The sequence below is a fragment of the Euleptes europaea genome, chromosome 11, assembly GCF_029931775.1.
Source record: "Euleptes europaea isolate rEulEur1 chromosome 11, rEulEur1.hap1, whole genome shotgun sequence".
In the NCBI taxonomy this organism is placed as follows: domain Eukaryota; kingdom Metazoa; phylum Chordata; class Lepidosauria; order Squamata; family Sphaerodactylidae; genus Euleptes; species Euleptes europaea.
The window spans coordinates 76021319-76093105 of NC_079322.1; the positions used below are offsets into that span (position 1 = coordinate 76021319).

General features: G+C 48.4%; 1 protein-coding gene across 2 annotated transcripts; it reads right to left on the minus strand.

The window, feature by feature from the left end:
- Nucleotides 1-4405: 4405 nt before the first annotated feature.
- Nucleotides 4406-51888, minus strand: GJC2 (gap junction protein gamma 2). Of its 2 annotated transcripts, none has more exons than XM_056857514.1 (2): nt 51801-51888; nt 4406-5729 (listed from the first exon to the last, which is right to left on the minus strand). In XM_056857514.1, exon 2 carries the CDS (start codon nt 5707-5709, stop codon nt 4453-4455), a length of 1257 nt encoding a protein of 418 aa, XP_056713492.1. In that variant the 5' UTR covers nt 5710-5729; nt 51801-51888; the 3' UTR covers nt 4406-4452. The 2 variants fall into 2 exon arrangements, with proteins under 2 accessions (XP_056713492.1, XP_056713491.1); XM_056857513.1 differs by lacking the exon at nt 51801-51888 and adding an exon at nt 11897-12003.
- Nucleotides 51889-71787: the final 19899 nt, after the last annotated feature.

The following is a 71787-nucleotide window of genomic DNA, read 5'->3' on the forward strand; positions in this document are numbered from 1 at the left end:
TGCCCAATTCCCCTTCCCACGGCAGCCCCATCCCGCATGGCTTTTGTCTGTGTGGGTCCCACACGGGCATAGATATTGCTGGTAACTGCGTAAGAAAAGATATTTAAAAGGACAATAAAACCTTTTGTCCATTTAATCATAAACAAGTACAAAGGATTGGGGGAGAGGAGGAACACATGAAGCTGCCTTACACTGAATCAGACCCTCGGTCCATCAGTCAGTATTGTCTACTCAGACCGGCAGCGGCTCTCCAGGGTCTCAGGCAGGGGTCCTTCACATCACCTACTTGCCTGGTCCCTTTAACTGGAGATGCCAGGGATTGAACCTGGGACCTTCTGCATGCCAAGCAGAGGCTCTACCACTGAGCCACAGCCCCTCTCCCCAATCCCACCAGTATTACAACTTCCGTATTTATTACTTCCAGAAATAAATAAATCCCCATTTGAAGTTGGCTTAAGCGCCTAGCTCTTAGCTACAATTTTGGTGAACACCCCCCCCCCCCCCATGTTCACACGGACTTCATTTTCAACCCCAATTCCTGATTGTTGTCAGGGGCATCTCGGATATTTTCAACACACAACAAAAAGCTCAGGGGCTCCTTAAAGACTAACAACATTTATTTCAATAGGAGCTTTTGTGAGTCACAGCTGAGTTGTGAGCTGTGACTCATGAAAGCTCCTGTTGAAATAAATGTCAGAGTTTAAGACACCACTGGACTTCTGTTTTATTTTGCTACAGGGGAGGCATGGTGGCTCAGTGGTAGAGCATCTGCTTGGCATGCAGAAGGTCCCAGGTTCAATCCCCAGCATTTCCCATTAATGGGACTAAGCAAGTAGGTGATGGGAAAGACCTCTGCCTGAGACCCTGGAGAGCCACTGCCAGTCCGAGTAGTCAATGCTGGCTTTGATGGACCAAGAGTCTGATTCAGTAGAAGGCAGCTTCATGTGTTCATGTGAACATGACTGCCCCTTTGCATTCAATACAATCACCCTCCAAACAGCACCCAGGGGCTTGGTTTTAACTTCTCTGGGGTACAAACCACCTAAAGCATGACATTTCATTACACATAGAGATAATAAGTGCCTTTACACTAACTTACACACATGTGTAACATACATTATGGTCTAGTTTTTGGCAAAACTACAGGCACTTCCTGTAGTAGCCAACCAGTTCCTCTGGAGGTCCAACAACAGAGCACAGAGGTGAGGCTTTCCTCTGATAAGAACATCAGAAGAGCCCTGTTGGATCCGACCAGTGAGGGTCCATCTAGTCCAGCATCCCATCTTACATAGTGGCCAACCAGCTCCTCTGGAGGTCCAACGACAGGGCACAGAGGCCAAAGCCTTCCCCTGATGCTGCCTTCTGGCACCGGGATTCAGAGGTTTACTACCTATGGAGGTTCCCTTTAGTCACCATGGCTAGTTGCCACTGATAGATCCATCCTCAATGAATCAGTCTAATCTTTATGTCTGTGACCATCACTACATACTCTGGCAGCAAATTCCACATTTTAATAACTCACTGTGTAAAGAAGTATTTCTTTGTCTGCTCGGAATCTACTGCCCATCAGCTTCATTGGATGCCCTCAAGTTCTATTTGTTTGGGAGAGGGAGAAAAAGTTCTTTGTCAACTCTTTCCACCCTGTGCATCACCTTACACTTATCAACAATGAACATCATTTGCCACATTGCTGCCCGCTCACCCAATTTGTGGAGATCCTCCTGGAGCTCTTTATAACAATGAACCACAACTTTGTTATAACGATCTCCACAAATCTGTGTGTAAAAAATTCTTGGCATATAATGCCATAAGTTGTGGACATAGCAGTCACCTTAGACGGCCTTTAGAAAAGGTTGGACAAATTCACGGAGGAGAGGTCCATTGGCCATAACGCCTAAATGGAACTTCCATGTTCAGAGACAATGGACCTGTGAATACCAGATGCTGAAGAGTGCCAAAAAATATTTGGCTCTCTGCTGTTGGAAAGAAAATGCTGGACTAGGCGGACTGTGGACTGAAATGGCTAAAAACCTCTTAAACTTTTGTGATTCCTGTTCTGATCACTGCGAGTCCAGTGGGATTAAACAAGGTCAGTTTAGGGGGAGGATGGTACCGTGCCTTAAACAGGAACACGAGTTCTCCTGTAGGAAGTATCTTGTTACAGGCTGTCTTCCCCGAACTGCAACTCCTAATTGTGATTCCAAGAAGCGCCCTAGAATGCCTATCTGTTTTTACAAAAGCAAACGAGAACAATCTCGTCAGCATTCATCTCTGGCTGCTCTCTATCGAGATACAACAAAAGATGCGAGATGTTTTTCCATTCTCCTGGTATCGCCGAAGGCACTTTTCCTTAGAATGGACTGTAGCAGAGAGGTACAACCTTTGTCACCTCCCACCAAAACAGATGCTGAAGGAAAGCATCCTTAGGATACAAGGAGTACTCTTAAGATATCCAAGGTTCTTTGATCCTGCCAATTTCTTGGTTTCATGCCAATCAAGGAAAGAGTAAACACTAGACACCTTTGAAGCAGCGACTCTGCTGAAGTCAGTGGTAGGAATCCCAGAGACATCAATAGATCAGGAAGTCCTTGGTTGGGGGTTTCATTCTTGCTTTTGAAAGCTAACTCCTGCCTTATGGAAGCCATTAAACCAGGGGTGTCAAACATAAGGCCCGCGGGCCGAATCTGTCTCCATGAGAGCTGTTATCTGGCCTGCGAGCCAACCACCCTCTCCACTCCAGATCTGGGCTGGCCAGACCACTATCAGCTTGCCATTCCCCCCCCCCCCATTCACTCATGCACTCTCGTTCTGGGCTGGTGAGGCATGGCTCAGCCCCCGCTAAGTGACATTTACGTCATATCCTGCCCCCATAACAAATGAGTTTGACACCCCTGCATTAGACAGTTAGTTGTGCATACATGTTAGTATACCTTTTGTGTTTGAAGAACTAAATGTAAGAGTGGTCCTTTTCTGAGCAAGTTCAGCATTAGGGTAAGATGCAGAGGCAATTTCCTACAGGTGCCTCATCTTCCAACGAGTTAAAAATTCATTCAATTAAGGGTAACTTTAGTCCTCAAAACAAGCTTTGAAACACAAGCCCAGCTCAAGAGGATGTACGGAACAGACAGTTGCTCAGGAGAGTCATGATTTTCCCAGGGAATGGCCGACAGGCACCTCTTCTTACGCACCTCAATATCCGTTGCCTCTGATGCAGAATCTACATGGCGCTCCTCCTGGATGATATATGCATAAAACTGCACCATTCTCTTTCACCCACATGATTTTACACAAAGGAAAGGGAGCTGCCACTACTAACAAGACTCAACCAGATGGGATGCATCTTCTCATATAGGCATGACCAGGAGGGAGGCAATTATTATTATGAATCTAAGACAGGAGGGGAGGAAAGGTGGCATGGTATAGCCTGATTTTGTCAGATCTCGTCGACTAAGTAGGGTTGATACTTGGATGGGGGACCACTAAGGAAGGCTCTGCAGAGGAAGGCAATGGCAGACCACCTCTGCTTCTCACTTGCCTTGAAAGCCCCTTGCTAAGGTCACCATAAGTCTAGGAGACCACCAAGGAAGACTCTGCAGAAGAAGGCAATGGCCAACCACCTCTGCTTCTCACTTGTCTTGAAAGCCCCTTGCTGGGGTCACCATAAGTCTAGGATGGGAGACCACCAAGGATGGCTCTGCAAAGGAAGGCAATGGCGAACCAGCTCTGCTTCTCACTTGCCTTGAAAGCCCCTTGCTGGGGTCTCTGTAAGTCAGTTGCAACTTGATGGCATTTACATACGTATGACAAGAGGAGAATGGGACCACTGAGGAAGCAGCAAAGATGAAAGGCACGGTGGGAGAGGCAGCATTAAAAAGTTGGACAGGCAAGGGGAACAGTCAGGCAGAGAAAAGCTGGACACCGTGTGGGACTGACAGAGCAATTCTGAATGCAGACTATTCCTGAGAGCCGAACTGAGCAGAACAGGGACTGGAGGGTCCCAGATCTCCTGAGAAGTAATGCTTTCTCCCACAACCTTGAGTTTGAGGACAAAACATGGCCATCGAAATCCCTTCCCCTCACTTGGTAGGGGATAAATCCCAAACATCTGCCTGAAAAAATGATGATGTACATTATGGACAAACCCCCACTGTGGAGTAAGGACAAATGTGCAAAAGTTCCACTGTTTCCAGATACTGAGATATTTGCACGTCAGGAATAAGAGTGGGCAAGGGGTGGTAAGGTGGGGAGAAGCCCCTTGGTAACTTACTGGAAACCATTCCTGAAACACACTGCTTGAAACCGCTTGGCAGAAACACCGGGCCTTTATCTAACAAAACAACATGCTTTGCTAGGGTGCTCTTGTGAACACGTCCCATCTTGATGAAGGGAAGCCCCCTTCCCCCGCTTCCTGATGCCCCAACTTGGCTCGAAAGACCCTTATCCGCCCCTTTGCTATATCCATACAGAATTCTTCCCATCCTTGCTGTTAGAACTGCCTCGCTCCGAGCTGGCTTTGGGCTTCGCTCCTTGTTTCTCCTGGGCAGTGTTGGCGCGATTCTGCTCGGCCACGGTCCCACCCGACTCCGGGCTGCTGGTTCGTGATGGCTGGGTGTTTGGCTGGGTGTTGTTGTAGCTCTGGAAGGCAATGTCCAGTTGCTCCTGAGCCACCCTCAAGTGTTTATGGAGTGTGGACAAGTCTGGTGGGATGTTCTCGTCGGGGCTGGTACAATGCTGTTCTTGAGCCACGTTGGCCAGGTTCTGCTCATGAGCCATCAAGCTGTTGGGGACCTTTGCCTGCTTGTCCGATTTCACCACCAGGTTGTATTCTGGAGGGCAGGAGATGTTCTTTGGGTAGGCAGCATAATTGTAAGGGGGCTGCCGAAAGCTGTGTATTTTTCGCTCCCGAATGGCGTCTCGGATGGTCCCGACGCCCAGGTGGCACATCTCGGCCACGTTGAGCAACAGGCAAAGGCAGCTGACCACGTACATCACCAAGAGAAAAATGGTCTTCTCTGTCGGTCTCGACACAAAGCAGTCGACGTCATGAGGGCAAGGCTCTCGGGTGCAAAGATAATACGGGGCGACTTCAAAGCCATAGAGCAAGTACTGGCCTATCAAGAAACAAACTTCAAAAGTGGCTCTGGTGAGAAGTTGGAAGACGTAAATTTTCATCAAGCCCTCCTCTTGGATATGTCTCCTCCCGTCGTGTTTCGGCTGCTCCTTCTTTTTCTCCTTGGCTTTGGCCTTCTCTTCGCTCTCAACGACGTCGTCACCTATCATGGGTTCCTCCTCCTCCGCCCCCAAGGGGTCTTCCAAGTTCCGGACCGCTTGCCAGTTCAGCGCAAACTGCTTTTTCTTCTTGAAGCTCCTGAACCTCTTTTGCTCGTCCTCAGTGGACCGCGCGATCCTGTGGATGGCGTAGCCCAAGTAGATGACGGAAGGCGTGGAGATCATGATGATCTGGAAGACCCAGAACCGGACGTGGGACAGCGGCGCAAAGGCATCATAGCAGACGTTGTCGCAGCCAGGCTGCTTGGTGTTGCACGTGAACTTGCTCTGCTCGTCGGAGTAGATGGACTCGCCTCCGACGGCCGTGAGGACAATCCGGAAGACGATCAGGACGGTGAGCCAGACCTTCCCCACGAAGGTGGAGTGATTGTGAATTTCTTCTAGCAGGCGGGTTAGGAAACTCCAGCTCATGTTGGTCATAGGGGCTATTCATTTATAACCTGGGAAAACAAAACAAAATGCAAAGATGGGTTGAAAACACAGCCAAGGCAGATCTGTCCCCCGGGAGCATCTTCTATTCCATGCCTTGGTCTGGGAGTTGCAATATCCACAAGACCGCAGATAACTCTTCACTACCGTCATCAAACATCTGTGCCAATCATGCATCGTCAAAAAGCCTAAGATTAGTAGGACCAGAGAGAAATATAATGTTCTGATATGAAAGTTATGAACAACCGATAACTTTTTTAGTGTTTATTGTTTGGTTATCTCAAAAATGATGTAGTCAATTCCATCTGAATTACTGCAAAGTAATAATAGATTTTCATAGTAGAAATATAATTTATTATTAGATCATAACTATTTACACAACCCCCCTGAGGCCATTTACATAAAGGAATGAATAGAAACATCATGGTGTTTGGTGTAATATGATTCCTTATCTTATCACATAATGTTTATTCTTGTATTTACTACTGCATTTTTTAAAATGCTATTCAAGTAATGATATGTTTCCTATTATATGCTTACTATGTCATCTCTAAAGGAGTCCTTGGCATGAGTCCTTCTATTTCATTTGTAGAAATCTCAGTTCTATTTGTCTTTTATTTTTTGTTTCAATTAATATTATACAATAAAATATAATTTAAAAGCCTAAATTGGGGGTCTATTTCTGCTGCTTCTCCAGAGGTGCCTCACAAAAACAAATAAAACAACAAAATTAAAATGTTTCAACAACAAAGCACTCAATAAAACTCACCAAACAAGCAATAAAAATATTCCCGTCATGCATAACAATAATTTAAAAATCCAAGTCACGCAGCCAATTAACCCCAATAGCATACCCATAACAGCCAGCATAACCACACACCAGACCAATATAAATCAAGTCAACGCAAGTTATGAAAGCCATACACAGGGTATAAAAACAGCTGAAAGGTGATATAACATTGCATTGGAACGGGACTGGGGAGAGAGCTCAGTGGAAGAAGAAGAGTTGGCTTTTATGTGCTCACTTTCTTTACCTTTTAAGGAGAATCAAACCAGCTTACAATCTCCTTCTCTTCCTCTCCCCACTACAGACACCCTGTGAGGTAGGTGGGGCTGAGAGAGCTGTGACTAGCCCAAGGTCACCCAGCTGGCTTCATGTATGGGAGTAGGGAATCAATCCTGGTTCTCTCTATAGAATCTTGACCTTGGGTTTGCAAGACCTTCTGCTCAGTTGATAAACTAAGAACTCTGCCTAGTCAGGATGCCTACGCAGTCACCGGGAGAGGAGAAAGCTCTTCTCCGTCTCCTTCGGCTCGCGTCTTCTAGATTCGGCTTGGACGCGGAACGGCACGCAACTTGACCCCCACAGCCAAGTCATCAGATCTGGCCGTGTCCACCCATCTTTTGCCGTAGGGTGATAACCAATTAAGCTCAGCTGGAAGGAGGGGGACGCAGAACGGAGGGCTCGAGCCAAATCCCCAGCATGTGACATGGCAGTAGGCCTGATCTAACTCACAGAGGGGTTCCAAGTATCATTAAAGAGCTCCTTGTGCAATGAAAAAGATAAAGATGGCATTGTCTGGATGATAAATGAGGAGCACTGGATGGCTCCCTCATCGCAAACATTTATTATAACTCCTCTTATTTGGCTCAACTGGACTAAAACAATGTTGTCTTTTCAGGATCAAGTGACACATGATGGAGGGAAGTCCATGATCGAATTCCCCACGTTTGTTTTTCAAGTGAAATGCTGTTCCCGAATTTTCTCTTCTGTGGGGGAAGAGCGGCTTGGAGTGAAGTGTAAGTTTTGCTTACAAAGCTAGCTCAGGTAAAAAGGACTGGTTTTATACCCCACTTTACCTTTAAGGAGTCTCAAAGTGGCTTACAATCGCCTTCCCTTCCCCTCCACACAAGACACCATGTGAGGTAGGTGGGGCTGAGAGAGTTCTGAGAGAGCTGTGACTAGCCCCAGGTCACCCAGCCGGCTTCATAAGGAGAGGGGAATCGAACCCGGTTCACCAGATCAGAGTCCGCCACTCTTAACCACTACAACCACACTGGGCTCGCCTTCGTGTCCCATTCCTAGGGCTGCCAACCTCCAGCTGGGGCCTTCAGATCTCCCAGACTTACAACTGATCTCCAGGTGGCATAGATCCGTTTGACTAGAGAATGTTGCTGTTTTGGAGGGTGGGCTCTATGGCCTTATACCTCACTGAGGTCCCTCCCCTCCTCAAATCCTGCCCTCTCCAGGTTCTGCTCCCAAAATCTCCAGAAATTTTCCAACCTGGAGCTGGCAATCCTATGTTCCTTAGCAACATAATAAAAAAGGATATTACAGAGCTTGAGAAGGTGCAGAAAAGAGCAACCAAAATGATTAGGGGACTAGAGCAACTGTCCTATGGGGAGCGGTTAAGACGCTTAGGGCGGTTTAGCTTGGAAAGAAGGCGGCTAAAGGGAGACATGATAGAGGTCTATAAAACTATGCATGGTTTGGAGAGAGTGGACAGGGAGAAGTTTTTCTCCCTCTCCCATAATACTAGAACACGGGGTCATCTGCTAAAGCTGGAGGATGACAGATTCAAAACAGATAAAAGGAAGTATTTTTTCACACAACGCATAGTTAAATTGTGGAACTCCCTGCCCCAGGATGTGGTGATGGCTGCCAGCTTGGAGGGCTTTAAGAGAGGAGTGGACACATTCATGGAGGAGAGGGGTATTCATGGCTATTAGTTAGAATGGATACTAGTCATGCTGCATACCTATTCTCTCTAGTATCAGAGGAGCATGCCTATTATTTTGGGTGCGGTGGAGCACAGGCAGGATGGTGCTGCTGCAGTCGTCTTGTTTGGGGGCTTCCTGGAGGCACCTGGTTGGCCACTGTGTGAACAGACTGCTGGACTTGATGGGACTTGGTCTGATCCAGCAGGGCCTTTCTTATGTTCTTAACAGAACTGCAGCCAAACTGTATCCCACTTTTCTAAAAAGTCAGGAGACCAATCCATATGTTCCAGGGACACGTGTAACTGAAGCAAACCTCCTGCTTTCAGGGACTTCTTTTCATATGCTGGGCATGGGGCCAGGGTACCTGAAGGACTGCCTCCTCCCTTATTGTCCAGCCCACCAGGTAAGATCTGCCTCTCAAGCCCTGGTCTCTATGCCCTCGCCTTCAGAGGTGAGGCAGGTGGCAACCGGAGACAGGGCTTTTTCTTGATAGTGGCCCCTCACTTATGGAATGCCCTTCCCCTTTTAAGGAAGAAGAAGAAGAAGAGTTGGTTTTTATACTCCTCTTTTCTCTACCTTTAAGGAGTCTCAAAGCAGCTTACAATCTCCTTCCCTTCCCCACAACAGACACCTTGTGAGGTAGGTGGGGCTGAGAGAGTTCGGAGAGAACTGTGACTAGCCCAAGGTCTCCCAGCAGACTCCATGCGGAAGAGTGGGGAATCAAACCTGGTTCTCCAGATTAGAGTTCACCGCTCTTAATCCCTACATCTACAGCAATTAAAACATTTTGTGAGAGGGAGGGCGGAAAGGGCTGGGTCAGTGCTTGGCTCTTAAGCCCCTTTTTTACATGCCCAGGGTAATGCTGATCGCCACTTTGGGGTCAGGAAGCAATTTTCCTCCAGGCCAGATTGGCCAGGGATCCTGGAGGAGTGGGGAGGTAGTTGTGAATTTCCTGCATTTTGCAGGGGGTTGAACTAGATGACCCTGGTGGTTCCTTTCAACTCTATGATTCTGTGATTCTATGAAAACATTGCTATCCTAGCCAGCATGGTGTAGTGGTTAAGAGCGGTGGTTTGGAGCGGTGGACTCTGATCTGGAGAACCGGGTTTGATTCCCCACTCCTCCACATGAGCGGCAGATGCTAATCTGGTGAACTGGATTTGTTTCCCCACTCCTACACACGAAGCCAGCTGGGTGACCTTGAGTTAGTCACAGCTCTCTTAGAGCTCTCTCAGCCCCACCTACCTCACAGGGTGTCTGTTGTGGGGAGGGGAAGGGAAGGTGAATGTAACCCGGTTTGATTCTTCCTTAAGTGGTAGAGAAAGTCGGCATATAAAAACCAACTCCTCTTCAACTAAAACACTACTATCCTAATATTTTGTGGTATAATTCTGTTTTTCTTTACCCAAAAGGACAAATGCTGTTCTGGCTTTTGGAGACCAAATCACTACAACATCCAGAAGAGGGGACAGGGTGAAGAGCTCTAGTAACTTTCCTTACCACTGGGTTGTTGTTACAAGAATGCCACAATTTGGAGGAGGGTAATGCCATCCCCTGGCATCAGTGCCAGCTCCAACCAGCCACTGTGGAGTCGTGCTTAAAAGTGCCAGGCTGGGATCCGGGAGACTCAGGTTCAAATCTTCATCTGGACACGAAGCCCACTGAATGGCCTTGGGCCAGTCACCCTCCCCGAGCCTAACCTACCTCACAGGGTTGCTGGGGGAAAGGGGGGAGCCATGTACGCTGCCCTCAGCTCCCCTTGAAGGAATGGTGGGGTGATGCTATGCTGGATCATTTTCTTACTCCCTTCCAAGAAGGTTAGGATACGACTTGGACCAGAGCTGGCCAAGAAGGCAGGGTAATGGGGAGGGGGGGAAACCGCTCTTGCTAAGAACAAAGATCTTTATTGTGCCTGGAGGCCGAGCCCTACGAGGAAAGGCTGCGGGAGTTGGGAATTTTTACTTTGGAGAAGAGGAGGTTGAGGGGCGCCATGATTGCTCTAAGTATTTGAAGGGCTGTCACTTAGAGGAGGGCAGGGGGCTGTTCCTGTTGGCAGCAGAGGACAGGACTCGCAATAATGGGTTTAAATTGCAGGAGGAAAGGTACCGGCTGGATATTAGAAACATTTTTTTTACAGTAAGGGTTGTTCAACAATGGGATCAGCTACCTAGGGAGGTGGTGAGCTCCCCCTCACTGGCAGTCTTTAAGCAGAGGCTGGACAAGCATTTGTCAGGGATGCTCCAGGCTGATCCTAGAGCCAGCATGGTGTAGTGGTTAAGAGCAGAGGTTTGAAGGGGTGGACTCCGATCTGGAGAACCGGGTTTGATTCCCCGCTCCTCCACATGAGCGGCGGACGCTAATCTGGTGAACTGGATTTGTTTCCCCACTCCTCCACGTGAAGCCAGCTGGGTGACCTTGAGCTAGTCACAGCTCTCTTAGAGCTCTCTCAGCCCCACCTACCACACAGTGTTTCTGTTGTGGGGAGGGAAAAGGAAGGTGATTGTAAGCTGGTTTGAGTCTTCCTTAAGTGGTAGAGAAAGTCGGCATATAAAAACCAACTCTTCTTCATCATCATCCACCATCATCCTGCATTAAGCAGGGAGTTGGACCATATGGCCTGTATGGCCCCTTCCAGCTCTGTGATTCTATGATTCCTTTCTCCCTCCTGAAATTATTTTTAGGTAGATTCACTTGAACGGCACACTTGCCGATCCACGAGCCCCCCTCTTGGAAAAGATGGCGGGCCTTTGATGTGGTGGGCCTCTGGAGAGTAAGTTACCCAGGGGTGCACGTGAGCGAAGGCAGAGCGTTTGAGGAAGGCTCCCTTCCGAGACTTGCCGCAGAGCTCGAAGACTGCAGCCTGCACTTTCCGTCTGTGTGAACACCACAGTTCCAGTCCCGCCCGCCACATGTAATTTCAGAGCCGGGGCATAATGGGCTATAATGTGCTCCCCCCCAACCCCAAGACTCCTGGGCCCGATGCTCAAATATCTAGGGGGCTGCAGCCCACGAAAGCTAAGGGCGGAACCCAATCTTCTCAGTCTTTGCCCCAAGATTCCTGCTTGATTTTTACTGCAAAATGTTATTTATCAGCACAGGGCCATCCCCACGCATGGCCTTCGAGAGGGGAGTGAGGAACATGCAGTCTAGAAAGAGAGATGGAGGGGAAGGGGTGGAGGTTAGATGAGCCAATGGACACCGGTCGACTGGATTAGGGCTACCCTCCCCCCAAAAAGGTGATAAACCAGAGTGTCCCCATAGAAGAGGAGTTTCCCATACAAGAGAGATCAGAAATATATCCTGGCTTGAATGACTGTTTTTAAAAGCAGCCCCCCCCCAAAAAAGAAAAACTTAGGCAGATCTCCCTCCCCCAAATCTCTCCGCTTCTCTTCCAAATCACAACGTGCCCTACAAGCGAGGAAAAGTCAAGAGAGCTGGATAGGAAAACGCTACTCACAGAGACATGATGTTCCTGCCGTAGGTCTCCCTCGCCCGCCACGCATTCCCGAGAAAGTTTTTCCACAAGCGGCGCCGTTTTAGGAAGGGGGGGGTGAGATATATAGCCCCAACAAAAGTGACGTCTCGCAAAAAAAAAGAGCTGAGGACGGAGCCGTTTTAGCAAACTTCTTAACACTTCCTGCGGGACTCCGCCTTTCTGACTATGAAGCACCCCCCCCCCCAAAAATACCCTCCTAGAGGCGTCCAGGCATCCGCTAAGAGCAAAAAGCCAGATTTGCCCTACAAGAGAAAAGCATTGAGTTTTCCTAAAAACACATTAAAGAATCTCAGCATTAAAGAATCTCAGCTTTGAACGTGTCCTCAGTGGAAAAAGCTGAATAAGCAGGGATATCTTTTTTTAAAGCAAGCAAAAGACACCGCCTCAGCCTTTCCTTAAAATCCTCCTGCTCAATGTTGGAAGGAAGTTAAGAGCGCCAGTTCGGGGCATCAGTAACAGTTTCGGAAGACCAAAAGCATGACTAATGAGAAACATCTGGGACACGCAGGGCCAGAGCTCCGGCTGAGAGGCTCTGAGAGGAAAGCGAGGAGAGACCCCCACCCGACCCGGAGCACAGGAAGCTTTATTCATTCAGAAAGCCCTCGCGAGGCATTTATGGCCGGCATGCCTGGCATTGTAGGTATTGCGGTCCCCACGTCAAAGGAATCATTTAGACCAGTGATTCCCAACCTGGGGTACGTGTACCCCCAAGGGTACGAACCAGGACATTTAGGGGTACGTGAAAAAAATTGAGTAACGTAAGGAAGAGGCACATGCATCAACAGGGTAAGACATGATACAAGTCAAAAGTTGCAAAATTAATTGAACGTAATCGGTGATGTGTTTACATGAATTCATTGCATCTTCTGAGCTTTGAATGTAAATATACTTTCACTGTCGGTTCGCCTTAATATTCCACTGCTTTTTAATCCCCACTGATGCTCCCAGATTGGTCTCACTTCTTTCTGGAGTGATAAAATACCTTTTGTCAGCCCTCTCTGAACCAGCAACCATAGAGTTCTATCCAATGATGGAGAACCCAGAGGGAGCCTTTGAACATTGAAAACAATTAATAATAACAATGAAGTGCCATCAAAAAATACAAGAACATAAGAAAGGCCATGCTGGGTCAGACCCAGGCCCATCAAATCCAGCAATCTGTTCACACAGTGGCCAACCAGGTGCCTCTAGGAAGCCCACAAACAAGACGGCTGCAGCAGCACCGTCCTGCCTGTGTCCCAATGCACTTAATAGAATAGGCATGCTCCTCTGATACACAACTAACTTCTGGCAACCCCATGAAGTTCCACCTCACAGGGTTTTCAAGGCAAGAGATGAGCAGAAGCAGTGTGCCGTTGCCGTCTTAACAGACCAAACGTGAAGTCCACTGGGATTTTCAGGACGTGTTTGCAATTATATATTTATATCCCACTTTTCTGCCCAGCTGGGGCTCAAAGCAGCTTAGAACATCGCTCTCCACTTCTCCATTTTCTCACAACCCTGTGAGGTAGGCCAGACCAAGAGTTTGTGGTGGGCCCAAGGTCACCCAGGTCTTTTGCACTAATGTGTTTCCGTCTAGACCAGGGGTCGGCAAACTCATTAGTCAAAAGAGCCAAATATCAACAGTACAACGATTGAGATTTCTTTTGAGAGCCAAATTTCTTAAACTTAAACTATATAGGTAGGTACACTGTTTATTAACTTAATAAACTTTAATTACAGTTTTAAGTCTTAATTAAACTATAGGTACACTGAATAAAACTTGATATCATACTTAATAGTGATCTTATTTATTGATAAAAATTAAATTGTAAGTCCCTGCCATTTCCCCCTCCCCGTCCGGAGTCCTCGTCTGGAGGCCTGGTCTATCGCCATAAAAGCCTATTGGTAGACCTGGCCTCCAGCTGAGTCCCATTGGGAGGCCAGGTCTACCCATTGGCTTTCTTGGCAGTAGACCTGGCCTCCGGAGGCCCATAGAAGCCAATTGGTAGACCTGGCCTCTGAAGGGGGACTTTTTCCCCTCCTCGGAGTCCAGGTCTACTGCCAAGAAAGCCAGTGGGTAGACACGGCCTCCCAATGGGACTCAGCCAGAGGCCAGGTCTACCAAAGGAAGCCGCCCCGCCCAACAGCTGATAGGCGGGGGGGGGGCAGGAACCGCCGAGCCGCCCTGCAATCGCGTGGCTAGAGGGGAGGGGAGGCTTTAGCCTCCCAACCATTGAGGGCAAGGGAAAGGGGGACCTGGCCATTCTCCACGGCGGGGGGGGAGAGAGAGAGAGACAGCGCGCCCGCTCGCCTGCTCTCTCTCTCTCTCTCTCAGGCGCGCCGGCTCCACAGCCTGGCTGCCAGCATGAGCGGGCGAGAGCAGGGGCTCCGAACCAAGTTTGGAGAGCCGCACTCAACGGGCCAAAGAGCCACAGTTTGAAGACCCCCGGTCTAGACCTTAGGAAAAAATTTCTAACACTTAGAGTGGTTCTTCAGTGGAACAGTCTTCCTCAGGAGGTGGTAAGCGCTCCTTCCCTGGAGGTTTTTAAGAAGAGGTTAGATGGCCATCTGTCAGCAATGCTGATTCTATGACCTTAGGCAGATCATGAGAGGGAGGGCATCTTGGCCATCTTCTGGGCATGGAGCAGGTGTCACTGGGTGTGTGTGTGTGTGTGTGTGGGAGGTAGTTGTGAATTTCCTGCATTGTGCAGGGGGTTGGACTAGGTGACCCTGGTGGTCCCTTCCAACTCTATGATTCTAATGGGATTTCAGGAGAAGAGTTCAGCTGCAGCTTGGGAGACAGCACCGACAGATAGGGCACTAGGGCAAATACACAAAGAAGAGAATGAATGTGCGGAAGGGAGGAAGCCACGACCCATAGGGGACCATTTCAAAAGAATAAAGACAAAAGGTTTCAGTGGGGGGTGGGGGAAGAGATGGCAGGATGTCCCGGTAGGCAGATAAGAAGGCGGTGAATAGGCATCCATTGTTCCAACTGATGGTTGGGGCCATTTTAGAAAGGAAGAGAAGAAGTCCCAAGGGCCCCGGGGGAGATTCTCCACCCTGCCGCGCTGACAGATAGGGGCACGGTAAAATGTGCAATCCCAATGGGGCTGCAGCAAAAACAAGCAATACGTTTCACCGCACTTTAACGCTTCGACACACTTTGATTTCAGCAGCCGCTTTTGTGGAGCGAAGACCAAGAAACACGTTTGCTGGAATTAATAACGTTGTTAAGGCTTTATGATGCCACTGGACTCCAGGGGCACGAAACACCAATTTGTGCAATCCGAACGTCCACCAAAAATATGTTAAAAACAGCAGCTGGCTGGATCAAGTTGGATCAAGGGATGAAAGTTGCCAACTCTGGATCGGGCAATTCCTGGAGATTTGGGGGGTGGAGCCTGGGGAGGGTGGGCTTTGGGGAGGGACCTCAGAAGGGTAGAACGCCATAGAGTCCACCCTCCAAAGCAGCCATTTTCTCCAAGGAAACTGATTTCTGTGCCAGAATTACAACGGTGCCCGCAGGCTGAAAAAGGTCAGGGACCCCTGCGCTGCAGAATCTGGTAGTCTTCCTTTCCTTTCCCTAGATTTAACAGCCACTGGCTATACAACAACCGCTTCACACTTTAAAAAGGGGAAATGAAGTTTAATTTTTCCTTGACACTATAAAGAGAAAAGTCGTCACATCTCTCATGCAATTGACCAATCTATTAGACAGCAGATAACGCAGTAGCCGCTTCTCAGAAAGCGTCTTTAGCTGTTTTTTCCAGAGAGTGATATATTTATTTCATGCAATATTATTTTGTGGACATGCTAAAACAATGTGGGCTAGGGTTTTGCACAGATTGATAGGAAACCAGGTAAACCCATATAAGCAGAAGCAGCATCACTTCTCATACCCACCTGCTTTGATTAACATGGCAAGGGACACGTTGAACCAGTTCTCTTTTAGAGAGATGAGGCGCTCTTGCCGAGGAGAGCAGCAACCTGTGCTTGGAAAACAGCTGGATTTTTGGCAACTGGAGTTTCACCCACCCAGCAACGGGACTGTGATTGGCAGCTACACGGAATTGCAACGGGGTAGTAGCTGTGTCAGCCTGTTATAGCAAAATAGAACCAAAGTCCAGTGGTGCCTTAAAGACTAACGATTCATACTGTACCGAAATAAATATTATTAGTCTTTACGGCACCGCCAGTCTCTCGCTTTATTAGACAGCTGCCTCCGGGTCATCCTCCTTGTTGCAGGGTTCTAAAAATGGCTTTTAAGCAGCTTTCCGGACACAAAACACGGTGCTTGAAGACATCTCTGTGTCTGCCTCGAATGACTTCCTGAACTCGGCTCTTCCTGGAGGAGCAGCCATTGTCGGGTGGGGGGGTTTGCTTTCTTTTCAAACACAAAAGTGACTCTGCCAGACAAAGGAGCCCGCAGATGAAAATGAAAACACCCTTGACGGGCATGTTTACATGCGCAAAATTACTTGGATACAGTCCAACCGAAGCCGGCCATGTGCAGGAGCTCCTGAAAGGAAAAGGAGCTGCGTAAAAACAGCTGGGCCCCTCCGGAGCTCCTGTTCGTTTCTCTGGAGGTGGTTCAGTGTTCTCAAAGCCAGGTATTATCGTCATTCGGCTGTACATATTACAAGTAAGGAGTTATTTAATAGACTCCAAGCCTGTAGGCAACATCAACTTCATTTTAAAGTTTTGTACCGCTTCCAGTGATTTTAGGTGCTTATTTTTATTAGTCTTTTTGTAATATTGTAAAACAACTTGTGCATCTAGTCCAGAAATTGTCAACTGGTGACAATCCAGACCCATCATTCACTTAGGGGAGGGGCCGTGGCTCAATGGTAGAGCATCTGCTTGGCATGCAGAAAGTCCCAAGTTTAATTCCAGGCATCTCCAATTAAAGGGACTAGGCAAGTAGGTGAAGGGAAAGACCTCAGCCTGAGACCCTGGAGAGATGCTGCCGGTCTGAGTAGACAATAGAAGAAGAGATGGTTTTTATATGCCGACTTTCTCTACCACTTAAGGGAGACTCAAACCAGCTTACAATCACCTTCCCCTCCCCAGACACTCTGTGAGGGGCTGAGACTTTGACTTGCCCAAGGTCACCCAGCTGGCTTCATGTGGAGGAGTGGGGTAAACCAACCTGGTTCACCAGATTAGCCTCCGTCACTAATCTGGACAAGTGGGGAATCAAACCCGGTTTTCCAGATCAGAGTCCACCGCTCCAAACCATTGCTGTTAACCGCTACGTCAAGCTGGCTCTCCTTTGATGACTTTGATGGACCGAGGGTCAGATTCAGGCAGCTTCATGTGTTTATGTGTTCATAACATGACAGTAAATGGGTATAAGACTGGTGCATATTTGTGGTAGATATTATTCTACAGCATCCATCCATCCATCCATCCATCCACCACTGTTTCTTTTTTGCTCTGGGGAGCCAGGTAATACTTAATCTACAGCATTTGTGGTACAGGGACATGGTTGCATATGACATTTCATGCTCATCCCACAATTCTCACCACTAAGCAGGCTTCTGTTGCACTTCTAAAACCAGCAAAACCTGTTTAGGCTGAGAGGGCAGTGGAAGAATATGCCTCCCTTCAGGGCCCCCGGCTCTTCTATGTAACTTCCAGATCTTCTAGAACAACTGCTGTCTGCAATCTCCCTTCATCTTTCTCACAATCGATTTTATTTCAAGAAGAGAAAATGGGTCATGGTCCAAATGGAGATCACAGCGGGCCAGGGGGAGACCAATGATTTAGCACAGTACTTTTCATTGGGACTGACGTCAGATTTCCAAAGCGCCAGTACAGAACCTTTCTTGCAGGTACTATTATTCCTCGCCCGCCCTCCTTAACCACACCCCACCCATCCACATCCTTAAAACAAAACAGCTAGTTTAATAAATGACAGCATCCCCGAGCATTACAGAGTACCTTTTCCTCAGCATCGTGCAAAGGTCCTCCGCCACCACACACTGAGGATGGCTTCCTCAGGGAAACCCCAGACGTTCCAGGGAAAACCTGGAAGTGATGTCAGGAATCACCATAGTGATGTCATTGGGGGGCATGGAAAGCAAGCACTAACAAGTGAAAGCAAAACCTTAACCCCTTCCTCCTCTGCTGTCTCCTCCCTGGAAAAAGCCCCCTCCCCCAGTGGATTTCTTCAAATTGCTCCCCGCATTTCATACAGGTAACAAAAACCATTGGGATATCTGTCATCAGCCCGTCTGGTTTGACCCTGAGCCATCCAAAGTTTGGGAAGCGTTTGTCAAAAACCCAGGTACTTCTGCAAACCTCTGCCAACACATAAAAATGCACACAGATGTTTTGTTTAAACCACCCACTCCCGAGGAAGTTTACCACGGTAACCGGATGAAGGACCACAAAAAATGTAACATTTTCAGGTATTTGTATACAGAGCCGTGCAAAATGTCAGGGAAGCCATAAAGGACGTCGCAAATATTTGGTCTCGAGGGCAGCTAACCACACACTGCAGGGAGAAACTCAGAAGTCGCACCAGATAAACACTAATTAGGTATGGAAAGTCAGGCTGCCGGCGAGAGTTTAGACAGGGCAGCCGTCCGCAGGAGGGAGGATGCTTTGAGATTCGGGAAGCCGGTCAGACGCTACCTCTGCTCGATAAGTGTCAGCATAGGGTTGCCAACTTCAGGTTGGGAAATTCCTGGAGATCTTGGGCGGGGGGGAGGATGAGGAGGGACCTAATTGGCATATAATGGGGAGGGCTGTGGCTCAGTGCTTGGCATGCAGAAGGTCCCAGATTCAATCCCTGGCATCTCCAGTTAAAGGGACTAGGCAAGTAGGTGATGTGAAAGACCTCTGCCTGAGACCCTGGAGAGCCATGGAGAGGGGCCGTGGCTCAGTGGTAGAGCATCTGCTTGGCATGCAGAAGGTCCCAGGTTCAATCCCCAGCATCTCCAGTTAAAGGGACTAGGCAAGTAGGTGATGTGAAAGACCTCTGCCTGAGACCCTGGAGAGCCAATGCCAGTCTGAGCAGACAATACTGACTTTGATGGACTGAGGGTCTGGTTCAGTGTGGCAGCTTCATGTGCTCACGTGAAGCTTAAAAAAAAACTGGCATCAAGTCCACCCTCTGAAGCTGCCATTTTCTCCATGGGAACTGTTCTCTTATCATCTGGAGATCAGTTGTCATTCTGGGAGATCTCCAGGCTCCATGTGGAGGCTGGCAATTCTACTCCCTTGAGATTTTGGGTTTTGTGCCACCCGATACTGTAGCTAAGTACAAAATAATATTTTAAAAAGCAGCCCTGGTAGGATTGCCAGGTCCCTCTTCACCACCGTTGGGAGATTTTTGGGGCGGAGCCTGATGAGGGCAGGGTTTGGGGAGGGGCTTCAATACCATAGGGTCCAATTGCCAAAGTGGCCATTTTCTCCAGGGAAACTGATCTCTGTTGGCTGGAGATCAGCTGTACTAGCAGATCTCCAGCTAGCACCTGGAGGATATACTATCAAAAATATGTTAGCACGTAGGCTCATTCAATAACATCAACCACTTAACTGTGTATTCAATTTTATATTTTTCTTAAACAGAATCAATCACAACAAATATTCTATTTCCTGGCTAGCTGACTAAACCTGAATGTATTGTGACATCAAAATTGATACAGCTCAAGATTGAGACAAACGTCCTAAAGGATTGAGACAAACGTCCTAAAGGATTGATACTAACAAAATAGTAGAAACGAGTTCTGCGTGCAAATGCAGTAAAAATAAAAGTCCATTAAGAAATGAAACCAAGGACATTGTCCTATAAAGTAAACATCTCCCAAGCTGGAGAAAATTACTCAGTGCGAATCAGCAGTTGCCCATATGGTCCAAGATTTGGGAACCTCCTGGGCCATCTCCAGCCCAGGAGGTTCCCTTCCCATATCTTGGACCATATGGGCAACTGCTGATTCGCACTGAGTAGTTTTCTCCAGCTTGGGAGATGTTTACTTTATAGGACGATGTCCTTGGTTTCATTTCTTAATGGACTTTTATTTTTACTGCATTTGCACGCAGGACTCGTTTCTACTATTTTGTAACCTTTGTATCAATCATTTAGAACTTTTGTCTCAATCTTGAGCTGTATCAATTTTGATGTCACAATACATTCAGGTTTAGTCAGATAGCCAGGCAATAGAATATTTGTTGGGATTGATTCTGTTTAAGAAAAATATAAAACTGAATACACAGTAATGGTTGATGTTATTGAATGAGCCTACGTGCTAGCATATTTTTGATAGTCTATACTGTTAGAGCACAGATTTATTGTTAATTGTAGTACCTGGAGGATGACAACCCTAAGCCCTGGCCTCTCCCAGTCTTTACGCCCCCCCCCCCCAATAATCAATCTCAAGAGAGGAACGAAGAGGAGGACCAGTTTGTTCTCCAAAGAAATCTGCAAGCCCCGGGTCCTTTGGCATGGTGACAATGCATTTAAAAAAAAAAAACCCTGGCAAAAGAGAATGAGTAGTAGGAAAGACTGAGCCGGCCTTGCATGATAAGTCCCGACTCTTCTGAACTCGTTGGCGGCTGTTTGGGTGGGGAACGGCAGGCTGCATCTTTGGGAAGAGGGGGAGCTTTGAGTTCTCCAGCATGGATCTCCAGGCGACAGAGATCAGTTCCCCTGGAGAAAATGGCTGCTTTGGGGGGTGGACTCTATGGCATTCTACCCCACTGAAGTCCCTCCCTCCCCAAACCCTGCCCTTCTCAGGCCCCAAATCTCCAGTAATTCCCCAAGGGAATCTGAAGCTGGCAACCCCAGATGAATACATGAAGCTGCCTTACACTGAATCAGACCCTTGGTCCATCAAAGTCGATATTGTCTACTCAGACCGGCAGCGGACCTCTCCAAGTTCTCAGGCAGAGGTCTTTCACATCACCTACCTGCCTAGACCCTTTAACTGGAGATGCCAGGGATTGAACCTGGGACCTTCTGCATGCCAAGCAGAGGCTCTAGCACTAAGCCACAGCATCTGTGGCTGGAGAAGCTCTTTGCATGCGCCGGCGCATCTGTGTTCACAGAAGATTGCTTTATCCTCGGAACCTGTCCCATCTCTTGTTCTCTTCTAGCAGTTTAACAATTCAAATCTAATTTTTTTCCGCTGGGAACAAGAGAACAGTTTTCCAGGACACAGCTGCCTCCCGAAGCACATTAGCAGTGAGAAAGTGACATGCTGAAGTGCACCATTACATTGATAGAGGTTATGTTGGCACACTCTTTAATCCCCCCGTTTTTGTCTGTTCCCTTTCCAAAAACAGCACACTTAGAATCCAAATGTCAGAAGGACACATTAAATAATTAGCTCCTTTGCAAAACTGGCTTCCCTTTCCTGAGGTGGCTGCAGAAAAACAGAGAAATAAAATATGCATCGTTGAGAACACATTTCGTCACTGATTGTTTCTAGATGTATGCTCGATTCTCCCTCCCTCCCTGAAAAACCCACCATGGTTCCAGAAACCTGCATAACAGGATGTGATAAAGTTTCTATTTTTTTCCCCTCTACATTTTCTCATCTTCCCCCAGTGTGAATGAAGGCCAGAATCGATATTATCAGAGGTGCTTCTGAATGGAAGAGGATCCTGCTTAACATCTACCTTGCATCTGACACCTGTTCCCAGGGTGGATTTGATTTAAATCAAATCGATTTACATCACAATTTAAATCACTAGTCAGCAAGACTAGATTTAAACCATGGTTTTCTCCCTCCTTACACTTAGCTCCTTGTGCAGATCCATTCCACTCCAAACAATCTTCTATTCATTGAACTTCTTGAAACTTAGCACTTAAAGGGTAAGGGGTTGATCCTGTGTACGTAATTTGCAAAGGAACAATGGGATTAAGGTCTTTTTCTCAACTCTATTTTATAACATTTTTGCTGTGAAGAAGAGGCATGTTATCTCTGCAGACTCAAAGTCACAGTTTTGAGAACTGCAAAACCAAGCATATGTGATAATATCTTCTAGATAGAAAAAGTGCCTAAAATAATCTTACAGAAACCCCGGGAAGAGCAATGGCATTGTGAATGGATTAATGGAATTCATTTACTAAAAAATTTAAACATTGCATGGATATACAGCCTCATGCTACATAATTAAAAACTAATCCTTATTTCACGATGAATAACTTTTGGACTGTAATGTATCTTAAACAGAAAACTATCTTTAGATCGATTTTTTTCCCAAAAAGCATTTTAGGTTTTTTTGTTTTTTTTAATTAAATTAAAAAAAACATTGGCCATTAATGCAGGGCTGTTTCTCCGCGGTCACTCCTGCTGAATGCTCCGGTACTTCATTTTGATTATGAATGCATTTCCCGACGTGTCAGAGGTTGCCTCACTCTCCCCGCGTGTTTCACCCGCATTTTCCGGATCCTTGCTAAAACAGCATCTGGAAAACATGGGCAAAATGCGCGGAAACACAGGGGGAGAGCGAGGCAACCTCTGACCGTCGGGAAATGCATGCATAATAAAAACGAAGTGCCAGAGCAGTTGGCGGGGTGACCGCGAGGGAACAGCCCTGCATAAATGGCCAGATTTGTATCCACATGAAGCTGCCTTATTCTGAATCAGACCCTTGGTCCAGTAAGGTCAGTATTGTCTACTCAGACCGGCAGCAGCTCTCCAGGGTCTCAGGCAGGGGTCTTTCCCATCACCTGCTTGCCTAGCCCCTTTAACTCAGGGGTGGGGAACGTCAGGCCCGGGGGCCGTTTAAGGCCCACGAAATCATTTGGTCTGGCCCTTTGTGGGTCCAGGCAGATCTCTAGCTCAGAAGGATCTAAGACGAGTGATCTTCCACCTCCCGCGGACAGGAATAGCCGCTATTCAAGGCGGATGGGAGTTTGTTTTGCCTAGAAAAGGAACCTTTCCCCCCTGCCCTTGCAAAAAGAGTCATAAATATCCCAATGGCTCTTGGCAGAAAAATGGTTCCCCACCCTTGCTTTAACTGGAGATGCCGGGGATTGAACCTGGGACCTTCTGCATGCTAAGCAGATGCTCTACTGCTGAGCCACAGCCCCTTCCCTGAGGAGGAGAGGGGGAAGGAACACAAAAAGGTGCACAGGAAAGGGAGGACACATCTGGCATCGTGAAAGGCTACCCCCCCAATGTAAGGGGGGGACAGCACCTGTGCAAGGTGCGGGCAGTGGAGGGGGTTCACCTCAGTTGGAGCAGGACGTTGGACAATCACAAAGAAAAGGAAGCAGAAAAGCAAAGGGAACAAAGCAATGGAAAGATTTTTTTGCGGTGCACCAGTAGGGAAGGGAAGCCGACCCTTTGGGAAGGTGGGAGTTCAGAGAGGAAGGAGGCCTTGCTGATCTCTGGCCTTGGCGCGCCGCACACGGTGCGCAGGCCATTCAGCCAGGTGCTCCAGCCTATTCCTAAGCATGCAGTCCCCCAAATTCTCAACTAAGGGGACCCGCCAGCAGAATCTGGCTCTTTGCTGAGGAACCACCTGTCTGTTGAGTCACCAGTCCAGATATCATCTTCCCACGCCACAGTGGGCGAACGCGGACAAGCCGGAAGCACACGGCCAGCTTTTCTGCAAGCGGAAGAGAGGCCGAAAGCAGCCATTTTCTCCAGGGGGACCGATCTCTGTCGTCTGGAGATCAGTTGTAATTTTGGGACATCTCCAGGCCCCACCAGGAGGTTGGCAACCCTAATTATTTATCAGCCCATTTTCTCTCTTGGGGAACTCAAGGCAGCTTACACCACGAACAAAGCATTATTAAAAAGACACTATAAACCACAATTGTGTGTGTGTGTTAAGTGCCGTCAAGTCGCTTCCGACTCATGGCAACCCTATGAATGAACGTCCTCCAAAATGTCCTATCTTTGACAGCCTTGTTCAGATCTTGCAAATTGAAGGCTGTGGCTTCCTTTATTGAGTCCATCCATCTCTTGTTGGGTCTTCCTCTTTTCTTCCTGCCCTCCACTTTTCCTAGCATGACTGTCTTTTCCAGTTGTCGTCTCATGACGGGACCAAAATACAACAGCCACAATTACACAACCCATAAAACGCCCCAATTTAAAAACTCCTATTAGGACTGCCAGTAATAAAAACTAAACCCATCAAATGCAGTCCTAAATAAAAACCGCCATCAGCTGCCTCCTGAATAGCAACAATGAGAGGTCCAGAAGCCCCTCCCTGGAGTGGTTCTTTCATAATTGTGGGGCTGCCACCGAAAAGGCCCTCTCTCGTGTACCCACGATTGATTGATGGGACAGTCTTTGATTGATGGGACAGTCAGGAGAGCCTATCCCTGTGATCTTAATTCCTTGGCGGTTTCCCTCGCTGTTACCCCTCTAATGACTTCGAGTCTTTGTGCACGCCGTTTCCGACCGTCAGAGGTCGCCTTGCTCTCCCCCTGCATTTTGCCCGCGTTTCCAAATCCAAGATAAAACAGGTCCCTGAAAACATGGGCAAAATACGGGGAAATGCAGGGGGAGAGCGAGGCGACCTCTGACGGTCAGAAACGGCGTGACGGTCGGAAACGGCGTGCATAATCAAAGCAAAGACCCAAAGTCGTTGGAGGGGTGACAGCCAAGAATAAAAGGCCAAACGGTCATCCCTTTGCATATTTTATTTATTTCTGTGATAGGGTCTAACAAGAGAGGGAGATTTCTACAAGGGAAATTCTCTAGCAGTAGATACCCGGCAAGTAGCTCCTTTGGGGGAAATCACAACTGTTCAAGTGGTATAACAAACAACATACGTCTGTAGCAGAGATTCGCCCTTGGGAATAGTTTTGGAAGGCAGCCGTTCCTATCTGCAGTACAAGAGCTAGATTCGAATCCAGGAGCACCTTAGAGACCACAAGCAGAAGCTTTCTAGATTCAAAGCTATCTGATGAAGGGAGTTTTGATTCTCGAAAGCTTATACACACCCATGTACCTCTGTGTACCTGTGATCCGTTAAACAACTATTTCTCTTTAAAATTGCAAGCTTGGGATGTTACTGGGTCAAGAAAACATTTTGATTTCTAAAAAAACATTATTTTAAAAAAGCACTGAGAACTCATGTTTTGTGCCAAAGATTTGAAATAATTATTATTCTCCCTGCCCTGACTTGGATGGCCCAGGCTAGCTTGAACTCATCAGATCTCGGAAGCGAAGCAGGGTCAGCCCTGGTTAGTACTTAGATGGGAGACCACCAAGGAAGTCCAGGGTCACTATACAGAGGCAGGCAATGGCAAGCCATCTTTGTTCATCTCTTGCCTTGAAAACCCCATGGGTCACCATAAGAGCTGTGACTTGATGGCAAAATAAAATAAAATAAATAGTAGTAGTAGTAATACTAATACAGTGTGTTTCCATGGATCCAGCTAGGACATTACTAGTAGTATCTGGATAGCCCAGACTAGCCTGATCTCATCACATCTGGCAAGCTAAGCAGGGTCAGCTCTGGTGAGTGCTTGGATGGGAGACCACCAAAGAAGACCAGGGTTGCTATGCAGAGGCAGGCAATGGCAGACCACCTGTTTGTCTCTTGTTTTAAAGTCCCTACAGATAGCCACAAGTTGGTTCCAACCTGACAGCACTTTACACACACATTATTCTCCCTAGCAGCTTGAGTTTTCAAAAATTAGTCAACATTTCTACCCCGCTGTCAAGATGCTTCCTTCTCTAGCACTGATTTGTGTCTTTCGGTACAGTACCTTCTCCTGCAAACGGCTGGCCCAGGTGGCTCTGGGTTGAGAGAGGGAAAATTCTTCCAACGCTCAGATCATTTGCCGAACAGCCGGCTGGCACGGCTGAGGATGTACAGGAAAGCGGGATGCCGAAGAACTGCGGCAGGGGCTTCCTGGAGGTGTTTCAATAAATGTCTCCGAGCAGCCCCACGGCAGGAAACGTTGGCTGCACGTGTGGAAAGGGGTGGGGGTTACTGATCCCCTTGAGCATGGAAGGAGGCAGGTTTCCAAGGACGCGTGCCAGACAGTGTAAGCATTTACTAGGGTTGCTAACCTCCAGGTACAGTCTGGAGATCTCCTGGAATTACAGCTCATCTCCAGACTATCGGTTCCCCTGGAAAAAAATGGGATGCTTTGGAGGGTGGACTCTATCAGGGCATTATACCACACTAAGGTCCCTTCTCTTCCTAAACCCCACCCTACCCGGGCTCTACTCCCAAATCAACAGGAATTTCCCATCCCAAAGTTGGCAACTATAGCCTTTCATCCTGGAGAGAATAGGTATGCATCATGACTAGTATCCATTTTGACTAGTAGCCATGGATAGCCCTCTCCTCCATGAACATGTTCCCTCCTCTCTTAAAGCCTTCCAGGTTGGCAGCCATCACCACATCCTGGGGCAGGGAGTTCCACAATTTAACTATGCATTGTGTGAAGAAATAGCAAGCAATAGTTGCTATATCACTATAGCATTACTATAGTTTCTATTTCACTACAGCATTATAAAGCTATGTGTGTGTGAAGTGCCGTCAAGTTGCAGCCGACTTATGGCGATTCCTTTTTTTGGGGGGGGGGGGTTTCATGGCAAGAGGCTAACAGAGGTGGTTTGCCAGTGCCTTCCTCTGCACAGCAAACCTGGTATTCCTTGGTGGTCTCCCATCCAAATACTAACCAGGGCCGACCCTGCTTAGCTTCTGAGATCTGACGAGATCAGGCTAGCCTGGGCCATCCAGGTCAGGGCATCATAAAGCTATAGCAACTATTGCCCTCCGGTGGCACAGGATGTTGGGGGGGGTTGGTGGGATGACACCTATTGAGGCACGCTGCTGTGGGCAGGAGGAATTAGGGTTGCCAACTCCAGGTCGGGAAATTCCTGGAGATTGGGGGGGGGGGGCGCTGTGGAGGCAGAGTCTGGGAGATCTCTGTAGTCTGATGACTGGTTGCCATACCGGGAGAATTCTAGGCTCCACCTAGGAGGTTCGGAAATGCCCGCCTCCCCAACCACATGGCGCAAAAGCCCAATTTAATTAAATCTTTTTGGAACGACTAGAACAAAAATGGTTTGGGGGAAATTGCAGCAAGGCTGAGGAAAAGCCAGACAGCGTACAAATCAGTGATGACACTGTGCAAATTCTCCAAAAAAGACCATCACCACCCTGGTCTGGGAACCGAGGCAAAGCAAAACAGCTGAGGACGCAGCCCCAGAGTAGAGAATGAGAGGTCTAAAAAGCCACCTAATTAAAAAAAAAAAAATCAGAAAAGAATAAAAGGAACAGCTGTAAAAACAAAGATTTAAACCCAAAAACCCTACCTCAGCGGCCCGGCGGCCTTTGCATGGAAACAAAATCTGCCCCCAATTCATGGCTGGCTTTTCCTTCCTTAATGATGAGGGCATATTTTTCATGAATGAGCATCTATGAATGGAGGATGGAAGGGATCATCGGGTCAGCCCCCCAACCCTGCCGCGCTCAGTGACATTCCTGTAGTTCTCACACCATCTTCATCAAAATCCTTCTTCTCGCTTTCTCTGGGGCTGGCTGCCCCTTGCCAACAACCCCCAGGCACAGTTCCGGTTGGGGGAGAAAACACCTACAGATGTGTCTTCACTACTGGTGCCAGTCTGGACAGCTCCCCATATGATGAGCTACCTGTTTGGTGTGCAGAAGGTCCCAGGGTCGGTTCCTGGCATCTCCAGTTGAAAGGACCAGGTTGCAGGCAATGTGATAAAGAGATAGAATCAGAGTTGGAAGGAACCACCAGGGTCATCTAGTCCAACCCCCTGAGCAATGCAGGAAATTCACAACTACCTCCCCGCACACCCTTAATGACCCCTGCCCCATCCCCAGAAGATGGCCAAGATGCCCTTTCTCTCATGATCTGCCTAAGGTGATAGAATCAGCATTGCTCACAGATGGCCATCTAGCCTCTGCTTAAAAACCTCCATGGAAGTAGCGCTTACCACCTTCCAAGGAAACCTGTTCCACTGAGGAAACACTCTAACTATTCTTCCTAATATCTAGACAGAAACTCTTTTGATTTAATTTCAACCCGTTGGTTCCGGTCTGACCTGGGGCAACAGAAAACCACTCAGCACCCTCTTCTATATGACAGCCCTTCAAGTACTTGAAGATGGTTATCATATCACCTCTCAGTCTTCTCTTCTTCAGGCTAAACACACCCAGCTCCTTCAACCTTTCCTCATAGACTTTGATCTCCAGACCCCTCACCGTCTTTGTTGCCCTCCTATGGACATGTTCCAGCTTGTCTACGTCTTCCTTAAATTGCAGTGCCCAAAACTGAACACAGTACTCTAGGTGATGCCCATCAGAACTCTCTGGCTATCAGGAGTTGACTTGGGAGCATGGAGTAGCAGTTAAAGTGTTTGACTAGGACCGGGGAAACCCAGGCTCATAATCCCTGCATGTCATAAAACTCATTGGGTGAACCTGAACTACTGGAGATGTCTGGGACTGAACGGAGACCTTCTGTGTGCCAGGCAGATGCTCTTCCACTGAGCCATGGTCCCGCCCCTCCCCAGACCAGCTGGTTGGAGAGGGGAACTGCTGGAGGTTCTAGCATCACAGTCCGGAACCCTCCAGGCAATCAGATCATGCCAGAATGCCACGCAACGGTTTGCGATATAGCTCAAAGGTCTGTGACACATCATCCCTCTGGGCAACTGAAAGGCTACTGGGTAGGGCTGTGCATATCGGCTTTACCGAGCCAAAAATAAACCCAAAATAAGTTGTTTCGGCTGTTCCCAGGTTTAATTTTGGCCGAACAGAGAAAAGGAGAATGCTTTGCCAGATAGCTGCTTCCCGAATAACCCAAATAGGTATTCGGGTTTTTCAGGTTTGGCTATTCCCCTATAGATCTGTTCTGCGGGCCTTCTCCAGAGCTGGAGACAGTCCGCAGCACAGATCTAAAGCAGTTCCACACCACTCTGATTCCCAGGAGCCCCACGAATCAGGGCAGTGTGAAATTGCTTTAGATCCATGCTGTTTTCTGTATTTTTTTTTAATTCAGGTTTAATAAACCCGAACCCCAAAAAATACCGGAAAAAATTGGTGCACACCCCTACTACTGGGGCTACTTCTCTACATTCCTAGATTGCACCCCAATCTGGCTGCTAACCTGGGGGCCCCTCTTTGCTGGATATTTGGCAGGCTGGACTTCGCTGCCACTCAAACCAGGGCACCTAATACAGGGTGGCCGTGCATTCCAGCCTGAGCAGACTTATTTATTTATTTGAAATATCTATGGGCCGCCTTTCTTTCATGCAGAGCTCAAGGAGGTTTACGACATAGGCAGGATACATAAAATAAAATACACGAAAAACATAAAACCCAGAAAGTTTAAATGACAACTCAAGACCGCTAGCGTGCATGTTAAGTGCCGTCAAGTCGCTTCCGACTCATGGCGACCCTATGAATCAATGTCCTCCAAAATGTCCTATCTTTGACAGCCTTGCTCAGGTCTTGCAAACTGGGGGTTGTGGCTTCCTTTATTGAGTCCATCCATCTCTTGTTGGGTCTTCCTCTTTTCCTGCTGCCCTCAACTTTTCCTAGCATGATTGTCTTTTCCAGTGACTCTTGTCTTCTCATAATGTGACCAAAATACGACAGCCTCAGTTTAGTCATTTTAGCTTCTAGGGTCAGTTCAGGCTTGATTTGATCTATAACCCACTGATTTGTTTTTTTGGCAGTCCACGGTATCCGTAAACATAACTAAATGTGGTCCTAAATAAAACCGTCTTTAAATGCCTCCAAAACACTGAAAGCAAGGGGGCCCTGGCACACCTCCCTGGGGAGGTTGTTCCACAAAAGTGGGGCAGTCACTGAAAAGGCCCTCTCTCTTATCCCCACCACATAAGCTTCTCTGATTTGTGGAACAGTCAGGAGGGCCTCTCTCCCTCTGACCTTAAATCCTGGGCAGGAAGATATGGGAGAAGACAGTCTTTCAGACAACCCTGTCCCAAGCCAAGGGGGTTCCCGACACATACCTATGACAGCCTCTGCTGAGACATCTCTCAGGAATGTGCATTTCTCCATCCCTCTGCTTTCTGACCACACCCCACATTGGCCAGGAATCCTGGAGGGTTTTTGTTGCCATCTTCTGAGCATGGAGTAGGGGTGTGTGTGTGGGGGGGGAGACAGTTGTTAATTTCCTTCATTGTTCGGGGGGTTGGACTAGATGACCCTGGTGGTCCCTTCCAACTCTATGATTCTATGAAAACTGGGCAGACTTGGGTGGGGCTGTCCCTTCGGGTTGCAGCTTTTCTACAGCTTTCGGGTCCCACCCAGATTCTGCACGGGTTCACATTTCCCCCACCGCTATTATTAGGGACAAGCTCTTTTTCTGTCATGGACTATCATGGAACAGAAGGAATGTGGCTCCTTATCTTTTCATGCATCATAAGTGTGGTTACTTTCAAGAACCAGACCGAGTCTCCTTTGGCTGAGTCCGACACTCTCCCAAAGCTTCATGCTCTAATCCTGGAGCAACCGATGCTCCAGGGCTTTCTCTGATGTTCGCCACTTTTCTTTAAATCCAGTGTGGATAATGTCTCTTACAAAGTCAAAGGACGGATGCAATGAGAGGCTTTTAAGACAAAAGATCCATTCTCTGCTGGCAGCTTCGTCTTTCGTTGATAGCTGCGGGTTGCAAGCTTTGAACACATGAAGCTGCCTTATACTGAACCAGACCCTGGGTCCATCAAAGTCAGTATTGTCTACTCAGACTGGCAGTGGCTCTCCAGGGTCTCAGGCAGAGGTCTTTCACATCACCTACTTGCCTAGTCCCTTTTAACTGGAGATTCCAGGGGTTGAACCTGGGACCTTCTGCATGCCAAGCAGATGCTCTACCACTGAGCCACAGCCCCATGGACTCTAAGCTGAAGAATCAGATTTCCCCACTCCTATACTTGAAGCCTGCTGGGTGACCTTGGGCTAGTCACGGTTCTCTTAGAGCTGTCTCAGCCTCACCTATCTCACAAGGTGTCTGTTGTGGGGAAGGGAAGGGAAGGCTTTGAGACTCCTTAAAGGTAGAGAAAAGTTCTTCTTTTCATAAGGGGAGATTCTCCCCACTATTCCCCCAGGGCCGGTCCCAGCCCACTGTAATTTCAGCCTCAGCAAAATAATAATTTTCTTTTTCAAAAGCTGCTGGAAACAAAGAATAGGTAATAATCCTTATATGTCATCATAACTTCCACCGACAAGGCACGGGGTCAGTTCCTGTGAGACGGGGAAACCTGCCTGCATTTCAATAGCTGGAACTAGGTGTAGCTCCGATCCCCGCGTAATGAGCCAAAGGCAAGGCATTTGGAAGCGCTGGAAGCCCTCTGCTGTTTCGGTCTTAATGTGCAGGAAGGCGAGCAGGAAATGAGCACTCCTTTCCTACGGGTAATGTTTCAGTCCTCCTTTAATTTTTCCACCCGTGGCGGGGAAGTTCGGTTCTTGGCTGTCGCCGAGGGGCAATTAGAACAGAAAGGCATGGCTTTTGCCAACGGCGAGAACAACATGATTGCGCATCCTGGTGATGAGCCATTACTCAGCGGCAGAGCATGAGGGCCGTGCTTGAATCTCTATCTTAAAGGACCTCAGAGGGCCAGGGAAGAAGCTTGAGAAGGGGCAGAAAAAGAGCCACCAAAGGGATCAGGGGACTGGAGCAACTGCCTTATGAGGAGCGGTTAAAACGCTTAGGGCTGTTTAGCTTGGAAAGAAGGCGGCTAAGGGGAGACATGATAGGGGTCTATAAAATGATGCATGGTGTGGAGAGAGTGGACAGGGAGAAGCTTTTCTCCCTCTCTCATAATACTAGTACACGGGCTCATCTGCTGAAGCTGGAGGGGGAGAGATTCAAAACCGATAAAAGGAAGTACTTCTTCATACAACGCATAGTTAAATGGTGGAACTCCCTGCCCCAGGATGTGGTGATGGCTGCCAACTTGGAAGGCTTGAAGAGGGGAGTGGACACGTTCATGGAGGAAAGGGGTATTCATGGCTACTAGTCAAAAAGGATAATGGTCATGATGCATCCCTATTCTCTCCAGGATCAGAGGAACATTCTTATTATCTTAGGTGCTGTGGAACACAGGCAGGATGGTGCTGCTGCAGTTGTCTTGTTTGTGGGTGTCCTAGAGGCCCCTGGTTGGCCACTGTGTGAACAGACTGCTGGACTTGATGGACCTTGGTCTGATCCAGCGGGGCTTTCTTATGTTCTTATGTTAAGGAAAGCAGTTCTTGGGCAGGGGCAATAGCAGTGAAAGGCTTCAGCCTTCAAACCCAGCTTGTGGACCTTCAAGGACATCTGGTTGGCCACTGTGTGGAAACAGGATGCTGGACTAGCTGGGCCCTTGGCTGGATCCAACACAGCTGGCTCTAATGTTCATTTGCATGAAGGAGTTGACGTGGATGAGGTCAACAGACGTTTGTTCCCACAGCGGAAAAACAGATGCAGAGAGGAAATCAAAAGAGAAGCTTATTCCGGCATAAAAATATTTATTGCAAATGGCAGGGTTAATTGTAAGACCATGTCCTTGGAAGGGAATCCCATTGATTTGAAAGGGATATATGTCCAAATTCAGTAAACTGCAACTGGCATTGTTTTTCGAGGTGGAGAAAGGCAATTCCCCCCAGCCAAGAATATAAGACAACATGAGAGAAGAATCATTACTTCTGAGTATACCAGGGTCATTTCTGCACCAAACAGGATTTGGGAACAATATAAGATCCCCACAAGAAGAGGAGTTGGGTTTCATATGATGACTTTCTCTACCTTTTAAGGAGATTCAAACAGGCTTACAATCTCCTTCCCTTCCTTTCCCCCCAACAGACACCTTGTGAGGTAGGTGGGACTGAGAGAGTTCAGAGAGAACGGTGACTAGGCCAAGGTCACCCAGCTGACTTCATGCATAGTAATGGAGAAACCAACTCGGTTCACCATGTGGAAGAGTGTGCAAACCAAACCCGGTTCTCCAGATCAGAGTCCACCACTCTTAACCACTACGCCACGCAATGCCCATTCCACAGGGGCAAAATTGGAACTGAGCATACCCGCCAACCGCCTTCCACACCCTGAAAAAAAATATATATCCACGGTTCCAGTTTGATAATGCAAAGAAGGGCTTTAGCAGATGGCAGAACTACACATTTCACAAAGTTCTAGGATTATTTTTCTTCCTGATTATTTTTCAAGTACTGCAGCTACAAGGGTTGAAATTTAAAGTTAGAGAGGGGCTATTTAACTCTTTCCCCTTAGTTTCCCTACTGAAAACCATCACTCTAGACTGCTTGTACTCTTGTGGCTTTGATGCTCACATCTGTGTGTAACATGTAGTCTGCCCTAAAAGACAGAACTGCTCAGGGGGTTACCTTGCTTGCTGCCTGTAAAAGGAATTTGGGATTGCAGTCAATCCCAAAAGGATCATGCATCAGCGGCATGACGTGGCTGCAAGAAAGGCGAACACCATGTTAGGCAACATTAATAAGAGCATCATATTCATATGATAATTCCACTCTATTCTGTGCAGGTAAGACCTCACCCGGAGAGGGGTGTTTGGTTTAAAAAAGATGTAGATGAACTGGAATGGTTCCAGAGGAGGAGAGTGAAGATGGTTAAAGGTTCGGCAAACCAGTCCTTCTAAAGCCTGTTCACATGTTACAGTGAACCCATGTTCATCCAATATATATGTGCGTACATTTGTTTGCACAAAAGAACCAACATGCGTTCACTCAGCAATTGAGACCGGGAACCAGAATCTGGATAAATGTGTAGTTTGTAGCACATGACCACATGCGCATGCGTTGAGTGTGATATGAGAAAGTACTCAATGGATGTATAAAGAAAAATCAAGCGTACACTGTCCATGGATTGTACACATGTTCAGTTCTGAACAGTGATACAGAAAGGTTGAAGGAACTGAAGGAACTTCAGAGTGGAGAAGACATTAAGAGCTATCACATAAGAAAAGAGCGCAAACTTGTTCTCTGCCGCGCCAGAGAGCAAGGTTAGATTCAATAAATTTAAATCACAAATTTAAATTACAAATTAAACTACTGCCAAAAAACACACAAATCCGTGGGTTCTAGATCAAATCAAGCCTGAACTGACCCTGGAAGCTAAAATGACTAAACTGCGGCGATCGTATTTTGGTCACGTCATGAGACGACAAGAGTCACTGGAAAAGACAGTCATGCTAGGAAAAGTGGAGGGCAGCAGGAAAAGAGGAAGACCCAACAAGAGATGGATTGACTCAATCAAGGAAGCCACAGCCCTTAATTTGCAAGGCCTGAGCAAGGCCATTTTGGAGGACTTTCATTCATTGGGTCGCCATGAGCCAGTAGCGACTTGACAGCACTTCACACACACACACACACACACACACACACACACACACAAGAAAGTACATTTCAGCTGACTTGACCTGGATGGCCCAGGCTAGCCTGATCTCGTCAGATTCTGGAAGCTAAGCAAGGTCGGCGCTGGATAGTCCTTGGATGGGAGGCAACCAAGAGAGTCCAGGTTCATGACACAGAGGCAGGCAATGGCAGACCACCTCTGAATGCCTCCCGCCTTGAAGGCCCTACGGGATCACCATAAGTTGACTGCGATTTGACAGCAATTTCCACCACCACCAGACTTCAGCTAAACATTAGGAAAACCTTCCAAATAGAGCCATTCAATGGAAAGCATTACTGGGGGGGGGGGCTGTCCCTCACTACAGGTCTCCAGGTAGGGGCTGGATATCCATCTGTCCAGGGGGCACTAGGGATATTCTGCATATATTCCTTTCTGGAGCTCAATGCACTGATTCTGTACAAATGACCCTCCCTGACCATTAGCACACGCAGGCCGATCTCTGCACGCATTCCTGGCGGCTGAATGAATCCAGAATCTCCGCACGCTGCAACGGGAGCCCCCGCCCGCATCCTGCAACCCCTCCTTCAAACAACCTCAGCCTGAGCTGCAAATATTTGTTTTGGCTCATGGGGCAGAGGTTTCCCCTCATCAGGAGCAAGAACAATGTGGAATCCCCCTCCCTCTTTTCTGGAAATGCCTCTCTCCACATTCCTTAGCCCGCCCTGGCCAAAACCGTGCCTGATTCTACTCACTTGGGGGAACGCCGTTTCGCTTCTCACACGATCCTTCTCACACAAATGCTCTTTGGCAATGGGACCTGTTCCCCCTGTTATCTGCCAAATCTGAAAATCAAAAATCCGGGCCAGAAAAGAAACCTTGAGAGAAAGGCTCTCTCTTTGGCTGGTGCATGCTTTGTACATCGTGCCAAAAGAAAAACCTGCAAGACCTAAGAGGAGAAAGAGTTGGTTTTTATACCCCACTTATCTCTACCTTTTAAGGAGTCTCAAAGGGGCTTATGATCTCCTTCCCTTCCCCTCCCCACAACAGACCTTGTGAGGTAGGTGGGGCTGAGAGAATTTGGAGAGAACTGTGACTAGCCCAAGGTCACCCAGCTGGCTTCATGTGGAGGAATGGGGAATCGAACCCGGTTCTCCAGATTAGAGTCTACCGCTCCTAACCACTATGCCACGCTGGCTCTCTAAGGCCAGATCTTAACTGTTGTAAGCTATGCTCCAGGAAATCTCCCTCCGAAACTCAACCTGCTTGGAGACCCCAGGATCTAACCAGACAAGATGGAATTCGAGGGTCTCAGACTTTCACTGTCCAACCACTGCTGTGTGGGGCCTTGATTTACATAAAGGCCAAGAAAAGGGGCTTAACCCTTCCACCGAGGGTTGCCAACTCCGGCTTGGGAAATACCTGGAGATTTTCGGGGCGGAGTCTGAGGAGATTTGGGGAGGGAAGGGACTTCAGTGCCATAGAGTCCAATTGCCAAAGCAGCCATTTTCTCCAGGTGAACGGATCTCTATTGGCTGGAGATTAGTTGTAATAGCAGGAGATCTCCAGCAAGTACCTGGAGGTTGGCAGCCCTACTTCCACCCCAACATGGCTTTGCTACCTGGTAATGACCCAAAATTCTTTTATTAGCCATTTTTCCCCTTTCAAAGGTTTAGTAAGAGCGCTGGAGGGGCAATTTTAATTAGTAAAATTAAAGTGGAAGGGTTAAGCCCCCCTCTTTATAGGGTGCTGATCCAGAATCAGATATGGTGATTCTAACAGGTCCTCGTTCTTTGTCTAGTCTCATTTGTTCCCAAGTCACTACGGGCTAGCTGGACGTGACAAACACACAGCCCGAGTCTTAGACCGTAGGCCATGCCACAGAACTGTAAAGCAGGGTGGGGTTGGGGTGTGACATTGAGCAGAAGGGAACTGGGCATGAGAAAGATGCTGAGACCACCTCCTCTTAACTGTGGTCGTTTATGCAGGGGTACTTTCACACATTCGCCCCTGGTCTGTCTCGGTTGTTCCTTGGACTTCTGCATGAGTTTTCCGTCCATTAGAGATGGACAGGACTTCTCGTTCCTCTCTTAACTCAATTCTTCCACCTCTCCTGAGCTCAGCCTGGGTGAAATCCCTGTGCATAAGGCAAAGCACGCGACACACAAATTTGGTTTCTCTCACAGCCAATTACAAAGCAGCATGTAAAGAAGCGGGGATTCAAATGCTTCCTGCTTCCTGGGAGCTCTCTCTGAGCAGAAGAAAGGCTTTTTAAAACTGAAGCTTGGCTTTCTCCCCTCCCTCGTTTCAGATTGCTCCGTTTTTTGTTTTTTTCTGCTTTTTTATGCAGCAATTGGGTTTTTTTGGGGGGGATTTTCTCTCACAGTACGCTCTACAATTCCAAAGCAGCATTTACAGGGGCGGGGACGATTCGAGCTTGGAGACTGCTGGTGCATAGATTCCCAACAGGAAGGTGTGGATCTAGCAAGCAACGAACCTCAGGTAAAACTCCCATGCATAAATAACCTGTGTTTCTCCCAGCTGGGTTTACTTGGAGTCTTGGGAATTTTCATTTGGAAGCCTTTCAAGGGTTCTTTGTTCTGAGTGGTGGTAAATTCCGTCAGACTGCAAAGGACAAGGCAATACTAGGATCCTTAACTGAATTGCACCCCCCCCCTTGAGGTGGGCTGTGGCTCAGTGGAAGAGCCTCTGCTCGGCATGCAGAAAGTCCCAGGTTCAATCCCTGGCATCTCCACATGAAGGATCTTAGGCAGCAGATGATGTAAAGGCCTTGACTGAAGATCCCAGAGAGCCGCTGCCAGTCAGAGTCAGAGTAGACAAAACTGTCCCAGATTGATCAATGGTCTGACTTAGTAGGAAGAATGGTCTGACTTAGTAGGAAGAATTTTTTAACAGTTAGAGCGGTTCCTCAGTGGAACAGGCTTCCTCGGGAGGTGGTGAGCGCTCCTTCCCTGGAGGTTTTTAAGCAGAGGCTAGAGGGCCATCTGTCAGCAATGCTGATTCTATGACCTTAGGCGGATCATGAGAGGGAGGGCATCTTGGCCATCTTCTGGACACTGGGGGTGTGGGGTTGTGAATTTCCTGCATTGTGCAGGGGGTTGGACTAGATGACCCTGGTGGTCCCTTCCAACTCTATGATTCTCTGATTCTAGTATAGGGAATTTCATGTGTTTGATTCCTCAGTTGAGGTCTCTGGGAAAAAACCTCCCTCTTCCATAAGTCCCATTTGGCAAATGGGTCTTTCTGCAGCTGAAACAGTATGATCTGGGACTTCCTCAGAACACCTGACGCCAAAATATGTTAAAAGTCTAACAATGGTCCACTACCAAGCCAAGAATATCTCTCCCCCATTTTAACATACTGTGCAATCCCCTGAATTACCAGAATACATTTCCAGTGTGCCACATCTGGAACATCCAAGTCGTCCTACTCAGCTCAGAGTTTTCGACTCAGCCTCCGCCGGCACATCTGGAGCACTTGAACTCCAAAACTAGAACTTCTGACCCAGGATGATAATTTCCACAAAGCACAGATGTGTCGATGCCTCGCCCAGACTACCAGCATCTGGAAACACGGTGACAAATCGCATCTTCTCGCAAATCTGCTTTTCCATTGGCGTCTACAACAATTGCTGGTCTGGGCAGAACAATGCACAAAGGCATCTGCGAATCGGCAAATGCCACCTGCAGCTAAGTCAATGGCTTGCTGCAGAATTCTCCACTTTGGGATAGTGGGACACCGTTTCGGCTCTCACGCACTCCGTTCCTTCTTCCATCCCATTGTGGGAAACGGAGCCTTGACTACTTACCGTGAGGGCTCCTTCTCTTCTGAGGCGAAGGGCATCTTGATCTGTGGGCTGGTTTCCCTCTCCATCCAGGTAGGCAGGACCAAAAAATTGTAACTTCCTGATCCCTTGGCAGGAAAACAGCCTGCAGGAAGCCAGTTTCCATCCTGCCTCTTCGGGTAGAGCAGGCACCTTCGCACAGCTCCGTGCCTTTGGATTAGATAGGAGAGTACCTCAGGGGTCCCAAGGCCTACCCAATGGCCCACAAAGGCGGCCATGAAATCTAGAATGGTCGAGCCGGGGGAATTGCAGCCAGACCACCCCAAATCCCCAGCCTCCTCCCTTGATTATGAGGAAGAGGAGCGCGAAGAAGGGGAATTTGATTCAGAGGAAGAGCCCTCTCAATCTGCTGATCAGCACAACAGACTGTTCTCTGGGGAGGACTATCAAGGTCTGCTGGCCAAGGCCATTTTAGCCCTGGATTTGAACAAGGACATGGATTCCTCTGATGTACCTAAGTCAAAATGGAAACAGGGAGTCAAGGAATGTTTCCCTAGACCACACCCTCACACCAACCTGGTTCCCTTCCCAGAATTTTTCATAAGAGCAGTTCGGGAAGAGTGGGACAATCCCTCCTCTAATCGACAAGTTACTTCTAACATTAGGAAACTATACAGTTTCGCACTACATGCCATGGCTATGCTTAAGGTGCCCCTGCTGGACGCTCCGGTACTGGACCTACAGGCCTCGGGCCTCGTTCCAGAGGACGGAGTTGGGTCCCTCCGGGATCAGTTGGACAGAAAGTCCGATTCCCTAGCGAGAAAGGCACATGAGGCCTCGGCCTTAGCCATCCAATTTATTGCCACCACTTCCATATTTGCCAGGGCCTCATATCTGTGGGTTAAAAAGATTATTCAGCTTGTCCCTGATGACAATCGCAGGGTAATCGGTGGACTTGAGAGGGTCCTAAATGCCATCACCCTAATGGCTGATGCCTCCCTCGACACCATGTCATTTGTGGCTCGGTCTATGGCCTCGGATACCTCTCTGAGGAGGGCCCTTTGGCTGAGAGCTTGGCCAGCTGATTTTAAGGCCAGGACCACCCTGATGTCCTATCCTGTAAAGGAGGGTAGGTTGTTTGGCGACAAGCTCGACAGTATTCTGGTCAAGACCAAAGATAAAAAAACAGGCCCTCCCAATACAAATCAAGAAGGATCACTGACCTTTTTCATACCCCTCCTTTCGTTCTTCAAAGATGTCTCCCAGGTATAGATCCAATTACAGGAGAGGCTCCTGGGGTGTCACCCGAGGCTCTTGGGGTAACTCCCGATCCTTTTGGGGTGGGGTGGGGAGATTTCAAAGACCCCAAGGTCGGCAATCCAGAACGGTGCCCGCCCGAGAAAGGTGCCCGGGAGTTTACTTCATTTTCTTTACTGTCCCCAAAAAGAACGGGGACTGGAGGGCCATCCTCGATTTGAAATATGTCAACAAGAGGATGGCATACAGGCATTTCCGGATGGAAACCTTAAAGTCAATCGTGGAGTCTCTGCAACCTGGCACCTTCATGACGGCTGTGGACCGTACCGAGGCATATCTCCATATCCCCATTCATTCAGAGGAGAAATATTGTGTGCCCGTGTTTCACGTCCAGATTATCCAGAAAGGCCACAGCCAATCAGGGTCAAGAGAGTCTTTATCTCAAGGCCACAATTGGCCCATTGAAAGCTTAACCTCTGCAGGCCGTGCGCGCTGTGGAGACATCAGGAGAAGAAAAGGTTCTCCCTTTCTCCCCGAGGAGGGCATGTGCCAGCAACCTCAGAGGGATGAGCTGCTATTGTATAATGTGCCCATTGTCTTCTGAACTGCAAGCCCTTAACCCATGAAGTTGCTACTTGCTATCTATCCACGGGTACGAAAGTGTGCGGGTTTATTTCTATATCTGTCTCGTACTGCTCATACAGCTAGAGCCTTGAGCAGAAAATAAAGGAATAAAAATGCCTTGTGTGTGTGTGTTAAGTGCCGTCAAGTCGCTTCTGACTCATGGCGACCCTATGAATGAAAGTCCTCCAAAATGTCCTATCTTTGACAGCCTTGCTCAGATCTTGCAAACTGAAGTCTGTGGCTTCCTTTATTGAGTCAATCCATCTCTTGTTGGGTCTTCCTCTTTTCCTGCTGCCCTCAACTTTTCCTAGCATGACTGTCTTTTCCAGTGACTCTTGTCGTCTCATGGCGTGACCAAAATATGATAGCTGCAGTTTAGTCATTTTAGCTTCTAGGGTCAGTTCAGGCTTGATTTGATCTATAACCCACTGATTTGTTCTTTTGGCAGTCCACGGAATCCGTAACACTCTCCTCCAACACCACATTTCAAAGGAATCTATTTTCTTCCTATCAGCTTTCTTCACTGTCCAGCTTTCACACCCATACGTAGTAATAGGGAATACGATGGCATGAATTAATCCAGTCTTGGTGGCCAGTGACACATCCTTACGTTTAAGAATATTTTCTAGCTCCTTCATGGCTGCCCTTCCCAGTCTCAATCTCCTTCTGATTTCTTGGCTGCAGTCTCCCTTTTGGTTGATGGTCGAGCCAAGGAATAGAAAGTCTTGAACAATTTCAATTTCCTCATTGTCAACCTTAAAGTTGTGTAATTCTCCTGTAGTCATTACTTTTGTTTTCTTGATGGTCAGCTGTAGTCCTGCTTTGGCACTTTCTCTTTTAACTTTCAACAGTAGTTGTTTCAAATCTTCACTATTTTCTCCCAATAATGTAGTGTCATCAGCATCTCAAATTATTAATGTTCCTCCCTCTAATTTTCACTCCATCTTCATCTAAATAAAATCCAGCTTTCCTAATTATATGTTCTGCAAATAGATTGAAGAGATAGGGAGATAAAATACATCCTTGTCTGACACCTTTGCCAACTGGAAACCATTCCGTTTCTCCATATTCTGTTCTGTGGCCTCTTGTCCAGAGTACAGGTTGCGCATCAAAATGATCAGATGTAGTGGCACACCCATTTCCTTTAAAACCAGCCATAGCTTTTCATGATCCACACAGTCAAAAGCTTTGCTGTAATCTATGAAACACAAGCTGATTGTGTCATTACTTAGTGATGAAACACTAAGTAAATGCCTTACTTAGTGTTATTCTTTCTGTATTAAATTATTGCTCCTATAAATGTTGCCACAGACAGAGTAACGGTAAGCTGGCTCTCAGCTCATTAAATATAGGGCACTCCATGATCACATGTTCAATAATTTCAACTCTGTCATGTGTAATGAGTGGCGGAGGCTAATCTGGTGAACTGGATTTGTTTCTCCACTCCTACACATGAAGCCAGCTGGGTGACCTTGGGCAAGTCATTCTCTCTCAGCCTCACCTACCTCACAGGGTGTCTGTTGTGGGGAGGGGAAGGGAAGGTGATGGTAAGCCGGTTTGATTCTCCCTTAAGTGGCAGAGAAAGTCAGCATAGAAAAACCAACTCTTCTTCTTTTGTGGGAAGAGGAAGGGAAGGCGATTGTAAGCCGGCTTGAGACTCCATAAAAGGTAAATAAAATGGCATTTAAAAAACAACTCTTCTTTTTCTTCGAGAAGCTTACAAGAGACGCTCAGACACATACATGTCATCTTGGTCTGACCCTGGCCAATGCAAGTAGAATCGAAGCCACGTGGGACAAAGAGAACCATCCATTCCTTTGCAGGCCCTTCCGACCTGTGTGGGGATGCAACAAAAGGAAATTGACATTTGTACCCTTTGAAATGGACACGGTTTGCGATGTCTTCCTGCAGAGTGGAGCGGAAATAACTGGGCAGGAGAACAAGCAATTCCATTGTCCTGCAGGGGAAAGGAGACGACCAACAAAGAACACCAGAAAGGGCTGTACAGAAATTCCACTTTGGACAAGAGTCAGTTTTGCCTGGCGGCATCTGCATGAACACATGAAACCGCCTTCTGCTGAGCTCCTACCCTGCCAGAAATTTTGTTAAGTCTTTAAGGTGCTACTGGACTCTTGCTCTTTTCTACTGCTATTGACAGACTAACACGGCTACCCATCGTGATCAGTCTCCGTTGGTCTATCAAGTAGGGTTGCCAGCTCCAGACAGGAAATCCCTGGAGATTGGGGGGGGGGCTAGGGAGGGTAGCTGGAGGGGCCTCAGCAGGGTATAATGTCACAGAGTCCATCCTCCAAAGTTAGGGTTGCCAACCTCCAGGTACTAGCTGGAGATCTCGTTACTAGAGCTGATCTCCTGTCGACAGAGATCAGTTCACCTGGAGAAAATGGCCGCTTTAGCAATTGGACTCTATGACACTGAAGTCCCTCCCCTCCCCCAAATCCTGCCCTCCTCAGGCTCCGCCCCAAAAACCTCCTGCCGGTGGAGAAGAGGGACCTGGCAACCCGACCCAAAGCAGCCATTTTACACAGGAAAACTGATCTCCGGAGTCTGGAGATCATTTGGAGTTGCAGACCTCCAGCCCCTACATGGAGATTGGTAATTCTCCTATCAAGGTCAGCATCGCCTACTCTGCCTGGCAGCCGCTCTCCAGAGTTTCAGGTGGAGGGCCTTTCACGTCAACTAGTATCTGAGCCTTTTAACGGAGGGTACTGGAGATGGAAGTTGGGACCTTCTGCATGCAAAACAGATGCTCGGTCATTCAGCCACGGCCTCACCCCCATCGTCCAAGGAATGGGGCCTGATCAGCCCAACAGACACACTGTGCTTCTATTTATTTCCATCACAATGGGTAGCTGTGTTAGTCTGTCTGTAGCAGTAGCAAAAGAGCAAGAGTACAATAGCACCTTAAAGGCTAACAAAATTTCTGGCAGGGGGATGAGCTTTCGTGAGTCACAGCTCGCTTCTTCAGATACTGTGACTTACAGAAGCTCATTCCCTGCCAGAAATTTTGTTAGTCTTTAAGGTATTACTGGACTCTTGCTCTTTATTTATTTAGTACATTTATATTTTTCATTTCCTGGAAGTTTTTTGCCATCTTCTGGACAAGGAGCAGCAGTCACTGGGGTGTGTGTGTGTGGGGGGGAAGTAATTGTCAAATTCCTGCATTATGCAGGGGGCTGGACTCACCAGATGACCAGGGATCACCAGATGACCCTGGTGATCCCTTCCCACTCAATGATTTATGGAAGCAGACTAGGTTTTTTGGCTTTTTTCAGTGGAAGGTAAGAACAAACGGTGTGTCTGGGTGTACTTTTCCTAGGTCAAGAGCATTTCGTCATCAATGGTTCTCCATGCTCCTATAGTAATGGCTGCCTTTTCATTTGCTCACCTTGAGCAGGGGGCCGTGGCTCAGTGGCAGAGCCTCTGCTTGGCATGCAGAAGGTCCCAGGTTCAGTTCCCAGCATCTCCAACTCAAAGACCTGGCAGTAAAGACCTTCTTCTGCCTGAGACCCTGGAGAGCTGCTGCCAGTCTGAGTAGACAATGCTGACCTTGGCGGGCCAAGAGTCTGATTCAGTAGAAGGCAGCTTCATCTGTACATACTGGGTAGGGGCTGTGGCTCAGCGGAAGAGCCTCTGCTTGGCATACAGAAGGTCCCAGATTATCAGCTATTAGCTATGGCACGGGTCTGCTCTGAAAAGCCAGCTAAGTCGATGGCTACTCTGGCATGCACAAATGCGCCTCTGTCGCACAGCTGCATGTCTTTTCCTTCCGCTCGGCCACCACTGTCACCGCAGCGCTCATGACTCAACTTCAGCCCTGTTCGATTTGATCCGCTTCCAAAGTTTTCCTCTGTGTCGCTTTGGAGCAAGGACAGGGGACTCATAGCAAAGGACGCTACTCCACCTAGCGGCACTGGCATGAGTTTTGGGGTGTCGAGGGCAGCTAATCGCTGCTACGGTTTTTGTGCTTTGCCAAGCCGTGGGAATGTTCAGGGCAAAACCAAAAGCCACATAATACCTTTGATTGGGACAAGCCAAAATCTGTGCGGCAAGCTTTTCGAATTCTCCTGAGCTCTTCATCAGGCTGGACATTAGCCAAAGCAAAAGCTAATAAAAGGTTTTAATGGGAAATGTTGGAAACATCAAAATGCAGGTGCAACATTCTATCGTATGTGGTGGATCTGTAGAACGGCAAGAAAATACTGGATAATGATACATGGTGAAATGTCCATCATGATGAGTAGCCATTGATAGCCCTGTGCTCCATGAATTTCTCCACTTTTAAAGAGGAAGGAAGAAGGCCGTTGAAGATTTGATTGGTTGTGCGGATTTCTGAAAACATTGCTTTGGTAGCTGCTGCCACCACCCTACAAGGATCTTTACTGCGCGACCAGGGGAATGCTGCTGCCACCATTTTGTAGCTGGCTCCGCCTCCTACGGCAGCAATTTTGTGGCTGCGCCGACCACGCTGTGTCAGAAATCCAGAGGTGCCCGTGGGATGAAAATGGTTGGAGGCCCTGATGTGCTGTTATTAGGCTACCGAGAAAGTACTCAGGCTATGCCACACTATCAGTAAAGCTGGGTGGGGGGGGGAGAGTCGATTCTGCTGGCCCCCAAAAACATGCAGCTTTATTGATACCACTGCTGGACAGCTAAATCCTAAACCCAAAAAGAGCACCAAGCAAGAAGGCTCCAATCCAACCCAGAGAGCTCCGATCCTGACCGCGAGTCTACTTCGCTACCAACGGAGCAAACAAATATGCATCTGTCTTAAAAGATCGCCTCCAAAATCCAGAAGGGCTGCCATCCCTAGAATCCTTGAAAAACCACCAGCCAACCGCATAAAACACACACAGCACACAGTAGGATGAAAACCCCACAGGTTGGTCGCCCTGACATGGGATAAACATAATATGCTTCCCCCTGCAAAGCTGTATCACTGAAGCCAACATACCCCAACTCTGCTGATTTGTTTTTTCAATTACTAACATAGATTTTTTTCCAGGTGGGTAACTGTTTTGGTCTGCAGTAGAAGAGGCAGCATGGTGTAGTGGTTAAGAGCGGTGGGCTCTAATCTGGAGAATTGGGTTCGATTCCCCACTCCCCCACATGAGCAGCCAACTCTAATCTGGAGAACCGGGTTCGATTCCCCACTCCCCCACATGAGCAGCCAATTCTAATCTGGAGAACCGAATTCGATTCCCCACTCCCCCACATGAGCGGTGGAGTGTAACCTGGAGAACTGGGTTCGATTCCCCACTCCCCCATATGAAGCCTGCTGGGGGACCTTGGGCCACTCACAGTTCTTTCTGCTCAGCCCCATCTACCTCACAAGGTGTCTGTTGTGGGGAGGGGAAGGGAAGACGATTGTAAGCCAGCTTGAATCTCCTTAAAAAGTTAGAGAAAATCAGGGTATAAAAACCAACTCTTCTTCTTCAAGGGGCGAGTCCAGCAGCACGCTAAAGACCAACAAGATTTCTAGGAGTCAAAAAGGGCGAGAGTCCAGTAGCACCTTAAAGACTAACAAAAATATTTTCTGGTAGGGTATGAGCTTTCGTGAGCCACAGCTCACTTCTTCAGAAGTGAAGATTTCTAGGGTAGAGGCTTTCGAGAGTCATAGCTCCCTTCACCAGATCTGACGAACGCAGCTTTGACTCTCAAAAGCCTCTACCTTGGAAATCTTGTGAGTCTTTAGGGGGCTGCTGGACTCGAATCTAACATCGATCGGACTCCCCGGTTTTGTCTCCCAGCACGTCATGCAAGGCAGACACCACCAGTCTTTTACCATTCAGACTGCAAAGAGAAGAGAGAGTGTAGAGAGTGTAACAACTGCATTTGGCGATCTCAAATGTGCGTCCAGATCGCTTGGTTCAAAAGGAAGTTACGGTGGGTTTTTTTTGGGGGGGGGGTTATCAACATGAATAAACCTCGAGCACAACTCAAGTCTGTTTAGAATCGGCGGTCTCCCCGCCAAGCCCCTCGCCCACCCTTCGTTCAGTCTCAAGGAAGTTTCTAAAAGAAAAAGGAATGAGCAACTCTTAACATAACATTCAGGCTCCTAAGTAGACACACAACAGAGAGCGACGCTAAAACAGTTCAGAAACGTAAAAGAGAGAAATGGACATACAGGGAAATCTCCGGCCCGAGCCCTCTCTGCACACCCATCCTCACGGGATATCTCACAGCTCCATTTCCTCTCGGCCGGCCAGGCTCTCCGCTCTCCGCAAGGCTCGTAGGGAGGACGGCTGGCCGGCTCAGGACTTTGAATGCCTTTTCTCCCCTTCCCGCCCCTTTGCGCAGATCTCCCTTCCTGCTTCAGGAGTCTGGAAAATTAACTCGGAGACTTTGGGGGGAGGAAATATCCCGAGTTAAGTGAGCCTGGGAGATGGGCGACTCTTGGCTCTCGAGGAAGAGGAGAGGCCGGGAAGACGGACTCACAAGCTCGCTCGACAAAGAGGAGTTGCAGATTTTCTTCTACTCTCCTCTCTCTGCATGCGCACCCTGATGTTGTTATGAGGAGGGGTGGTCCGCCTCGACAACAGAGTCCCTGAAATGCTGCTGCCAGTCAGAGTAGACAGTACTGGGGTGGAGGGTGTCCAGTGGCCTGACTCAGTATAAGAGACTTTCATAGGTTCAGTGGTAAGGCCCGTAAACCATGATGATGATGACGACGACGAAGAAGAGTTGGTTTTTATACCCCCATTTTCTCTACCTTTAAGGAGTTTCAAAGCAGCTCACAATCACCTTCCCTTCCTCTCCCCACAACAGACACTTTGTGAGGTAGGTGAAGCTGAGAGAGTTTGCAGAGAACTGTGACCGGCCCAAGGTCACCCAGCAGGCTTCAAGGGGAGGAGTGGGGAATCGAACCCGGTTCTCCAGATCAGAGTCCGCTGCTCTTAACCACTACACCAGGCTGGCTCTCCATGCGTGCCTCCTACAACTTGCACCCAGATCCATCGGCAAGACACTTCTGTCATTTGCAGCCAGGGGTTTCTTGGCAGATAAACTGACTTGGTGACAATGGAGGTGGAAAGTGCAGACAAGTTGCCACCTGCTTATGGTGTTGCCTCATGGGTTTTTCAAGGCAAGAGACATTCAGAGATGGTTTGCCACCGCCTGCCTCTGTGTAGCAACTCATGCCTTCCTTGGTGGTCTCCCACCCAGGTATTAACCTGAGCCAACCCTGCTTAGCTTCTGAGATCTGATGAGATCAGGCTAGCCATTGGATGCCTCTGCGGAGCAACCCTGGATTTCCTTGGTGGTCTCCCATCCAAGTACTACCCAGGCTTAACCCTGCTTAGCTTCCAAAATCTGACAAGATTTGGCTAGCCTGGGCCGTCCAGGTGGAGGCAAGTCATACAGAGGTGGTTTGCCATTGCCTGCCTCTGCGTAGCAACCCTGGACTTCCTTGGTGGTCTCCATCCAAGTACCAACCACGCTTGACCCTGCTTAGCTTCCACGATCTGACAAGATTGTCCAGGTGGAGGCAAAAGAAATACAGAGGTGGTTTGCCATTGCCTATCTCTACGCAGCAACCCTGGACTTCTTTGGTGGTCTCCCGTCCAAGTACTAACCAGCCTCAACTCTGCTTATCTTCCAAGATCTAATGAAATCAGGCTAGCCTGGGCCAGCCAGGTCAGGGCGTAAAAGTAGGCTTGTGAAATATTTGTGAAAATGTGATTGTAGCCGTATGGGAGACAACGGTCAGCCTCCAGCATGAGCTGCCACAGAGCGACAATCCTGAATGTTTGCATTTCCTAAATCAAGCTGAGCTCTGTCCTGTGGAGGAATTTCGACAGTCACAGCGTGACAAACGGTAGCTGTTTCCGTTGGGAGCAGGAAACTTAACTTTTGCAGAGGAATGAACAAACTTCTTGGTGAACTGATTTTTTTAAAAAAATAAAAGGAATGCACTTAACATTTGGAAGACATTGCATTACAGGAAGGTTACTGCTAAGAAGGGAGAAGGTCATGGGGAACATTCAACACAAAATGTCAAAACACAACCCAAAAGCAGGATGAGCTACAGCTACTGACCAGCGACTCTCCAGCTGTCTGTTATACTGTTTGCGGGCGCACAGCCGCAATTCAGATTGGGGCCGTGCAGGGAAGGGAGGAGAAGATTTAACCCTTCAGCCCCCACTGGTTTCCCTAATCGAAACCGGGCTTCGTGCACTTCCGTTAGCATTGTGAAGAGGGAAAGAGGGGACGGGGCTCTACAGGACAGACCTTTTGCCCCTACACCCAAGAAGAAAAACACGAAACACGCCTTGGGTTAGCCAAGTCGCAACTGGATCAAGAGAACGGCCACACAGCCCAAACAAACCTTCAAGCAGTCAGGACCTGCCGTCATCCGTTTGTTCGAATGCATCCACCTGGCCAACAGGACGCAAATGCAAAGATTCCACATTCTGGTTCCCATATTGAGCCACCACGAAAGGTGGGCTGGTGACGTGACCTCCTTCCCCCAGGGATTTGGGACCGTCCACTCCGTGCCATGCTGGCCCCACAGAGTCAGCCCTGTCTAGGGTTGCCAATATCCCAGTGGTGGCTGGAGATCTCCCACTATTACAACTGATCTCCAGGTGACAGAGATCACCTGGAGAAAATGCCCACTTTGGAAGGTGGACTCTATGGCATTATACCCCACTGAAGTCCCTCCCCTCTCCTAACCGCACCCTCCTCAGGCTCCACTCCCAAAATCTCCAGGTATTGGCTACAGTGAACCCAATTTAAATCCGTAATTTGGCCTCGGTTTCTGTTACCTGGGATCCTGTATCACTGCAAATTCCAGGAACTGAACCTGGGATTTTCTTCAAGAACAAGACGTGATCTAGCCCCATGAAATCTTAATTGGAATGAAGGAGGCAATAGACCACAGGACATTTTTGCCGTCAAGACACAGTCAACTTACGGTGACCTAGAAGGGGTTTTCAAGGAGATGTTCGGAGGTGGTTTGCCATTGCCTGCCTCCGCGTCACACCCCTGGTATTCCTTGGAAGTCTCCCATCCAAATACTAGCCAGGGTCAGGGCTGAGTGTGACTGGCCCAAGGTCACCCATAGCGCAAGTTGGGATTCGAACCTAGGTTTCCCAGGTCGTAGTCCGACACCTTAACCACTACACCATGCTGGCTCTCTTAGACCACAGAATATACAGCTGGAATAAAATCTCAATACTCTCATAAAATGAAAGTTAGTGCTATGTAGATGCTTCAAGCAGACTTGTTCTGACTTTATTCTCAAAGGTACAGACAGAACAATCCTAAATCGAGCTGGGGAGAAGCCCAGCTCAGTGGTAGAGCATCTGCTTGGATTGCAGGAGGTCCCAGGTTCAATCCCTGGCATCTCCAGTTAAAGGGACCAGGCAAGTAGGTGATGTGAAATACCTCTGCCTGAAACCCTGGAGAGCCGCTGCCGGTCTGAGTAGACAATACTGACTTTGATGGACCGAGGGTCTGATTCAGTAGAAGGCAGCTTCATGTGTTCATGCGTTCCTCCTCTCCCCCAATCCTTTGTGCTTGTTTATGATTAAATGGACAAAAGGTTTTATTGTCCTTTTAAATATCTTTTCTTATGCTGTTATGTACAAGTATGACTGCATCAATAAAACTTTCATCTTTGTAGTACGCCCACGACAGATCTTTTTTTAAAAAAATTGTCTGCGTGGTGTACTTGCTTACACAGATTAATTACCTATTTATTTTCTGTAGTTATATATACCCTGACCTTCTAACAAAGAATCCAGGACAGCTTTCTAAAAAATAATCACAAGAAACCAAAATTTAAAACAGACAGACAATAAAACCACAACCATTTAACAGCTGGGCCGAAACAATAAAACTTAGATGCCATATGAAATCCACATGAAACACCGGTCTAAACAAATAAGAACCGAGAGTCTGACAGTAAAACCTTTAAGAGAATAACAGCAAAGGGACCAAAAAAACATAACAAAAACCCAACAACAACTGGGTTCGATTCCCCACTCCTCCACATGAGCAGCAGAGGCTAATCTGGTGAACTGGATTTGTTTTCCCACTCCTGCACACAAAGCCAGCTGGGTGACCTTGGGCTAGTCACAGCTCTCTTAGAGCTCTCTCAGCACCACCTACCTCACAGGGTGTCTGTTGTGGGGAGGGGAAGGAAAGGTGATTCGAAGCTGGTTTGATTCTTCCTTATGTGTTAGAGAAAGTCGGCATATAAACACCAACTCTTCTTCTTTTCTCACTCATGCAATCTCCAAATCTGGTCCGGCAGTAAACTTAACGAGTGTCAGATTTTAGTGCTTTGCGATACGAAGCAACCTCAGCATGACAGCGTAAGAGAAAGGCCAGGCACAAGATACCCTGACAGCTCATCAAAACATCCCCGAGAGATGTGTTAAAATTCGGAGCCGAAGTTGCACTCTGAATAAACAGGGCTTCCAAGTTGCCGGCGCTCATGCCTTTGTAAGGGGCATATGGGAGCCCTGACTTAAAATGCCAAGGGAAAAAAACATGCAGAGGGTTGTCCCAATACAGTAAAAAATAAACAGCGCTTGAATAGGAGGAGAAGGAAGAGAAGGAGAAGAAGAGGAGGAGTTGGTTTCAGTGCACAGTATTGTTTTGTATTGACGGCTGCGTATTTTGTGTGTGGGGCTATAATGGTCTCACTTGACTTGTGCTGGTTATGTACCGCAATAATAAAATCTTAAATATGCTGACTTTCTCGACCACTTAAGGAAGAATCTTACAATCCCCTTCCTTCCCCTGTCCACAACAGACACCCTGTGAGGTCGGTGGGGCTGAGAGAGCTCCAAGAGATGTGACTTACCCAAGGTCACCCAGCTGGCTTTCATATGTAGGAGTGGGGAAACAAATCCAATTCACCAGATTAGCCTCCGCCAGATAACCAGATGACGAAGTGGCCAATTGGCTACACAAATTCCACTTGCTTGGAGACTGGGGCATTGCGCGGCAGTAGAGCGCACCTGGCCATGCAGAAGGTCCCAGGTTTGATTCCTCCCCAGTTCTGTTTCTCTAGGACATTTCTCCTCTGGGCAGTATGCATGAGGCAGCTTAGATGGCTGTCCCTTCCCTCATTTTATCCTCACCACAGCTCTGTGAGGGAGGTTAAGCTAGGCGAGAACGAATGAACTAGTGACTGAGCTGGGATTCGAACCTGGATCTCTTGTCTCCGAGTCCAATATTCTAACCAAGACACCACTGCTTCTGGTAGCAGGGAAGACCTTCTGCTTGGGAGCTCTGGAGGACTGCTACCAGGCAGTCTGATCACTAGGGTTGCCAGCTCCGGGTTAGGAAATACCTGGGTATTTTGGTGGTGGAGCCTGAGGAGGGTGGGGGTTTGGAGAGGGGAGGGACTTCAATGCCATAGAGTCCAATGGCCAAAGTGGCCATTTTCTCCAGGGAACTGATCTCTGACTTTGGGGTCAGGAAGCAATTTTCCTCCAGGCCATATTTTGCCATCTTCTGGGCATGGAGTAGGGGTCACTGGGGTTGTGGGGGGAGGTAGTTGTGAATTTCCTGCATCATGCAGGGGTTGGACTAGATGACCCTGGTGGACCCTTCCAACTCCGTGATTCTATGATTCTGTCACCTGGAGATCAGTTGTAATAGTGGGAGATCTCCAGCCACCATCAGAAGGATGGCAACCCTACTGATCACACAGAAGCAAGATCTGTACAAATTCGCATCTTACCGTTAAATGGAAAAACAACCTTGCGATGTAGTTAACTGGAAAACAAAATGAAACGGAAGGGGGAATAATGCATTTGACAAATGGCCAAGTTACATCACAAAGGATGGCACCTGCCACAAAAGTCCTTTTTTTGCAAGCCGAGAGACACGTGGAACTTCCTGTAGTTAGCAAAAGTTTCCCATACCTTTCACAGACAGGAAAAATGGGCGCCTCTTCTCTGCGGACCTTCCTTCTGGACAGAGGATCCTCACAAGGGAGCTGGCGGCTTCACCTCTGCCCCAAACAGAAAGAAAGGAAGACAATGCATCATTCTTCGGGAACCGTACCAGCAGGCTCCCACCACCAGGCACAACGAGGCACCCTTTCAGGGCCTTCTTTTAAAAAGCCCCATTGTTGCGGACGGAAGGGGCTCACGCTCCCGGAACAGCACCCAGGATCAAAAAGGTTTTGCTCTGTGCAGCGTTCATAGCCACCACCACCCCTCCAAGAACAGTCACCTCACGGATGTGTGATCAGCTGTTAACATGGCAAAGCCACGAGAACGGGGTGGCCAACATTTTTGGCAAGCGCACCGCCAGTCGCCTCTGAAACCTGAAATATCTCGGGCTGTTCTTGTGCACCGTGCCGATCCAGCCCCTTTGCATGGGTGAAATTTAATGATCCACGGCATTGGATATAGGGTTGCCAACCTCCAATACTAGCTGGAGATCTCCTGCTTTTACAACTGATCTCCATCCGACAGAGATCAGTTGCCCTGGAGAAAACGGCCGCTTTGTCAATTGGACTCTACGGCATTGAAGTCCCTCCCCTCCCCAAAGCCCGCCCTCCTCAGGCTCCACCCCCAAAACCTCCCGCCTATGGCAATCCTAGTTGGATAGCCTCTTTTGGAATTAAGGCAGTGTTCATGAATCTCCCTTCCAGGCACTGAACAGATCCCCAACCCACTCCAGCAGGGGTGCTGGATGACGTGTCCTCCCGCCATAACCGAACAGTCACACCATTCTGGACAGGCCTGCAGAATTGCAGGCAAATGGTCAAGCCAGGGCCTCAGGACTCAAGGTCTAAGGCCGTGTTGGCGAACCTATGGCACGCGCGCCGGCTCCGGCACGCGTAGCCCTCTCTGCCGGCACGTACGGCTCCCGCCCCCTTCCCTGCACTCCCCGCCGCCCAGCTGGGCGGCTGGGGCTTTGAACCGCGCTGCGCTGCGGCGCGGAAATAATTTCCGGGTTCTTCCCGGAAGTGACGTCGTAATGCATATGCATCACAAACATAAGGACATAAGAAAGGCCCTGCTGGATCAGACGCAGGCCCATCAAGTCCAGCAGTCTGTCCACACAGTGGCCAACCAGGGGCCTCCAGGAAACCACAGACAAGACAAGTGCAGCAGCACCATCCTGCCTGTGCTCCACCGCACCCAAAATAATAGGCATGCTCCTCTGATACTAGAGAGAATAGGTATGCAGCATGACTAGTATCCATTCTAACTAATAGCCATGAGCACCCTTTTCCTCCATGAATATGTCCACTCCCCTCTTAAAGCCCTCCAACCTGGCAGCCATCACATCATCCTGGGGCAGGGAGTTCCACAATTTAACTACGCGTTGTGTGAAAAAATACTTCCTTTTATCTGTTTTGAATCTCTCACCCTCCAGCTTTAGCAGATGACCCCGTGTTCTAGTATTATGGGAGAGGGAGAAAAACCTCTCCCTGTCCACTCTCTCCGAACCATGCATAATTTTATAGACCTGTCTCATGCCTCCCCTCAGCTGCCTTCTTTCCAAGCTAAACAGCCCTAAGCGTCTTAACTGCTTCCCATAGGACAGTTGCACGAGGGGTGTTGCATTTCCATGCACGAGGGGTGTTGCATTTTGAGCATGGAAAAGGGTAATTTCTGGGGGCGGGATACATTGCCATAAAGCCCACCCTCCACAGCCATTTTCTCCAGGGAAACTGATCTCTGTAGTCTGCAGATCCGTTGTAATTCAACAGGGATGTGATGCCATAGAGTCCACCCTCCAAAGCAGCCCTTTTCCCCACAGGGATGTCTCTCTGTCGCCGGGAGATCTGTTGTAATGCTGGGAGATCTCTAGGTCCCACGTGAACATCGGCCACCCTATGACATTCAGATAAATTCCAGAGAGTTAGCTGTCTTAACTTGCCTCAGCCGAGATGTGGTTATTTATTTATGTGAAAGAAACAATCCAAGGATGCAAACAACCCGGGCAGAAAAATGGAACAATCCCGCATTATAAAATGTCTCATCATGTAAAACTGTATACAAGGCGTCAAATAAAACCACAGCCCAAGGGTGACACAGTAAAAAGCACTGACAAGTAAAAGACTCTCAGCAGCAAAATGCACACACACATGCACAAAACCCTCAGCAAAACACCCCGGTAGTTAAAATATCACTTTACAGATTTGGGGAGGAGCAATAAGTATCCAGCAGGGGGGGAAAACCTGCCAGACCAAACCTAGAGCAGAGATCAAATCTAAGTGAAAAACACTGTGCATGTAGAAAATTAGCACATCAGCCAGAAAGGCTGCACCCCATGCTTACTGTGTGCAAGGAGGTATTAAAATACAATAAAGGAGAATTCCAGAAATGCAATTCCCCCTATGTGTGGTCTAAAGAGGTACAGTCCAGTAAAGACTAGCACAGCGATAGCTCAGTGATCCTTGTTTTCATGCACAGTCGTGGCAGAATTCCATGATCCAAGTGTATTTCCTTGGGTTTGCTGGAGCTCTGAGAGAGGATATGATAACCATCTTCAAGTACTTGAACGGCTGTCATGTAGAGGAGGGTACCGAGTTGTTTTCTGTTGCCGCAGAAGGTCGGACCAGAACCAACGGGCTGAAATTAAATCAAAAGAGTTTCCATCTAGACATTAGGAAGAATTGTCTAACAGTTGGAGCGGTTCCTTGGTGGAACAGGCTTCCACCTGTTGTGGAGGTGGTGAGCTCTCCTTCCCTGGAGGTTTTTAAGCAGAGGCTAGATGGCCATCTGTCAGCAATGCCGATTCTATGACCTTAGGCAGATCATGAGAGGGAGGGCATCTTGGCCATCTTCTGGGCGTGGAGTAGGGGTCATGGGGGTGCGGGGGGAGGTAGTTGTGAATTTCCTGCATTGTGCAAGGGGTTGGACTAGATGACCCTGGTGGTCCCTTCCAACTCTATAATTCTATGATTCTGTGCACAGAGATGCGACATTCACTGCCCTCCAATATTTTTCTGTCCTGAAGCAAGCTCTGAAAACACAAATCTATATAAATTACAGTGAGCGCCTACGCAGAGTGACTCTAGCTGACCCCCACTGACATCCATTGGTTTAGACTGCAGTGAGGCTGCCGAGGATTACATCACCCCACACTAATGGTGGCGTACAATGTAAACAAAGCAATAACCATAAAAATACATTTAATTTTTAAAAAAAATCATAATTTAACACAGCCAATAAAAAGTAAAAAGAGATTAATCAAATGCTGTCCTAAATTAAGCTTTCTTCATTTGCTTCCTATAGATCGAAAAGGGAGGGGGGTCAGGCAGAAGAAGAAGAGTTGGTTTTTACATGCTGACTTTCTCTACCACTTAAGGAAGAATCAAACTGACTTACAATCTCCTTCCCTTCCCCTCCCCACAACAGACACCCTGTGAAGTAGGTGGAGCTGAGAGAGCTCTAAGAGAACTGTGACTAGCCCAAGGTCACCCGGCTGGCTTCATGTGCAGGAGTGGGGAAACCAACCCAGTTCACCAGTTCTGCCGCTCATGTGGAGGAGTAGGGAATCAAACCCAGTTCTCCATATCAGAGTCCACCACTCCAAACCACCGCTCTTAGCCACTACACCATGCTGTCTCTCACCACACCTCCTTGGAGAGGTTGTTCCAAAGTCGTGGGGCTGCCACCAAAAAGGCCCTCTCTCGTGTGCCCACCAGATGAACTCCTTTGATCAGCAGGACAGTCAAAAGGGCCGTTCTTTGTGATCTTAATTCCTGGGCAGGAACATATGGGAGCAGATATGGCCCTATAGATACCCTGGTCCCCAGCCATGTAGGGCTTCAAAGGTCAAAACCAACACCTTGATTTGGGCTTGGGAGCAGATGGGTAGCCAGTGAAATTGGCGCAGTATTGGGGTCATACCCTCCTGGCAGCTGGCCCTGACCAGCTGTCTATCCACAGCTAGGGTTGCCAACTCTGGGTTGAGAAATCCCCAGAAATTTTGGGGGTGGATCCCGACCAGGGCAGGGTTTGGGAAAGAGGAGCCCAGCAGGATATAATGCCATCGAGTCCACCCTCCAAAGCAGCCATTTTCTCCAGGGGAATTGATCTGCGTAGTCAGGAGATTGGGAAAGGGGCATGGTGGGGCCTGAAGATCTCCAGAAATTGTAACCGATCTCCAGACTGCAGAGACAAGCTCCCCTGGAGAAAAGGGCCACTTTGGAAGGTGGGCTCTATGGCATTATATCCCACTGAGGTCCCTCCCCAGGCTCCACTCCCAGAATCTCCAAGCATTTCCCAACCCAGAGCTGGAAGCCCTAATGTACAGTCTTGAATTCAGGTGCATGAAGATCACAAATGCCCCACTGATCATGGGAGACCACCAGAAAGTATCAGCCAAGCTTTGCTCCCTCTCTCATAATACCAGAACGCGGGGTCATCTGCAGAAGTTGGAGGACGAGAGATTCAAAACAGATAAAAGGAAGTATTTCTTCACACAACACAGAGTTAAATGGTGGAACTCCCTGCCCCAGGATGTGGTGATGGCTGCCAACTTGGAAGGCTTGAAGAGGGGAGTGGACATGTTCATGGAGGAGGGGTATTCATGGCTATTAGTTAGAATGGATACTAGTCATGCTGCATACCTATTCTCTCTAGTATCAGAGGAGCATGCCTATTATTTTGGGTGTGGTGGAGCACAGGCAGGGCAATGCTTCTGCAGTCGTCTTGCTTGTGGGCTTCCTAGAGGCACCAGGTTGGCCACCGTGTAAACAGACTGCTGGACTTGGTGGGCCTCGGTCTGATCCAGCAGGGCCTTTCTTATATTTTTTTGAGAGCCGCCTCCCCGCCTCCTTTGAACCACATCCCATTCACTGGTGCACAACACGGATCGGATGTGGCGAGAAACCGATTAAACGGCCCGTTCTGCACACTCTTTTGTCTCCTCAGGGAGGAAAAAAAAGTCTCTAAGAGAACAGAAGAAGGAGACGATGTTCCGTACAGCATTCCCCTCTGCCAGTTACGACGGAGTATTAAAATCTGGATCCCGGATAGCCCTGTTCTGCCACAATATTTATATTTATGGAAGTGCAGACAAGGACCAGACGAATGAAGTCACGGAAGGGCTGGCTCGGTGCTCTGGATATTTTTTTTTCCATTCCTGGATTCCAAGTGTATGCACACTGTTGTAACAACACATCTATTGTGCGGACACATACAGATCTCAGCAGATGTTCATCCTTTCCACTCGTTTTATTTTATTTTTTAATGAATTATATATCGAAAGAGAATTTGTGAAATTTGTCTAGTAGCATTTGCTGGAAGGATGCAGTCTTGCACAACTGCAGGAAAGTTATTTGTTTTATTTATTGATTTATACCCCACCTTTCTCCCCCAAAGCAGCTTACATTGTTCTCCTCTCCTCCTTGGCATCCTCACGACAAACCTGTGAGGTAGGTTAAGGCCGAGAGAGTGTGACTGGCCCAAGGTCACCTGGCCAGCTTCCATGGCAGGGCGGGGATTCGAACCTGGGTCTCCCAGATCCTAGTCTGATACTTTACCCACTACATCACTCTGGCTCTCAGTTATACAACTGCATGTGTTGGAAATGTGGCTTGTACCACAGCAAATCCGGTGACAATTTTCAGTTTAAACATAACCCAAGCCAGCAAGTTTCCAGAGGTCATGAATTGGGGGGGGGCAGCATGGTGTAGTGGTTAAAGGCGGTGGTTAGGAGCGGTGGACTGTGATCTGGAGAACCAGGTTTGGTTCCTCACTCCTCCACACGAGCGGCGGATGCTAATCTGGTGAACTGGATTTGTTTCCCCGCTCCTACACATGAAGCCAGCTGGGTGACCTTGGGCTAGTCACAGCTCTCTCAGCCCCACCTACCTCACAGGGTGTCTGTTGTGGGGAGGGGAAGGGAAGGTGATTGTAAGCCAGTTCATGTGGAGGAGTGGGGAATCGAACCTAGTTCTCCTGGTTAGAGTCCACTGCTCTTAACCACTACACCATGCTGGTTCTCTACCTATGAACATCCGATCCTGGGTGCGGGGCCACAATTTTCTTGCCTTTTTGGTAAGCTTTCAGTGCAGTTTCTAGCTGCTAGGTCTTGGAAGAATCCTGAACAGGATTGACCCTTAGCCTGATCCAGTAAGGCAGCTTTTAATGCTCTTTCTTTGTCAAGGGTCATTGCAGGAGACATAAAAAAATGTCTTGTAGGCGGTGGCTTTGGTGCTTGTACCTAGCGTAGGTGCCTGCGGAGGCTCACAAGGAAGGCAGGGAGGAAGATGTCTTCTCCCTTTCGGTTTCCCCAACATTCAAAGGTAGACTGCCTCTCCACATGGAGGCTCAGTTACTATAGGTAATAGTGGTTGGTAGCTCTGTGCCATAGGAGTTTGTCTAAACCTTTTTGAAAAGCCACCTAAACTAGTGACCCCCCCCCCAGCAGAAGATACTGATGGTTGACAAAAGGGAGCCGATGTATTGAGGTAGCCAAAACATGCTTCTTCAGATTCTATGGCAAAGAAATCATTTTGGGGGGGAGATTTTTATAAGGAGAATCACAGAAGGGGGAAGAGGAGGAAGAGATGGAGCAGAGAGGGGCTTGATGTGAATCCCATAAAACATTGTTCAGTTGTAATTCATCGTAGGAGCCAGCATGGCTTAGTGGTTAAGAGCGGTGGGACCAGATCATATCAAACCAGCACATCAAAACCATTTCGTCATCTTCATCTCACCGCATGGCAGTTCCAGAGGAATCTCACCGGATTCTTCTCCCAGCCCATGTAACTGTTTGCCCACAAGTCCAGCGCTCCGTGCGATGTTTCAGGGGTCAAAAGAGGCTTCCAAGTTGCAACGTACCCTGCCTGTTTCTGGCATGCACCCCAAGAACAAATGATCGAGGTGCATTTACTTTGAAGCCATTCATACCTCAATTCGAGCTATTTTCCCCGGGAGGGCAATAAGACTATGCTACAAAGGCTGCCAACACTGCCCTCTTGTGGTGTGGTGCAGACGTTAAGAAGAAAAAGAGTTGGGTTTTTTACATGCCGACTTTCTCTACCACTTAAGGCAGATTCAAACCGGCTTACGATCACCTTTCCCTTCCCCTCCCCACAACAGGCACCCTGTGAGGGAGGTGGGGCTGAGAGAGCTGTGACTAGCCCAAGGCTGGCCTAGGACCTGAGAGTTCAACTCCTCCCTCAGCCTTTATGCTCACTAGGTGATCCTGGCCAGCCTCTCCTTCTCAGGTTAACCTACCTCGCAGGGCTGTTGTGAGGCTCAAATGAGGAAGGGAGAAGCACGGGTGTCATGCTGAGGTCCCGGACCACCCAGAGGAAGACAGAACTGAAGTCCAGCGGCACTTCAAAGACATTTATTCCAGTATGATATTCTCCTGAGTCAACTTCTTCAGGACAGGCTAGATGTACAGATAACTTGCAACTGGAAGATCTTGCAATATGGCTTACAATTAGGGTTGGAAGGTCCTGCCTCGGACACCAGTGAGGGGACGGGGTGGGTGTGGGGGGGCAGGGTTGTCAGATCCCGGTTGGGAAACTCCTGGAGATTTGAGGATGGAGCCTGGGGAGGACAGGGGCCTCAGTGGGGTAGAATGCCATAGAGTCCACCTGTCCAAAGCATCCATTTTCTCCAGGGGAACTGATCTCTGTAGTCTGGATATGAGCTATAATTCTGGGGGCTCCCCAGGCCCCACTCAGAGGCTGGCACCCCTACTTACAATATTCCACTCTGGAATGGGCTGCTGTTGCTGTTAATAAGTTTCCAAACAGAGCCAGGTCCAACAGGCGTTGGGAGAAGAGCTGCGCCTGTGGAACTTCTACCTTCTTTCTAAGAGCCCGAAAAACAAGCCCTTGCCCCAAGAGCAATAGGGCAGCCCTACCTGTATCAGCCTCTATAGCTGGCCGTTTCATAGAATCATAGAGTTGGAAGGGACCACCAGGGTCATCTAGTCCAACCCCCTGCACAAAGCAGGAAATTCACACACATACACACACAGGAACCCCGGCTCCATGCCCAGAAGATGGCCAAGATGCCCTCCCTCTCATGATCTGCCTACGGTCACGGAATCAGCATTGCTGACAGATGGCCATCTAGCCTCTGCTTAAAAACCTGCAGGGAAGGAGAGCTCACCACCTCCGGAGGAAGCCTGTTCCACTGAGGAACCGCTCCAACTGTTAGACAATTCTTCCTAATGTCTAGACCACTGGTTCCCAACCAGGGGTCCATGGACCCCCAGGGGTCCGCGAGAACTAAATTAAGGTCTGCAAAACAAAGTTATAAACCCATAATAAATTAATATTTTCAATTAAAAGTTCTCTATTATAAAATATATATATTCAAATATAATTCTAAGTTTAATGTTTAACGAACAGTTATGATTAAAGTTTATTTTCAAATTCCCGGAATTTTTATTTTGAACCTTGGGGTCCCTGCACCGAACAAAAAAGTCCTAGTGGTCCCTGGTCAAAAAAAGGTTGGGAACCGCTGGTCTAGACGGAAACTCTTTTGATTGGTTCTTGTAGGTTATCCGGGCTTTTGATTTAATTTCAACCCGTTGGTTCGGGTCCGACCTTCTGGGGCCACAGAAAACAACTCAGCGCCCTCCGCTCTATGACAGCCCTTCCAGTCCTTGGAGATGGTTCTCCTGTCTCCTTTCCATCCATCCACTACTACACCTTTACTCAGCAAAGACCTGGGAGAATGGCGCACGGCGGCTCTCTGCCACCCCCTTCAGGTTTCCCCTGGCAATTGCAAGCATCTTTTGGCCATTCCTCGCAAGAAAACGCGCCTTTAGCAGAACCGGATGATATTCATCCAGCAATTCTTCATTCATAATTTTCCCTCCCTCCCGCCACTTTGCAACCTTCTCTCTACAACCCCATAAGGGAAACGACGACCACGCAAAAATTGCATCGGCCAAACTTTTTTAATGGCAACGCCGTAGGGGGCGCTACACGGGGGGGGGACACAATCTCATCTCCCCCTCCCCATCATTCCCCTCCTCCGTTGCAAGAGCGTCTTTGGGAGATCCAGGAAAGAGGCTCGGTCCCTTTGTTCTCAAGCTGCTGGTCGGTGCAAACAGACTTGCTACGCACGTTTGCACCAACACGCTTCGGCGCGAGGTTGGGCTGTTCAGACGTGCACAGTGCACGCAGCCTTGCGTGGCTAACATCCAATGCGACCGCGGCAGCCGTGCACAAGGCCTTCGAAAACCGGGATGCAAACTTTCCAGTCGGCCTCTGCCGCTAACTAGAATTGCAGAGCGGTTCCATGCACGTTTACTCAGGAGTAAGTCCCGCCGCTGCAAACTGCTTCTGAGAAAAGCACAGGCTCAGGCTTTTAGGATTGCAATCCTAAACAGAGTTGGGCGCGCCCCCTGCCCATGCCCTCCAAAGCGACCTATGCACGGGCTCAGAAGGGCTTAACTCTGTTTAGGATTGCAACGCTAGGCTACGGGGCAGCGCCTGCTTCACACCTACCCACCCACCCCCAAATCCATGGGACCTGAAAAGGCTCCACTCCCCCTGGATCGTGCCCAAGACTCAGAAGTAGACCCGGTCCCTATATTCCCCCAGAGCGTGCAGCTCCGCCTGCCTGTCCCCTCCGCGGCCCGCCCCCAACCTGGAGCGACCGGACACGCGTCTCTCCCATCCAGACGTGCACACAAACACGCAAAGCAGCGGGAGGGGCGACGGACTCCGGCGCGTGCAGCCCGCCCCGTGCAAACTGCCCCCCTTCGACGGGGACGCGCCCCGGCCGGCGCCGCCGCTCACCTGGCCCGTTCCGACGACCACGTTTCCTCGCCGACGCGCGTCTGGGCCCGGGTCGCATCCCAGGCGGGGCGGCTGCGGGGACCCTTGAGGAGGGCTAAACCCACCCTTTGCTTGAGCAGATGGGGGGGGGGAGGAACTGGGAAGCCTGCCCTGCCCCCCTGCAACCTTTGCCTCCTCCTGAAAGGTGCGGGTCCGCCCAAGGACTCGGCTTGCCAACCTCCAGGTGGTGCCGGGGGGATCTCCTGGCGCTGCAACAGATCTGCATCGATTGCTTCCCCTGGAGAAAACTGACTCTTTTGGAGAGAGGGCTCTGGGGCATTATAGTCCACTGAGGCTCCGCCCCTTCCACAAGCCCCGCCCTCTCCAGGCTCCACCCCCAAACCTCCAGGAATTTCCCAACCTGGAGCTGGGTACCCAGGCGGCAGCAAGCTTTGCAGATCCTGCCCTGACAACAATCTCTCTCTCTCTCTCTCTCTCCAGTATTAAAAGTTTTCCAAGTTTTGCCCTTATAAAGCCCTATTCTGCAGGGAGCCGTTTCCTAGTTTGCTTCTTCTTTTTTTCCCCTTCTTCCTAAGGTCTTGCATGCTTCCTTCGCGCCAGAACTAAATCCAGAGCCAGAGCCCTGGGGGTCGGTGGCGTGCGGACAGAAACCCAGGTCTGATGCATGTTGCTCTGGAGCAGTGGTTCCCAACCTTTTTTTGACCAGGGACCACTAGGACTTTTTTGTTCGGTGCAGGGACCCCAAGGTTCAAAATAAAAATTCCGGGAATTTGAAAATAAACTTTAATCATAACTGTTAGTGAAACATTAAACTTAGAATAATATTTGAATATTGTGACCATTCTTGTAATGTTGCCAGGCCTAGTTGGCTTCTTAATGCTGTTAAATTGTTTGTTGGATCTATTGTAAGGGCCTTTGTGTTTCAGCAATTGGTTTATTGTGGAAATTGTTTGTTGGATTTCAGTAGCAAGAACTGACGTATTTTGAGATGGGATGTATTTGTGAGATCAGTTGTTAAGAATGTATAAGATGACCTGAATTAATTGTGCCCAGGATGGGAATTAGAAAGTTGGTCAGAATGAGAATTGGGAAGTCGATTGAGTGGTGGAGTGAGTGGTTCACTGAGATAAGAGGGTTCTGGAATGTGCATTTTGTGATAGAAAGTATGATGAAATGGAATACAGGAATGATTGACAAGCCTTATATGTATGTCTTGTATCATAAGGGGGGAATGTGACAGCAAGGTAGACTTCCCCTGACTATGGAAGATCCACTGATTTAGCAATTTGTAATAATCTCTTTTCCTTTCTGTAAAATGTATTAGGGCAACCAGGGAATAGCTTGTTGCTGGGCAGAATCTCCCTGTATGTCTGTGTGCTAAGGAAGTGGGTTAAGAGTCATGGAGAGTCAGAGTGAACTATAAACATTGATAGGAGAAACTGGATAGAACTGAACTGTACTGCGCCGCCTCGATGTCTGGAGTGCTATCAGCGTTACCCTGAATGTTGATGGGTTGTCATATCTTGAATTTGGATAAATATTCCTTCCTCAGTACAATCGGGGCTCAGAGATTTTTACTCGGTAGAGTGCTCTGGGTCGCAGCTGCCAGAATAAACTGTTTTCTTGAATATCGATCTGCAGGTCTCTCTCTCCCCCCACGAACCCCCGTTTTGCCGTATCAATATATATTTTTATAATAGAGAACTTTTAATTGGAAATATTAATTTATTAGGGGTTTATAACTTTGTTTCGCGGACCTTCATTTAGTTCTCGCGGACCCCTGGGGGTCCACAGACCCCTGGTTGGGAACCAGTGCTCTGGAGTCTATATCTGTAATTTCCTTTCCAAACGGAGTACCATACAGCTGTGTACAATCGATCGAGATTTTATGCGGCTGCCCGATGCTTCTAATAGGATACTAAAGTGAAGACAATTGTACTAAACCTGCCAATGGTTCCTTATGTATCTTCCAGGGACTATATAATGTATAGAAATTGCTATTTTGCAAATGTGTTTAAAATTCCACCTTGCCTACTCAGGTTTTTGTTGTTGTTGTTCTAGCAGATGCTTTCGTGGAGTCGATTTTGTTAAGCTATGTACCTTTACTTCATATAGCATAAGGGGAGGGGCCATGGCTCAGTGGTAGAGCATCTGCTTGGCATGCAGAAGGTCCCAGGTTCAACCCCCAGCATCTCCAGGGAAAGGGATCAGGCAAGTAGGTGATGTGAAAGACCCCTGCCTGAGACCCTGGAGAGCTGCTGCCGGTCTGAGTGGACAATACTGACTTTGATGGACCCAGGGTCTGATTCAGTATAAGGCAGCTTCATGTGTTCTTTGGTGAAATCTGGTGGGTGCAGAGAGCTTTGGGGAAAGAAATCCGGAACTGCAGACGGCATGGGGTTTTTTTGGGGGAGGGGCCATGGCTCAGTGGTAGAGTCTGCTTGGCATGCAGAAGGTCCCAGGTTCAGTCCCCGGCATCTCCAGTTAAAGGGACCAGGCAAGTAGGTGATGGGAAAGTCCTCTGCCTGAGACCCTGGAGAGCCGCTGCCGGTCTGAGCAGACAATACTGACTTTGATGGACCAAGGGTCTGATTCAGTATAAGGCAGCTTCATGTGTTCATGTTTATTAGGGTAAGAATTTCCCCCATGATTTTATAATGGAGGGCCATGCAGAATCTCTGACACAGGTCTGTACAACCAGGTTTACAACCCAAACGTCCATCCCACAGTACATTATATATACACTTCAGTTCGGACTGAGTAAGATATGATTTGTATGTATCATTTTGTTGGGTCTACTCCAATGGAGGTGAATCCTAGAATAACAATATGTCAAGGTGCCAGGGGGCTTCTGGTTATTTTTGCACAAGATAATTTTTTTTTCAAGTTCTGCATCACAGGAGGAAAAGCTATGACAGTGGATTGGGTGTTTTATTTCGAACATTAAAAGCCACCTCCGACCGGATCGTGCCAAGAAAATGAAGCTTAACAAAGCTACATCTAACATGATGCGTACGGAAAAGAAGAAATTAGTATTTTTAGATGGGGGAGAAATGGTTAGGCAGCTACACCAGGGAGAAAAATGTGAGAATAATTGTGCATAATGAGTCAGCCGCATGACACAAATGTAACTGGAGGTTGTCTGAACAAAGGCATCCGTCTCCAAGGGCCTTTTCTGAATCAAAACTTCAGGATGTGACCTAGCAAAGGGGCAAACGTTGAGAAGTCCCATAGATTTCATAAATCCATGGAAGTAGCCGTGTTAGTCCGCATCAGCAAAATAAACAGGAATCTTGTGGCTCCTTCAAGACTTAAATCGGCTTTTATTCTAGCAGAACCGTTAGTGTACTGGAGATCACGTTGTCAGGGGCCCTGACTGAATAATAATAATAAGATTCTTCCTACCAGCTGGAAGCTGCACTGAAAGCTTACAAGAAAAGCAAAAAAGCATTGACCACGCACTCAGGACTGGATATTCACAGGTAGAGAGCCAGTGTGGTGTAGTGGTTAAGAGCGGTGGACTCTAACCTGGAGAACCGGGTTCGATTCCCCACTCCTCCACGTGAAGCCATGTGGGTGACCTTGGGCCAGTCACACTCTCTCAGCCCCACCTACCTCACAGGGTGTCTCTTGTGGGGAGAGGAAGGGAAGGAGACTGTAAGCCAGTTTGATTCTGCCTTAAGTGGTAGAGAAAGTCGGCATATAAAAACCAACTCTTTTTCTTTTTGTCTGCACTTTAGAGATGTCTTCTCTTTCTAGCACCTGGCTAGATAGTTTGACCTGTCCCTATCGGTACGAAATAAACTCTTCTTTTGCAAATAGACTTTTCTCTCTCTGCGCCTGTTTTCGGTTGACCACCAGCTCCACGAACCGAGGAACAAAGGGCCTAATTCCCCTACATGGGTATGTGGCAAAGGTGAGATTTGGGACCTCTCAGCTTATTCTCTTAACCCCACAATGATCGAGAAATGGACTTCATTGGGACAGCCCAAGCGTAGCACAGTATCAGTTCAGATGAAGGAGGGGCGAGCGGCAAGGAATGGCTGTACAGATGCTACCACTTAAGAAACAAACATCAGAGACGGGCCCTCTGGCACCAGAATGGGGGAGCACTCAGCTTTCCAAAACATACACCCAGCCCAACACGGTGCAACCATGTGACTCTGAAACCAACGAGCAGGGCATGATGGACCCTCCCCTATTGCTTGTCCCTAGCATTTGGTATTTTCTGAGATATGCTGCCTCTGAACATGGAGGTTCCATTCAGCTAACACAACTAATAGCCACCGACAGACCTTTCACTAGAATCGCCAGTGACTTTTGATGGCGCAGAGCAGGATAGAGACAGCCATCCCCCTTGCCATTTCGTGTAAGGGGTATCTGCTGCACACCCCCTCTGTCTTTTTTTATCCATTTACTTTATTTAAAATAGATACCTCTTTTTGGTCATACGCTCAAAGTGACTTCCAGCAAATGTCATAAACGTTGGGAAACCAACAACCGTTAATTCCAGCAGCACAACAGCAGATTGATTTCCGAACCCCTTTTGAAATAATCTAGCCTCACATTTTTCTCTCGCCAAAGATAACACGTCCCTCCTCTTCCTTCTCTGGTCGGCCCATTCCCAAAGGAAGGAAACGCCACCGGAAAAGCCTCAGCACCAGCGAAAACCATTCTAACTTCCCCCCCTCGACCCTCCCCTTCGTGTATCTGTGCCCTTCCTTTTGACACATGCATGCATTTTGAATCGTCTTTTTCGACATTGCAAACTTGGCATTTTTCTGAACCGTTCAGTCCTTCACAAAAAGGGACGATTTTTGTTCTTGCCTTTCTCAACTCTCTTGCTGTGGATATATTTAGGAGCTTCAGAGCCGGCTGCTGGCCCTGGGGTGCTTTGCTGCCAGCGGCCGTTCACCAGGGACAGCCATGCGAGATGGTTTGGGGGAACCGGCTGTGAGCAAGTCTGTCCCTCCGTCCTGGCAGCAGGGCCCCGGATGACCTCTCGCTTCCCCTGTGGGGCTTCGGTGCCAGCGGAGGCCTCGTCTCCAGCGTTCGCCTCCGTTTTTCTTAAAGCCCCTTTCGATACAAGCACCCTTATTTATGTCAGCGGAAAGGTTCCCTGACACTTAAGATGCCAGGAGCGATCCCAGATTTTGAAGGGAAACATGCCGCTAGTCGCTAGGAGAGCCAGCGTGGTGTAGGGGTTCAGAGTGGCGGACTCTAATCTGGAGAACCGGGTTCGATTCCCCACTCCTCCACATGAAGCCTGCTGGGTGACCTTGGACTAGTCACATAAGAACATTAGAAAGGCCCTGCTGGATCAGACCAAGGTCCATCAAGTCCAGCAGTCTGTTCACACAGTGGCCAACCAGGAGCCTCTAAGGAAGCCCACAAACAAGACGGGTGCAGCAGCACCATCCTGCCTGTGCTCCACAGCATCTAATAGAATAGGCATGCTCCTCTGATATTGGAGAGAATAGGTTTGCATCAGGACTAGTAGCCATTTTAACTAGTAGCCATGAATACCCCTCTCCTCCATGAACATGTCCACTCTTCTCTTCAAGCCTTCCAAGTTGGCAGCCCTCCCCACATCCTGGGGCAGGGAGTTCCACCATTTAACCATGTGTTGTGTGAAGAAAGACTTCCTTTTGATCAGTTTTGAATCTCTCCCCCTCCAGCTTCAGCAGATGACCTCGCGTTCTGGTATTATGAGGGAGGGAGAAAAGCTTCTCCCTGTCCCCTCTCTCCATACCGCGCTTAATTTTATAGACCTCCAAACTCTCTCAGCCTCACCTACCTCTCGAGGTGTCTCTTGTGGGGAGAGGAAGGAAGGCCATAAGCCGGTTTGAGTCTCCTTAAAAAGGTAGAGAAAAGCGGAGTATAAAAACCAACTCTTCTTCTCGCTATATCCGAAGTCCAGCCGCTGTCTGACCCAGGGATTCTAACCCAGAATCACCAGTTTGGGTAGTTTCAGAGGGCAGGCCGCGCTGGTCTGCAGGAGAACAGTTAGGTGCGAGTCCAGTACGTGCCTTAGAGACCACAAGATTTCCGGAGTATAAGCTTTTGAGAGCCAAAGCTCCCTTTGTGAAACATTAAGTAAGAATGGAGATCTGCCCATCTGCAAATGGCAAACCACACCATAAACAGAGTCTGCCTAGTAAACGTTGAGATGTGACATCACCCCGTGGGTCAGGAATGACCCAGTGCTTGCACAGCGGGACTACCTTTACCTTTTTACCATAGCGTTTTCAAGACAAGAGATGTTCAGAGGTGGTTTGTGCCATTGCCTGCCTCTGCATAACAACCCTGGTCTTCTCTGGTGGTCTCCCAACCAAGAACTAACCCAGGCTGACCCTGCTTAGCTTCTGAGGTCTGATGAGATCAGGCTACCCTGGGCCACCCAGGTCAGGCAGACTAACAGGTGGTTTGCCATTGCTTGTCACTGTGTTGTGACCTTGGACTTCTGTGGTGGTCTCCCATCCAAGGACTAACCTGAACTTACCCTGCTTAGCTTCTGAGATCTGGTGTGAGCAGGCTAGCCTGGGCCAACTAGGTCAGTACAAGAGACATACAGAGGTGGTTTGCCATTGCCTGCCACTGTGTTGTGACCCAGGACATCTGTGGTGGTCTCCTATCCAATGACTAACCCGAGCTGACCCTGCTTAGCTTCCGAGATCAGATAAGATCAGGCTAGCCTGGCCAATCCAGGTCAGGGCCTCTAAGGTGCTACTGAAGTCGAATCTAACAGTTCGGGTAGAAGGCAGATTTAGGAGAACATAAGAACATAAGAAAAGCCCTGCTGGATCAGACCAAGGTCCATCAACTCCAGCAGTCTGTTCATACACACTGGCCAACCAGGTGCCTCTAGGAAGCCCACAAGGAAGACACCTGCAGCAGCAGCATCCTGCCTGTGTTCCACAGCACCTGATATAATAGGCATGCTCCTTTGATCCTGGAGAGAATAGGTATGCATCATGACTAGTATCCATTTTAAGGAGATTACCAAGATCAGAAGGGGGTGTTCCTGCAAGTCGGGTGAAGTTGAATCTACTGCACATGTCTTTTTCAGGGGCTCTTTCTATCAGGAAGTCCGATTCAAGCTAATTTCCCCTCTCCTTCATCCAATAAAGGACAGCTCCGAGGAAGGGAGACCGAGGAGTCTCCTGTGGGAAGGATCAGACCAGAGGGTGAAGCAAGTAGCTAAATTCTGTGCCACAATATATAAGATCCGTCTGACAAAGCTGGGGCTTGGTAACTTAACTTAAAATGGAGAATGTTGTATTAATTCAAGGTTTGTTTAAATTATATAAAGTGTTTATGAATTGTATATCCTATAGTTTTAGTTACTGTATACTCTCCAATTTTAATTCTGTAACTGATATGAATGTTTTTAATGGCATTTGCCGTATTAATAAACGTATCTGAACAGTTATCCTGAGGGATAAACGAAAAGGTGGGTTGGGTCCTTATGGATCTGTTCCGCTAGCAGAGAGGTATGACTGCTGAGAGGAGACGTCCCCTGATGCATTTGGGGAACGTCCCCTCTTCCGGAGGAAAGTTGCCTTGCTAGCGGAGAAGGATCTGCAGGATCAAACCCATATTTAGCAACAAATATTTTAACCCCCACCTGCTGTCGAGACACACACAAAATGTCAAGCTACGGCCTGCTTTGGAGGACTCCTGCTGAGCTCACAAACTGGGACTCTGGACTTTTATCCCAAAGTCCAGCCCCAACCACACGAAGAGGACCCCATGAGCTACAAGAGACAGTACCCCACACCCCAGGATAGACAAAACAATCCCTTACCTCTGCCTTGTTTGGCTTCGGGGTCTCCGTCGGGCAGTTCTCCAGAGATCTGCTTGGAGAGGCTCATAGCAAGAATGAATAACGACGATAAGTCAAAAACGACTGAAAGGAAGAGAGATCTTATCCAGCTTGTCTCCCCTTTCCTTGTTGCTGGAAATGCCAGGGATGGCATTGGAGATCTACATTCGACGAGTGCTCTCTCCCGCTATGCAACGGCCGCCTCAATTTAATCATCACGTACAATTCCAGTTTATCCACAAAACACAGAAGCACACTTTGTCTTTCTGGAGAGTCACTTACAATAGACAGAAATCCATTCTTCGGGCCTAAGTGAGCCGTTGATGTAATGCATATTGAGAGGACACCATGCTCAATATTTGTTTCATATAGGTTTTTAATCCTGCTTTTCTCTCACCATGGGGACACAAAGTGTATAACCAGGATTTTGTGTGTGTGTGCTGTCAAGTCACAGCTGACTTACGGCAAACCCTGGTTGGGGTTTTCAAGGCAAGAGACATTCAGAGGTGGTTCGCCATTGCCTGCCTCCGCATCGCATCCCTGGTATTGCGTGGAGGTCTCCCATCCAAATACTTGCCAGGGTCGGGGCTGAGAGTGTGTACATGGGCCAAGGTCACCCAGCAAGTTTCCATGGCAGAATGCGGAGTCGAACTTGGGTTGCTCAGACCCTAGTCCGACGCCTTAACCACTACATGCTGGCTCTCGAGCCAGTGTGGTTTAGTGGTTAAGAGAGGTGGTTTGGAGCGGTGGACACTAATCTGGAGAACCAGGTTCGATTCCCCACTCCTCCACATGAGTGGCGGAGGCGAATCTGGTGAACTGGGTTGGTTTCCTCACTCCTCCACATGAAGCCAGCTGGGTGACCTTCTCTCCAAACTCTTTCAGCCCCACCTACCTCACAAGGTGTCTGTTGTGGGGAGGGGAAGGTGATTGTTAGCCGGTTTGATTGTTCCTTAAGTGGTAGAGAAAGTCAGCATATAAAAACCAACTCTTCTTCTCCTCCTCCTTCTCCTCCTCTTCCACCACCACAATCTAAAACCAAAAACCTGCAATGTGCACAAAAACCTTTCTTGGTTTAAAATGTGAAATTCAATTGTTTCACACCTTAGATGCCCCCTATTTTTATGTCCAATTCTGAACAGGGCCCCAGAGTGTAGATCAAAACATCTGCACAACGGGGCCATGTACAAATTAGGCTCTCTGGCCCCAATCCAGTTCAAGAAACTACTGGTGGCTCTCGAAAATTTTGTTGGTCTCTTAAGATGTTCCTGGACTCTAATCTAGCTCTTCTAATGCAGACCAACATGGCTACCAACTGCAACTATGCAAAAAGATGCACCCGGGCCACAGGGCCCAATACATGGAACCATGACGGAGATCTGGACAGATGTGCAGAAGGCAGCTTCTGAACAAATGAGGGTCTCTCTCAGCAGACCTGGGTGAGTAGTCACATGGGATTCTCTTGGAAGAAGAAGGTTTTTATATGCTGACTTTCTCTACCTTTTAAAGAGAATCAAACTGGCTTACAGTTGCCTTCCCTTCCTCTCCCCACAGACACCTTGTGAGGTAGGTGGGGCTGAGATAGTTCAGAGAGAACTGTGACTAGCCCAGGGTCACCCAGCTGGCTTCATATGGAGGACTGGGGAAACCAACCTGGTTCCCCACATTAGAGTCCGCTGCTCATGTGGAGGAGTGGGGAATTGAATCAGGTTCTCCAGATCAGAGTCCACTGCTCTTAATCACCGCACCATGAGAGTGTGGCCCATTATCCATTCCACCTTCACCTTTATGGAAATAGCAGGAGCTCAGCGCTTCAGGGGTTCGACGCTGCTCACACACAGCTCATCTTCCTCTTCCTCGTGTGCTGATTTTTGCCACAGCTGGGTGCATGCTTGCAGCTTGGTACAAAAATAAAATCATGAGCATTGTAGTGGAAAGGACTGTGAAGCCCTTTGTGTGAGAATCGGAGATGGCCGATGCTTACTGGGGGCTCAGTTTGTACAGCTGAGCAACACCGGGAGCAAGCGGAGAGTCAGTGGGGGGAGGGGGGACGGCGGAGAGAAATCCGTAAGCCGGCAGCAAAACCCACCATGCGTGTAGACGCTGGACTGGGCAACCTCGAGCCATTCGTTCATCACAACTCCAGAATCTCCTTCCTCCAAGGAGCCTGGTAACGGGGGCATAGGTGAGGGTCACACCATTTTATCCTCACAACAGCCCTGTGAAGCCTTTTCGGCGGAGAAAGAGCTACTGCACCACTCCCCCAGAGAGTTGTATGGCTGAATGGAGATTTGAATACAAGCCTCTCCTCTCCTAGCCCAACTTGTGTGTGTGT

Excerpts from the sequence above, each read along its gene's own strand:
- GJC2 (XM_056857514.1), bottom strand. The coding sequence starts at position 5,709 with ATGACCAACATGAGCTGGAGTTTCCTAACCCGCCTGCTAGAAGAAATT.